This window comes from Telmatherina bonti (genome assembly GCF_933228915.1).
Source record: "Telmatherina bonti genome assembly, chromosome: 13".
Lineage (NCBI taxonomy): Eukaryota > Metazoa > Chordata > Actinopteri > Atheriniformes > Telmatherinidae > Telmatherina > Telmatherina bonti.
Genome location: NC_136611.1, coordinates 35467950 through 35539603, shown reverse-complemented (window position 1 = coordinate 35539603; position 71654 = coordinate 35467950). Strand labels below are relative to the sequence as shown.

At 46.3% G+C, this 71654-nt stretch overlaps 2 protein-coding genes across 4 annotated transcripts; both read right to left on the bottom strand.

Annotated features, from left to right (window-relative positions):
• Nucleotides 1-18007: 18007 nt before the first annotated feature.
• dok2 (docking protein 2) lies at nucleotides 18008-36927 on the bottom strand. The gene is made up of 8 exons (XM_079251470.1): nucleotides 36800-36927; nucleotides 36586-36723; nucleotides 36280-36447; nucleotides 27510-27618; nucleotides 23086-23255; nucleotides 20609-20887; nucleotides 20419-20526; nucleotides 18008-18974 (listed from the first exon to the last, which is right to left on the bottom strand). The coding sequence occupies exons 1-8, from the start codon at nucleotides 36857-36859 to the stop codon at nucleotides 18198-18200; spliced, it is 1809 nt and encodes a 602-aa protein (XP_079107596.1). The 5' UTR covers nucleotides 36860-36927; the 3' UTR covers nucleotides 18008-18197.
• A 5856-nt stretch (nucleotides 36928-42783) lies between these two features.
• Nucleotides 42784-69102, bottom strand: LOC306764699 (bromodomain-containing protein 3-like). 3 transcript variants are annotated; one of them, XM_079251907.1, is made up of 12 exons: nucleotides 68948-69102; nucleotides 64728-65026; nucleotides 64528-64639; nucleotides 61438-61575; nucleotides 54218-54362; nucleotides 53966-54135; nucleotides 53493-53888; nucleotides 47690-47818; nucleotides 47367-47573; nucleotides 46972-47204; nucleotides 46594-46892; nucleotides 42784-44749 (listed from the first exon to the last, which is right to left on the bottom strand). In XM_079251907.1, exons 2-12 carry the CDS (start codon nucleotides 64817-64819, stop codon nucleotides 44631-44633), a joined length of 2040 nt encoding a protein of 679 aa, XP_079108033.1. In that variant the 5' UTR covers nucleotides 64820-65026; nucleotides 68948-69102; the 3' UTR covers nucleotides 42784-44630. The 3 variants fall into 3 exon arrangements, with proteins under 3 accessions (XP_079108033.1, XP_079108035.1, XP_079108034.1); XM_079251909.1 differs by having other exon boundaries at nucleotides 47391-47573; XM_079251908.1 differs by lacking the exon at nucleotides 68948-69102 and adding an exon at nucleotides 68708-68799.
• Nucleotides 69103-71654: the final 2552 nt, after the last annotated feature.

Sequence of the window (71654 nt, the reverse complement as noted above, 5' to 3'; positions counted from 1 at the left end):
TCTAGAACAGGTCATATCAGGTCTAGGTCTAAAACAGGTCATCTCAGGTCCAGGTCTAGAACAGGTCTATCAGGTCCAGGTCTTGAACAGGTCATATCAGGTCCAGGTCTAGAACAGGTCATATCAGGTCCATGTCTAGAACAGGTCATATCAGGACCAGGTCTAGAACAGGTCATATCAGGTCCAGGTCCAGAACATGTCATCTCAGGTCCAGGTCTAGAACAGGTATATCAGGTCCAGGTCTAGAACAGGTCTATCAGGCCCAGGTCTAGAACAGGTCATATCAGGTCCAGGTCTAGAACAGGTCATATCAGGTCCAGGTCCAGAACATGTCATATCAGGTCCAGGTCTAGAACAGGTCATATCAGGTCCAGGTCTAGAACAGGTCATATCAGGTCCAGGTCTAAAACAGGTCATATCAGGTCCATATCTAGAACAGGTCATATCAGGTCCAGGTCTAGAACAGGTCATATCAGGTCCATGTCTAGAACAGGTCATATCAGGTCCATGTCTAGAACAGGTCATATCAGGTCCAGGTCTAGAACAGGTCATATCAGGTCCAGGTCTAGAACCGTTCCATCAGATCCAGGTCTAGAACAGGTCATATCAGGTCCAGGTCTAGAACCGTTCCATCAGGTCCAGGTCTAGAACAGGTCATATCAGGTCCAGGTCTAGAACAGGTCATATCAGGTCCAGGTCTAAAACAGGTCATATCAGTTCCAGGTCTAGAACAGGTCATATCAGGTCCAGGTCTAGAACAGGTCATATCAGGTCCAGGTCTAGAACAGGTCATATCAGGTCCAGGTCTAGAACAGGTCATATCAGGTCCAGGTCTAGAACAGGTCATATCAGGTCCAGGTCTAGAACAGGTCTATCAGGTCCAGGTCTAGAACAGGTCATATCAGGTCCAGGTCTAGAACAGGTCATATCAGGTCCAGGTCTAGAACAGGTCATATCAGGTCCAGGTGCAGAACATGTCATATCAGGTCCAGGTCTAGAACAGGTCATATAAGGTCCAGGTCCAGAACATGTCATATCAGGTCCAGGTCTAGAACAGGTCATATCAGGTCCAGGTCTAGAACAGGTCTATCAGGTCCAGGTCTAGAACAGGTCGATCAGGTCCAGGTCTAGAACAGGTCTATCAGGTCCAGGTCTAGAACAGGTCATATCAGATCCAGGTCTAGAACAGGTCATATCAGGTCCAGGTCCAGAACATGTCATCTCAGGTCCAGGTCTAGAACAGGTCATATCAGGTCCAGGTCCAGAACAGGTCTATCAGGTCCAGGTCTAGAACAGGTCATATCAGATCCAGGTCTAGAACAGGTCATATCAGATCCAGGTCTAGAACAAGTCATATCAGGTCCAGGTCCAGAACATGTCATCTCAGGTCCAGGTCTAGAACAGGTCTATCAGGTCCAGGTCTAGAACAGGTCATATCAGATCCAGGTTTAGAACAGGTCATATCAGGTCCATGTCTAGAACAGGTCATATCAGGTCCAGGTCTAGAACAGGTCATATCAGATCCAGGTCTAGAACAGGTCATATCAGGTCCATGTCTAGAACAGGTCCATCAGGTCCAGGTCTAGAACAGGTCATATCGGGTCCAGGTCTAGAACAGGTCCATCGGGTCCAGGTCTAGAACAGGTCATATCAGGTCCAGGTCTAGAACAGGTCATATCAGGTCCAGGTCTAGAACAGGTCATATCAGGTCCAGGTCTAGAACAGGTCTATCAGGTCCAGGTCTAAAACAGGTCATATCAGGTCTAGGTCTAAAACAGGTCATATCAGGTCTAGGTCTAGAACAGGTCATATCAGGTCCAGGTCTAGAACAGGTCATATCAGGTCCATGTCTAGAACAGGTCATATTAGCTCCAGGTCTAGAACAGGTCATATCAGGTCCAGGTCTAAAACAGGTCATATCAGGTCCAGGTCTAGAACAGGTCTATCAGGTCCAGGTCTAAAACAGGTCATATCAGGTCTAGGTCTAGAACAGGTCATATCAGGTCCAGGTCTAGAACAGGTCATATCAGGTCCAGGTCTAGAACAGGTCATATCAGGTCCAGGTCTAGAACAGGTCATATCAGGTCCATGTCTAGAACAGGTCATATCAGCTCCAGGTCTAGAACAGGTCTATCAGGTCCAGGTCCAGAACATGTCATATCAGGTCCAGGTCTAGAACAGGTCATATCAGGTCCAGGTCTAGAACAGGTCATATCAGGTCCATGTCTAGAACGGGTCATATCAGGTCCAGGTCTAGAACAGGTCATATCAGGTCCAGGTCTAGAACAGGTCATATCAGGTCCAGGTCTAGAACAGGTCATATCAGGTCCAGGTCTAAAACAGGTCATATCAGGTCCAGATCTAGAACAGGTCATATCTGGTCCATGTCTAGAACAGGTCATATCAGGTCCATGTCTAGAACAGGTCATATCAGTTCCAGGTCTAGAACAGGTCATATCAGGTCCAGGTCTAGAACAGTTCCATCAGGTCCAGGTGTAAAACAGGTCATATCACGTCCAGGTCTAAAACAGGTCATATCAGGTCCAGGTCTAGAACAGGTCTATCAGGTCCAGGTCTAAAACAGGTCATATCAGGTCTAGGTCTAAAACAGGTCATATCAGGTCTAGGTCTAGAACAGGTCATATCAGATCCAGGTCTAGAACAGGTCATATCAGGTCCAGGTCCAGAACATGTCATCTCAGGTCCAGGTCTAGAACAGGTCATATCAGGTCCAGGTCTAGAACAGGTCATATCAGGTCCAGGTCTAGAACAGGTCATATCAGGTCCAGGTCTAGAACAGGTCATATCAGGTCCATGTCTAGAACAGGTCATATCAGGTCCAGGTCTAGAACAGGTCTATCAGGTCCAGGTCCAGAACATGTCATATCAGGTCCAGGTCTAGAACAGGTCATATCAGGTCCAGGTCTAGAACAGGTCATATCAGGTCCAGGTCTAGAACGGGTCATATCAGGTCCATGTCTAGAACAGGTCATATCAGGTCCAGGTCTAGAACAGGTCATATCAGGTCCAGGTCTAGAACAGGTCATATCAGGTCCAGGTCTAGAACGGGTCATATCATGTCCATGTCTAGAACAGGTCATATCAGGTCCATGTCTAGAACAGGTCATATCAGGTCCATGTCTAGAACGGGTCATATCAGGTCCATGTCTAGAACAGGTCATATCAGGTCCAGGTCTAGAACGGGTCATATCAGGTCCAGGTCTAGAACAGGTCATATCAGGTCCATGTCTAGAACAGGTCATATCAGGTCCATGTCTAGAACAGGTCATATCAGGTCCAGGTCTAGAACCGTTCCATCAGGTCCAGGTCTAGAACAGGTCATATCAGGTCCAGGTCTAGAACCGTTCCATCAGGTCCAGTTCTAGAACAGGTCATATCAGGTCCAGGTCTAGAACAGGTCATATCAGGTCCAGGTCTAAAACAGGTCATATCAGTTCCAGGTCTAGAACAGGTCATATCAGGTCCAGGTCTAGAACAGGTCATATCAGGTCCAGGTCTAGAAAAGGTCATATCAGGTCCAGGTCTAGAACAGGTCATATCAGGTCCAGGTCTAGAACAGGTCATATCAGGTCCAGGTCTAGAACAGGTCTATCAGGTCCAGGTCTAGAACAGGTCATATCAGGTCCAGGTCTAGAACAGGTCATATCAGGTCCAGGTCTAGAACAGGTCATATCAGGTCCAGGTCCAGAACATGTCGTATCAGGTCCAGGTCTAGAACAGGTCATATCAGGTCCAGGTCCAGAACATGTCATATCAGGTCCAGGTCTAGAACAGGTCATATCAGGTCCAGGTCTAGAACAGGTCTATCAGGTCCAGGTCTAGAACAGGTCTATCACGTCCAGGTCTAGAACAGGTCTATCAGGTCCAGGTCTAGAACAGGTCATATCAGATCCAGGTCTAGAACAGGTCATATCAGATCCAGGTCTAGAAAAGGTCATATCAGGTCCAGGTCCAGAACATGTCATCTCAGGTCCAGGTCTAGAACAGGTCATATCAGGTCCAGGTCCAGAACAGGTCTATCAGGTCCAGGTCTAGAACAGGTCATATCAGATCCAGGTCTAGAACAGGTCATATCAGATCCAGGTCTAGAACAAGTCATATCAGGTCCAGGTCCAGAACATGTCATCTCAGGTCCAGGTCTAGAACAGGTCTATCAGGTCCAGGTCTAGAACAGGTCTATCAGGTCCAGGTCTAGAACAGGTCATATCAGATCCAGGTTTAGAACAGGTCATATCAGGTCCATGTCTAGAACAGGTCATATCAGGTCCAGGTCTAGAACAGGTCATATCAGATCCAGGTCTAGAACAGGTCATATCAGGTCCATGTCTAGAACAGGTCCATCAGGTCCAGGTCTAGAACAGGTCATATCGGGTCCAGGTCTAGAACAGGTCCATCGGGTCCAGGTCTAGAACAGGTCATATCAGGTCCAGGTCTAGAACAGGTCATATCAGGTCCAGGTCTAGAACAGGTCATATCAGGTCCAGGTCTAGAACAGGTCTATCAGGTCCAGGTCTAAAACAGGTCATATCAGGTCTAGGTCTAAAACAGGTCATATCAGGTCTAGGTCTAGAACAGGTCATATCAGGTCCAGGTCTAGAACAGGTCATATCAGGTCCAGGTCTAGAACAGGTCATATCAGGTCCAGGTCTAGAACAGGTCATATCAGGTCTAGGTCTAAAACAGGTCATCTCAGGTCCAGGTCTAGAACAGGTCTATCAGGTCCAGGTCTTGAACAGGTCATATCAGGTCCAGGTCTAGAACAGGTCATATCAGGTCCATGTCTAGAACAGGTCATATCAGGACCAGGTCTAGAACAGGTCATATCAGGTCCAGGTCCAGAACATGTCATCTCAGGTCCAGGTCTAGAACAGGTATATCAGGTCCAGGTCTAGAACAGGTCTATCAGGCCCAGGTCTAGAACAGGTCATATCAGGTCCAGGTCTAGAACAGGTCATATCAGGTCCAGGTCCAGAACATGTCATATCAGGTCCAGGTCTAGAACAGGTCATATCAGGTCCAGGTCTAGAACAGGTCATATCAGGTCCAGGTCTAAAACAGGTCATATCAGGTCCATATCTAGAACAGGTCATATCAGGTCCAGGTCTAGAACAGGTCATATCAGGTCCATGTCTAGAACAGGTCATATCAGGTCCATGTCTAGAACAGGTCATATCAGGTCCAGGTCTAGAACAGGTCATATCAGGTCCAGGTCTAGAACCGTTCCATCAGATCCAGGTCTAGAACAGGTCATATCAGGTCCAGGTCTAGAACCGTTCCATCAGGTCCAGGTCTAGAACAGGTCATATCAGGTCCAGGTCTAGAACAGGTCATATCAGGTCCAGGTCTAAAACAGGTCATATCAGTTCCAGGTCTAGAACAGGTCATATCAGGTCCAGGTCTAGAACAGGTCATATCAGGTCCAGGTCTAGAACAGGTCATATCAGGTCCAGGTCTAGAACAGGTCATATCAGGTCCAGGTCTAGAACAGGTCATATCAGGTCCAGGTCTAGAACAGGTCTATCAGGTCCAGGTCTAGAACAGGTCATATCAGGTCCAGGTCTAGAACAGGTCATATCAGGTCCAGGTCTAGAACAGGTCATATCAGGTCCAGGTGCAGAACATGTCATATCAGGTCCAGGTCTAGAACAGGTCATATAAGGTCCAGGTCCAGAACATGTCATATCAGGTCCAGGTCTAGAACAGGTCATATCAGGTCCAGGTCTAGAACAGGTCTATCAGGTCCAGGTCTAGAACAGGTCGATCAGGTCCAGGTCTAGAACAGGTCTATCAGGTCCAGGTCTAGAACAGGTCATATCAGATCCAGGTCTAGAACAGGTCATATCAGGTCCAGGTCCAGAACATGTCATCTCAGGTCCAGGTCTAGAACAGGTCATATCAGGTCCAGGTCCAGAACAGGTCTATCAGGTCCAGGTCTAGAACAGGTCATATCAGATCCAGGTCTAGAACAGGTCATATCAGATCCAGGTCTAGAACAAGTCATATCAGGTCCAGGTCCAGAACATGTCATCTCAGGTCCAGGTCTAGAACAGGTCTATCAGGTCCAGGTCTAGAACAGGTCATATCAGATCCAGGTTTAGAACAGGTCATATCAGGTCCATGTCTAGAACAGGTCATATCAGGTCCAGGTCTAGAACAGGTCATATCAGATCCAGGTCTAGAACAGGTCATATCAGGTCCATGTCTAGAACAGGTCCATCAGGTCCAGGTCTAGAACAGGTCATATCGGGTCCAGGTCTAGAACAGGTCCATCGGGTCCAGGTCTAGAACAGGTCATATCAGGTCCAGGTCTAGAACAGGTCATATCAGGTCCAGGTCTAGAACAGGTCATATCAGGTCCAGGTCTAGAACAGGTCTATCAGGTCCAGGTCTAAAACAGGTCATATCAGGTCTAGGTCTAAAACAGGTCATATCAGGTCTAGGTCTAGAACAGGTCATATCAGGTCCAGGTCTAGAACAGGTCATATCAGGTCCATGTCTAGAACAGGTCATATTAGCTCCAGGTCTAGAACAGGTCATATCAGGTCCAGGTCTAAAACAGGTCATATCAGGTCCAGGTCTAGAACAGGTCTATCAGGTCCAGGTCTAAAACAGGTCATATCAGGTCTAGGTCTAGAACAGGTCATATCAGGTCCAGGTCTAGAACAGGTCATATCAGGTCCAGGTCTAGAACAGGTCATATCAGGTCCAGGTCTAGAACAGGTCATATCAGGTCCATGTCTAGAACAGGTCATATCAGCTCCAGGTCTAGAACAGGTCTATCAGGTCCAGGTCCAGAACATGTCATATCAGGTCCAGGTCTAGAACAGGTCATATCAGGTCCAGGTCTAGAACAGGTCATATCAGGTCCATGTCTAGAACGGGTCATATCAGGTCCAGGTCTAGAACAGGTCATATCAGGTCCAGGTCTAGAACAGGTCATATCAGGTCCAGGTCTAGAACAGGTCATATCAGGTCCAGGTCTAAAACAGGTCATATCAGGTCCAGATCTAGAACAGGTCATATCTGGTCCATGTCTAGAACAGGTCATATCAGGTCCATGTCTAGAACAGGTCATATCAGTTCCAGGTCTAGAACAGGTCATATCAGGTCCAGGTCTAGAACAGTTCCATCAGGTCCAGGTGTAAAACAGGTCATATCACGTCCAGGTCTAAAACAGGTCATATCAGGTCCAGGTCTAGAACAGGTCTATCAGGTCCAGGTCTAAAACAGGTCATATCAGGTCTAGGTCTAAAACAGGTCATATCAGGTCTAGGTCTAGAACAGGTCATATCAGGTCCAGGTCTAGAACAGGTCATATCAGGTCCAGGTCTAGAACAGGTCATATGGGGCCCAGGTCTAGAACAGGTCATATCAGGTCCAGGTCTAGAACAGGTCATATCAGGTCCAGGTCTAGAACAGGTCATATCAGGTCCAGGTCTAGAACAGGTCCATCGGGTCCAGGTCTAGAACAGGTCATATCAGGTCCAGGTCTAGAACAGGTCATATCAGGTTCAGGTCTAGAACAGGTCATATCAGGTCCAGGTAGAACATGTCATATCAGGTCCAGGTCTAGAACAGGTCATATCCGGTCCAGGTCTAGAACAGGTCATATCAGGTCCAGGTCTAAAACAGGTCATATCAGGTCCATGTCTAGAACAGGTCATATCAGGTCCAGGTCTAAAACAGGTCATATCAGGTCCAGGTCTAGAACAGGTCTATCAGGTCCAGGTCTAAAACAGGTCATATCAGGTCTAGGTCTAGAACAGGTCATATCAGGTCCAGGTCTAGAACAGGTCATATCAGGTCCAGGTCTAGAACAGGTCATATCAGGTCCATGTCTAGAACAGTTCATATCAGCTCCAGGTCTAGAACAGGTCATATCAGGTCCATGTCTAGAACAGTTCATATCAGGTCCAGGTCTAGAACAGGTCATATCAGGTCCAGGTCTAGAACAGGTCATATCAGCTCCAGGTCTAGAACAGGTCTATCAGGTCCAGGTCCAGAACATGTCATATCAGGTCCAGGTCTAGAACAGGTCAGATCAGGTCCAGGTCTAGAACAGGTCATATCAGGTCCATGTTTAGAACGGGTCATATCAGGTCCATGTCTAGAACAGGTCATATCAGGTCCATGTCTAGAACGGGTCATATCAGGTCCATGTCTAGAACAGGTCATATCAGGTCCAGGTCTAGAACAGGTCATATCAGGTCCAGGTCTAGAACAGGTCATATCAGGTCCATGTCTAGAACAGGTCATATCAGGTCCAGGTCTAGAACAGGTCATATCAGGTCCAGGTCTAGAACCGTTCCATCAGGTCCAGGTCTAGATCAGGTCATATCAGGTCCAGGTCTAGAACCGTTCCATCAGGTCCAGGTCTAGAACAGGTCATATCAGGTCCAGGTCTAGAACAGGTCATATCAGGTCCAGGTCTAAAACAGGTCATATCAGTTCTAGGTCTAGAACAGGTCATATCAGGTCCAGGTCTAGAACAGGTCTATCAGGTCCAGGTCTAGAACAGGTCATATCAGGTCCAGGTCTAGAACAGGTCATATCAGGTCCAGGTCTAGAACAGGTCATATCAGGTCCAGGTCTAGAACAGGTCATATCAGGTCCAGGTCTAGAACATGTCATCTCAGGTCCAGGTCTAGAACAGGTCTATCAGGTCCAGGTCTAGAACAGGTCATATCAGGTCCAGGTCTAGAAAAGGTCATATCAGGTCCAGGTCTAGAACAGGTCATATCAGGTCCAGGTCCAGAACATGTCATATCAGGTCCAGGTCTAGAACAGGTCATATCAGGTCCAGGTCCAGAACATGTCATATCAGGTCCAGGTCTAGAACAGGTCATATCAGGTCCAGGTCTAGAACAGGTCATATCAGGTCCATGTCTAGAACAGGTCCATCAGGTCCAGGTCTAGAACAGGTCCATCGGGTCCAGGTCTAGAACAGGTCCATCGGGTCCAGGTCTAGAACAGGTCATATCAGGTCCAGGTCTAGAACAGGTCATATCAGGTCCAGGTCTAGAACAGGTCATATCAGGTCCAGGTAGAACATGTCATATCAGGTCCAGGTCTAGAACAGGTCATATCCGGTCCAGGTCTAGAACAGGTCATATCAGGTCCAGGTCTAAAACAGGTCATATCAGGTCCATGTCTAGAACAGGTCATATCAGGTCCAGGTCTAAAACAGGTCATATCAGGTCCAGGTCTAGAACAGGTCTATCAGGTCCAGGTCTAAAACAGGTCATATCAGGTCTAGGTCTAGAACAGGTCATATCAGGTCCAGGTCTAGAACAGGTCATATCAGGTCCAGGTCTAGAACAGGTCATATCAGGTCCATGTCTAGAACAGTTCATATCAGCTCCAGGTCTAGAACAGGTCATATCAGGTCCATGTCTAGAACAGTTCATATCAGGTCCAGGTCTAGAACAGGTCATATCAGGTCCAGGTCTAGAACAGGTCATATCAGCTCCAGGTCTAGAACAGGTCTATCAGGTCCAGGTCCAGAACATGTCATATCAGGTCCAGGTCTAGAACAGGTCAGATCAGGTCCAGGTCTAGAACAGGTCATATCAGGTCCATGTTTAGAACGGGTCATATCAGGTCCATGTCTAGAACAGGTCATATCAGGTCCATGTCTAGAACGGGTCATATCAGGTCCATGTCTAGAACAGGTCATATCAGGTCCAGGTCTAGAACAGGTCATATCAGGTCCAGGTCTAGAACAGGTCATATCAGGTCCATGTCTAGAACAGGTCATATCAGGTCAAGGTCATATCAGGTCCAGGTCTAGAACCGTTCCATCAGGTCCAGGTCTAGATCAGGTCATATCAGGTCCAGGTCTAGAACCGTTCCATCAGGTCCAGGTCTAGAACAGGTCTTATCAGGTCCAGGTCTAGAACAGGTCATATCAGGTCCAGGTCTAAAACAGGTCATATCAGTTCTAGGTCTAGAACAGGTCATATCAGGTCCAGGTCTAGAACAGGTCTATCAGGTCCAGGTCTAGAACAGGTCATATCAGGTCCAGGTCTAGAACAGGTCATATCAGGTCCAGGTCTAGAACAGGTCATATCAGGTCCAGGTCTAGAACATGTCATCTCAGGTCCAGGTCTAGAACATGTCATATCAGGTCCAGGTCTAGAACAGGTCATATCAGGTCCAGGTCTAGAAAAGGTCATATCAGGTCCAGGTCTAGAACAGGTCATATCAGGTCCAGGTCCAGAACATGTCATATCAGGTCCAGGTCTAGAACAGGTCATATCAGGTCCAGGTCCAGAACATGTCATATCAGGTCCAGGTCTAGAACAGGTCATATCAGGTCCAGGTCTAGAACAGGTCTATCAGGTCCAGGTCTAGAACAGGTCTATCAGGTCCAGGTCTAGAACAGGTCATATCAGATCCAGGTCTAGAACAGGTCATATCAGGTCCAGGTCCAGAACATGTCATCTCAGGTCCAGGTCTAGAACAGGTCATATCAGGTCCAGGTCCAGAACAGGTCTATCAGGTCCAGGTCTAGAACAGGTCATATCAGATCCAGGTCTAGAACAGGTCATATCAGATCCAGGTCTAGAACATGTCATCTCAGGTCCAGGTCCAGAACATGTCATCTCAGGTCCAGGTCTAGAACAGGTCTATCAGGTCCAGGTCTAGAACAGGTCTATCAGGTCCAGGTCTAGAACAAGTCATATCAGATCCAGGTTTAGAACAGGTCATATCAGGTCCAGGTCTAGAACAGGTCATATCAGGTCCAGGTCTAGAACAGGTCATATCAGGTCCAGGTCTAGAACAGGTCATATCAGATCCAGGTCTAGAACAGGTCATATCAGATCTAGGTCTAGAACAGGTCATATCAGGTCCAGGTCCAGAACATGTCATATCAGGTCCAGGTCTAGAACAGGTCATATCAGGTCCAGGTCTAGAACAGGTCATATCAGGTCCAGGTCTAGAACAGGTCATATCAGGTCCATGTCTAGAACAGGTCATATCAGGTCCATGTCTAGAACAGGTCATATCAGGTCCAGGTCTAGAACAGGTCATATCAGGTCCAGGTCTAGAACAGGTCCATCAGGTCCAGGTCTAAAACAGGTCATATCAGGTCCAGGTCTAGAACAGGTCATATCAGGTCCAGGTCTAGAACAGGTCTATCAGGACCAGGTCTAAAACAGGTCATATCAGGTCTAGGTCTAAAACAGGTCATATCAGGTCTAGGTCTAGAACAGGTCATATCAGGTCTAGGTCTAAAACAGGTCATATCAGGTCTAGGTCTAGAACAGGTCATATCAGGTCCAGGTCTAGAACAGGTCATATCAGGTCCAGGTCTAAAACAGGTCATATCAGGTCCAGGTCTAGAACAGGTCATATCAGGTCTAGGTCTAAAACAGGTCATCTCAGGTCCAGGTCTAGAACAGGTCTATCAGGTCCAGGTCTAGAACAGGTCTATCAGGTCCAGGTCTAGAACAGGTCATATCAGATCCAGGTCTAGAACAGGTCATATCAGATCCAGGTCTAGAACAGGTCATATCAGGTCCAGGTCCAGAACATGTCATCTCAGGTCCAGGTCTAGAACAGGTCTATCAGGTCCAGGTCTAGAACAGGTCTATCAGGTCCAGGTCTAGAACAGGTCATATCAAATCCAGGTCTAGAACAGGTCATATCAGATCCAGGTCTAGAACAGGTCATATCAGGTCCAGGTCTAGAACAGGTCTATCAGGTCCAGGTCTAGAACAGGTCTATCAGGTCCAGGTCTAGAACAGGTCTATCAGGTCCAGGTCTAGAACAGGTCATATCAGGTCCAGGTCCAGAACATGTCATCTCAGGTCCAGGTCTAGAACAGGTCTATCAGGTCCAGGTCTAGAACAGGTCATATCAGATCCAGGTCTAGAACAGGTCATCAGGTCCAGGTCCAGAACATGTCATCTCAGGTCCAGGTCTAGAACAGGTCATATCAGGTCCAGGTCTAGAACAGGTCTATCAGATCCAGGTCTAGAACAGGTCATATCAGATCCAGGTCTAGAACATGTCATCTCAGGTCCAGGTCTAGAACAGGTCATATCAGGTCCAGGTCTAGAACAGGTCTATCAGGTCCAGGTCTAGAACAGGTCATATCAGATCCAGGTCTAGAACAGGTCATATCAGATCCAGGTCTAGAACAAGTCATATCAGGTCCAGGTCCAGAACATGTCATCTCAGGTCCAGGTCTAGAACAGGTCTGTCAGGTCCAGGTCTAGAACAGGTCTATCAGGTCCAGGTCTAGAACAAGTCATATCAGATCCAGGTTTAGAACAGGTCATATCAGGTCCAGGTCCAGAACAGGTCATATCAGGTCCAGGTCTAGAACAGGTCATATCAGATCCAGGTCTAGAACAGGTCATATCAGATCTAGGTCTAGAACAGGTCATATCAGGTCCAGGTCCAGAACATGTCATATCAGGTCCAGGTCTAGAACAGGTCATATCAGGTCCAGGTCTAGAACAGGTCATATCAGGTCCAGGTCTAAAACAGGTCATATCAGGTCCATGTCTAGAACAGGTCATATCAGGTCCAGGTCTAGAACAGGTCATATCAGGTCCAGGTCTAGAACAGGTCATATCAGTTCCAGGTCTAGAACAGGTCTATCAGGTCCAGGTCTAAAACAGGTCATATCAGGTCTAGGTCTAGAACAGGTCATATCAGGTCCATGTCTAGAACAGGTCATATCAGGTCCAGGTCTAGAACAGGTCATATCAGGTCCAGGTCCAGAACATGTCATATCAGGTCCATGTCTAGAACAGGTCATATCAGGTCCATGTCTAGAACAGGTCATATCAGGTCCAGGTCTAGAACAGGTCATATCAGGTCCAGGTCTAGAACAGGTCATATCAGGTCCAGGTCTAGAACAGGTCATATCAGGTCCATGTCTAAAACAGGTCATATCAGGTCCAGGTCTAGAACAGGTCATATCAGGTCCATGTCTAGAACAGGTCATATCAGGTCCATGTCTAGAACAGGTCATATCAGGTCCAGGTCTAGAACAGGTCATATCAGGTCCAGGTCTAGAACAGGTCATATCAGGTCTAGGTCTAAAACAGGTCATATCAGGTCTAGGTCTAGAACAGGTCATATCAGGTCCAGGTCTAAAACAGGTCATATCAGGTCTAGGTCTAGAACAGGTCATATCAGTTCCAGGTCTAGAACAGGTCATATCAGGTCCAGGTCTAGAACAGGTCTATCAGGTCCAGGTCTAGAACAGGTCATATCAGATCCAGGTCTAGAACAGGTCATATCAGATCCAGGTCTAGAACAGGTCATATCAGGTCCAGGTCCAGAACATGTCATCTCAGGTCCAGGTCTAGAACAGGTCTATCAGGTCCAGGTCTAGAACAGGTCTATCAGGTCCAGGTCTAGAACAGGTCATATCAAATCCAGGTCTAGAACAGGTCATATCAGATCCAGGTCTAGAACAGGTCATATCAGGTCCAGGTCCAGAACATGTCATCTCAGGTCCAGGTCTAGAACAGGTCTATCAGGTCCAGGTCTAGAACAGGTCTATCAGGTCCAGGTCTAGAACAGGTCATATCAGATCCAGGTCTAGAACAGGTCATATCAGGTCCAGGTCTAGAACAGGTCATATCAGATCCAGGTCTAGAACAGGTCATATCAGATCCAGGTCTAGAACAGGTCATATCAGGTCCAGGTCCAGAACAGGTCATATCAGGTCCAGGTCTAGAACAGGTTTATCAGGTCCAGGTCTAAAACAGGTCATATCAGGTCCAGGTCTAGAACAGGTCATATCAGGTCCAGGTCTAGAACAGGTCATATCAGGTCCAGGTCTAGAACAGGTCATATCAGGTCTAGGTCTAAAACAGGTCATCTCAGGTCCAGGTCTAGAACAGGTCTATCAGGTCCAGGTCTAGAACAGGTCTATCAGGTCCAGGTCTAGAACAGGTCATATCAGATCCAGGTCTAGAACAGGTCATATCAGGTCCAGGTCCAGAACATGTCATATCAGGTCCAGGTCTAGAACAGGTCTATCAGGTCCAGGTCTAGAACAGGTCTATCAGGTCCACGTCTAGAACAGGTCATATCAGATCCAGGTCTAGAACAGGTCATATCAGGTCCAGGTCTACAACATGTCATCTCAGGTCCAGGTCTAGAACAGGTCATATCAGATCCAGGTCTAGAACAGGTCATATCAGGTCCAGGTCCAGAACATGTCATCTCAGGTTCAGGTCTAGAACAGGTCTTTCAGATCCAGGTCTAGAACAGGTCATATCAGATCCAGGTCTAGAACAGGTCATATCAGGTCCATGTCTAGAACAGGTCATATCAGGTCCAGGTCTAGAACAGGTCATATCAGATCCAGGTCTAGAACAGGTCATATCAGGTCCAGGTCTAGAACAGGTCATATCAGGTCCATGTCTAGAACAGGTCATATCAGGTCCAGGTCTAGAACATGTCATCTCAGGTCCAGGTCTAGAACAGGTCTATCAGATCCAGGTCTAGAACAGGTCATATCAGATCCAGGTCTAGAACAGGTCATATCAGATCCAGGTCTAGAACAGGTCATATCAGATCCAGGTCTAGAACAGGTCATATCAGATCCAGGTCTAGAACAGGTCATATCAGGTCCAGGTCCAGAACATGTCATCTCAGGTCCAGGTCTAGAACAGGTCTATCAGGTCCAGGTCTAGAACAGGTCTATCAGATCCAGGTCTAGAACAGGTCATATCAGATCCAGGTCTAGAACAGGTCATATCAGGTCCAGGTCCAGAACATGTCATATCAGGTCCAGGTCTAGAACAGGTCTATCAGGTCCAGGTCTAGAACAGGTCTATCAGGTCCACGTCTAGAACAGGTCATATCAGATCCAGGTCTAGAACAGGTCATATCAGGTCCAGGTCTACAACATGTCATCTCAGGTCCAGGTCTAGAACAGGTCATATCAGATCCAGGTCTAGAACAGGTCATATCAGATCCAGGTCTAGAACAGGTCATATCAGGTCCAGGTCCAGAACATGTCATCTCAGGTTCAGGTCTAGAACAGGTCTTTCAGATCCAGGTCTAGAACAGGTCATATCAGATCCAGGTCTAGAACAGGTCATATCAGGTCCATGTCTAGAACAGGTCATATCAGGTCCAGGTCTAGAACAGGTCATATCAGATCCAGGTCTAGAACAGGTCATATCAGGTCCAGGTCTAGAACAGGTCATATCAGATCCAGGTCTAGAACAGGTCATATCAGATCCAGGTCTAGAACAGGTCATATCAGGTCCATGTCTAGAACAGGTCATATCAGGTCCAGGTCTAGAACATGTCATCTCAGGTCCAGGTCTAGAACAGGTCTATCAGATCCAGGTCTAGAACAGATCATATCAGATCCAGGTCTAGAACAGGTCATATCAGATCCAGGTCTAGAACAGGTCATATCAGATCCAGGTCTAGAACAGGTCATATCAGATCCAGGTCTAGAACAGGTCATATCAGGTCCAGGTCCAGAACATGTCATCTCAGGTCCAGGTCTAGAACAGGTCTATCAGGTCCAGGTCTAGAACAGGTCTATCAGATCCAGGTCTAGAACAGGTCATATCAGATCCAGGTCTAGAACAGGTCATATCAGGTCCAGGTCTCAGAATCTGGAGCTGTAGTCCAGTTCTCAGACAACCTGTAGAGGGACTGGGTCTGGATCTTATGAAGAGGACAGGTAAGGTGAGGCTCACCTGGTTTATTGACTCATGCCTAAGACGTTAGACCAGGATTGGACGTTTCCACTCCTGCTCTCAGCGAAGATGGACGTTCTTCTCTCTGCTCCTGTTTCCTCCCCTCCCACTCTGGCCTGTGACTTTGTCCTGTCTGACTCAGAGCCTCTTTTTACTTCTCTTTACTCGAATTTACATCATGGTTCTGATCGGCTGGTCTCTCAACACAATCGATCAAATTTTCTCAACCCAAAGATCGGGCAGAGGGGAGCCCGCATGTCCTGAGGGGACGCTTCCAGCTGGATACATTCAGGACTTATGGGCCAGGTGGAGACCTGACCTGTTGGCATAATAAAGATGGGTCCTGATCCATGAAGAGTATTGATCTCAGTTTTTCTCAGATGCTTTGCTGCTTTTCTCACAATAGGATTAACATTTTTAAAGCAGTCAGATTGTTTCTCAAAACAATTTGTACAAACTGCAGAACCTGGTGGAGAGCCTGCAAAAGCCTCACTTGCTAAAAATAGATCATTCGTTCCTCAGAAGCAAGAATTTATGTCAATGAAACTGTCACCACTAACAATGTCCTCGTCATGTTTTCATTATACAGTCTGACCTGGAGGTGTCCATATTACGACACAACCTGAAAATGCCCTGGACAGCACCACACACCCATCCAAATACTACAGATTACACATGACACGTTTTGTAGTAGTGACATCCTCAAAGACTCCAAGCAGTCAGACAACATAATCTTTCATCAGCCAGGGATGTGGAGGCCTAGTGGTTCCAAAGGTGAGCCTGGGTGTGGAGGACCTGCGTGCCCCCTCTGCTTAGGGGCCAGATGTGGTTTCAGGATGCAGCTCCTCTGTCTGCTGGAAATACCAGCTGGACCTGGACTTCCAGATCTCATCAGGGTGGCTTTGTGCTCACCATCTGATCTGAGCTGGTGTTGTGCTGCAACCTGCTGGAGAAACCTGCTCACTGCAGATCTCAGATCAGATGATGAAGGTAAACCCGAGAGGAAAGACGTTTTTCTGCGTATAAAAACAAACATTTCTGTACTTCTTTCATCTGAAAGTAGCATCTGTACATGTTTTCCCACCAACAATGAAACCACAAAGGAGCTTCACACATTTAATAAATAAAATCTATGACCTGCATTTGTTAAAATTCTGCAGAAGAATAAAACAGTTTTACATTTAACTCCAATTTTTTTCCTCTACAGAACCAGACTAGTCCACATATTTTCATGCTATAGCTACTTTAAAACAATTATTATCCTTTCAAACCAGATCATGAATTTAATCAGCTAAAATAAGCTTTCTCCTTGGGGTGTCTAGACCAGCTGTGGGCAACTCCGCTTCTCGGGGGCTGCAGTCCTGAGTTTCCCTTCTGCAACACACTTAACACACATCTGACTTAATTAGCGTACTGGTGACGTGTGTTACAGTAGGAAAACTCCAAAAACTTGCAGGACGGCAGCCCTCGAGTGCCGGAGTTCTCCACCCCTGGTTTAGACTTGCCAGCTAGCTTACTGTGCTTAGCTTGCAAACTTACTATTGTTAGCTAGCTAGTTTACTTTAGTTAGCTGGCTAGCTTACTGTTGTTAGCTAGCTAGTTTACTATTCTATTCTACAGTCATTTAGCAGATGCTTTTATCCAAAGCAACGTACATATATACCCAGATAGGCAAATCAGGGGCAACTTGGGGTTCAGTGTCTTGCCCAAGGACACTTCAGCACACAGTCAGGGGAAGTCTGGAATTGATCCCCCAACTTTCAAGTTGAAAGACAACTACTCTTCCTCCTGAGCTCCAGCCGCCATTACTTTAGTTAGCTGGCTAGCTTACTGTTGTTAGCTAGCAAGTTTACTTTGGTTAGCTGGCTAGCTTACTGTTGTTAGCTAGCAAGTTTACTTTGGTTAGCTGGCTAGCTTACTATTGTTAGCTAGCTAGTTTACTTTAGTTAGCTGGCTAGCTTACTATTGTTAGCTAGCTAGTTTGCAGCTGACTAGCCAGTTTACTGTGGATGGTTGCGTAGCTCATTGTAGATGTGGTGTTAGCAGCTCTGATCAAGCTAACAGAGCTAACGTTAGCAGGTCAACATGTGTGAGAAGACAATAAAAACATCTCTGAGCAGAACAGTGATGGTTTAATGAAGCAATAAATCTTTATATTAAACTAAAACAGATTTACAAGTGTAAAACAACTTTAAACTAGCATGTCTCATAGCTAATGTTAGCACAGCTGCATATTTAGGACAAAGCAGCCCCCTGTTAGCCATGTTTCTCTGAAATATCCATGATGGGCTTCATTACATTCCTGTTCAGAGACTTCAGTAATATCTGCTGAGTTGGTTTAGTTTGACTCCGTTAAGCTGGTTTCCGGAGGTTGGAGGGGTGGGATGGACGAGCTGGATAGACATCTTGACCAGATCCTCCAGGAAGATGAAACAGGGATAAACGGAGGGGTGGATGTAATGAAAACATGGCTGCTTTCTATTTTCACATCACATTGTTGTATGGTGAATCATCTTCCTCTTCTGTCTCCTCATCATCATCATGTAGCTCCTCCTCTCCTTTCGCCTCCTCCTCCTCCTCCTCTTCTCTGGGGAGCTGAGTACTGATGAAGGCCCTCTTGGCTCGTTTGGGTACAGCATAGTCATCCTCACAGGGGTTATATGGGTACTCGTGGCCTTTGGGGTCGACTGCTGTCCCCATGATCCTCCACGCGTCTCCTCTCATCTCCTCGGGGTCGTCGTACACGGCGGTAACGAGACCATGTCCCGGGGCGCCAGTGGTGGCAGCACAACCCTCCGGCTCGTCATAAATGTGCTCCATCTTCCTGTGGGTGGGGCCAAGGCTGTTGGCGTGGCTGATGGAGACGTTCCTGATCTTCATCTCATCAATGCTGTCATAAAGCGGGTCGCTGCCTAGTTCGCTATCGGGACCGTGATGGGGTTTCAGGATGTCAGACATGAGGGTGTTGGCGATGGTGTCAAAGGGGAGGGAGTAATCTGACTCCTTTTTGATGAGAGGCCTGGTGCCGCTCTTTTTCTCCTTCGTGGCACTGCGACCAGTGGCGCCTGGCAGGGTGATCTGGGAGTACATCTGGTCCGGGTTGGGGCCGGGCCCCACGGCCGGCTCAGGGCTGGCATTGGGCAGAGGACAGCTGGAGATCATCTTCACCTGGTTCTTTCGGGGGGCAGGGAGTCCGCGGGTGTCCAGAGTCAAGCTCTTCACAGCAGTCAGCATTTTGTCCACTGGAGGCTCCAGATGAGTCTGAAAACAAAACAAAGTGATCAGTTATTGATCTCCCAGTTCAACCAGTCTGTCTCATCCTACCCAGTGACTCTCAGGTCACAATGATGCTCACTTTTTATGACATTGCTGGTTGTTATGGATACGACTGGTCAGAATCATGTCGTTGACATTCACATTGATCACACGGGTGATAAATTGTTTATGTGATGCTAAACATCACATAAACAAACAACATGTCAAGTTTTCTTCCCAGTAGAAGGTAAACAACATGTCCCATGATGAAACTGGGATATTTTATCATCTGATAAACATATAAATATCATGTAAACACATGGAAGAACGATTACTGGTTTAACAGGTCCCCGGTCATTAACATAACTGGGTATAAAAGGAGCATTTTTGAGAGGCAGAGTCTCTGAATCTCAATCTGAAACAAAGTGGATTTATAAAGAAAAAGGTTCCTCAGACCTATAAAATCCAAAATCTACAATGTAAAATATTATTAAAAGGAATCTCTGTATGCATGGGACAAGGCTGGATGCTGGTGATCTTCTGCATTGGAAGCAGACATTATTCCCTTCTGGAAACCAGTGCATTGACTCAGGAAGATTTCAGAAACCACTGTGAACACAGTTCAGCCTGAAATCCACACATGCAGGTTAAAGCTCCATCCTATGTTAACAGGATCCAGAAACACGCCGTCTTCTCTGGACCAAAGCTCATTTAAAAGGTTCTGAGTGGAAACCTGGATGAAGATGTGGAATTGTTTGTGGACAGCACAATGTGCCCCAAGAACAATGTCGCTTGCAGATGTAAGCAAGACCATGTTGGACCACATCCTGCTTCCATAACAACAGCATGGTGGAACAGGAGAACTGGTTTGCCTGCAGTCCAGCCCTTAACCAGTACAAAACATCTGGACCACCATGGAAGCAGAAATCCTGTAGAGCACATAGATGCTAAACATCATCCTGCAATTACTTTTTACACATGCCAACAGCTTCTATTGATGCTAAACATCATCCTGCACAGCCATATGGCTGCAGTGCAGACCATATGGCTGCAGTGCAGACCATATGGCTGTGGTGTGGACCCCGGTCTGGTCGTTCCCTGTGGCTGCGTCTCTGTTGGTCGTTCCTGGGGCGGCTCCTGACATGGACGGATTCCCCAGATGTTGTTTCCTCACAGCCGTGTCAAGCCAGATACTGGGTTGTGTGTGTGGGGGTAATGTGTGTGTGTGTGTGTTTTTAAGTATGAAACTCTTTTTATTTTTATGTTAAGCACTTTGATATGCCTTTGTATGAAAAGTGCTATACAAATAAAGTTTGATTTGATTTGAACTGCTTTTTACACATGCTAACAGCTGCTAAAGATGCTAAACATCTTCCTGCAACTGTTTTTGACACATCCTCTGGATCATATGGACGAGGTGTTTCAGAAAATAGATAAATCTGCTTCTTACCAGCTGGGGGCGCTGTTGCTGTGAAGGAGCAGAGTTCTCACTGTCTTTATGATGAATCATGGGACGGTTAGGAGGCTCACTCACCATGCTGTATACTCCTTCAGCTTCCTGCTGGCAGAAAACATTCAGACTGCTGGAGTCCAGGAAGACCAACATCTACCTGTACCCATGTTCCTGAATGTAAACGGACCTGAACGGGTTGGGGCTGCGGGACACGGGGTTGAGGAAGTGGTGGCGTCCTGCTATGGGCCAGCGGAGGGTTGACTGGTGGTGGGGGCAGGTTCAGGCTCTGGGAGGCTTCTGGACTCCCCTGTCCCCCCCCAGAGGTCTGCCTGCTGGGGAAGGAGATTTTCTGCATGTTGATGGCCGCCTCTACGGTCTGGAACAGGATGTTTCCTTCTTTTGTGTCAAACTCGAAGCTCCCCTCGCCGGAGTCGCATCGGCGGCCCGCCTCAAAGGAGAAGGTGGCCTAAAGAGAAGTTAAACCAGACCAGTTTCATCAGACCAACTTTTCTAAAACACCAAACATGTTCTTTCTATTCAATATTATATTCTTCAGAATATAAGCAGTCTGGTTTGACAGAACCAGACATTGTTCACATTTTCATGCTCTAGCTCAGAGGTCGGCAACCCGCGGCTCTGGAGCTGCATGCGGCTCTTTAGCGCCGCCCTAGTGGCTCCCTGGAGCTTTTTAAAAAATGTTTGAAAATGGAAAAAGATGGGGGAGGGAAATATATTTTTGTTTTGATCTGGTTGTGTAGGAGGACAAACATGACACAAACATTCTTAACGTTTCCCAATGCTGTAAAAATGTGTAGAATAAATATTAAATTTAATAATTTCTGTCAAGGAAGATTTGCGTCATCGCCTGCGACACATGTAGCCTGTCAGCAGGGCGGGAGGAGGCAGGTGGCGTTGTAAACAAACCAGCGGCTGTGTGATGGGACATGGATCCCAAAGGGAAAAAGAGAAAATTAACCGAGGAGAACAGAGGATTCAACGTTTCTTGGACTGAATCATTTACATTCATTGCCAATGCGGAAGGATTGCCTGAATGTTTGCTCTGTAGCAAGAAGTTGTCAAATAACAAAAAGAGTCATGTGGAAAGACATTTCCAGGGAAAGCATGCTACATTTGCAGCCAGTACCCAGTTGGGAGTGACACAAACAGTGCGATTGCATTACTTCTGGAGAAATTAGAGAAGCGCAAAAATAGATTTAAGTGGATTGTATCTCCAAACTCCACTGCTGCAAGTTTTGTTGCAACCCGGGAGATAATAAAGCGTAGAAAACCGTTCACAGATGGTGACTACATGAAGGACTCAGTCATCAGCATATCAGGACACGTATTTCCAGACTTCAGAAACAAAACCGAGATCATACAGAAAATCAGAGACATGCCCCTCTCTGCTAAGACAGCGAAGGAAAGGACCATTAAAATGGCGGCAACATCACCGATCAGCAAATCAAGGACATTAATTCAGCACAAGTTACATCTTACATGTTGAGAAGCTGACCAGTGAAACAGAAGTCACATTAAACGGGGAAGAACATCATCCTTCATAGACACAGACTGAGTAACAAAGTGGATGTTTTTATAAAATGATTTCTGATTTTTGTCAGTATATATGTGGAATGACACTTGGTAATGGTGCTCAGGTCGGAGGATAGCTGCGTTGGTTGCGTGTCTAAAGAGAAGAGGATGCTGCTGCGTTTTACCCTCGCACTGACTTGCTTGGCATTGCACAGAAATCAAACTATTAATTTGATTTGATATACTTTACCTTTTTAAAAGGCTGCTGGTTTATTTTTTATAAATGCAGGCTGCGTTTTATTGGACTCTGTTTGTTGCCCAGATAAGGGGCGCGTTATGCACATTTCATTTTGTTGTTTTTTCCAATCCTCAAAATAAAAAGGACATCAAAAATCGAATTTCTTTATTGCATTTCTTCATTTTCATCAAAGCAACGAAACATAATTCATTAATATTGTAATGTATTAAAGGGTGTAAAGTTAAACATGAGGCAGCATCGTACAACAGAGTAGTCACGTGGTGCGTCGTTCTCTACAGGATGTGCAGCGGGGAAAATAAACATTTTATCATCAAGGCTCATTATGTATTTGTAGCCAACTTAGTCATTTTGATAGTAGGCTAATATAGATACATAAAGCATGTGTTGCCTTCATGATAAGGCTTATATTAGGCTTATATTATTTGCGGCTCCAGACATATTTGTTTTTTTTCGGTCCAATATGGCTCTTTCAACATTTTGGGTTGCCGACCCCTGGTCTAGCTACTTTAAAACCAGCTAGCATCCTTGCTAGCTTCCTGTGTAAATGAATCGGGATCATGTCGCACTAGCTAACTCAAAGTTAAGCTAATCTATGAGCATCTTTAGTTTATTTTCAGCTCCAATTTGAAAACCTTTGAAACTTAAAGCCAAAGTCAGGGACTATGCAGCTGGTAAGGCAGGTTGTTCCCTCAGAGCAGCCAGAAGCAGCTGGTTTGTAAGCCCAGTAGGACCAGTAAGTCAACAACCAGTGGCACATAGAGCATGATGAAGCCTTTCAATCAACCTCCATTCAGTTCTGAGAAACATTGGACATGTGTCCATGTGTGTGTGTGTGTGTGTGTGTGTGTGTGTGTGTGTGTATATGTGTGTGTCACCTTGTCCCGACCGAAGCGTCTCAGGTACCGGTAAGGCCAGCTGTACATGATGTCTCCCGTCTTGTCCAGCAGATGCAGAGCGTCCATGTCGGCCCGCAGGACACCGTCCCCCTTCAGTCGGCAGCGGTCGGACGCGTCCGTCTTCCGAACACACACTCTGAAATCACGCACTGATGCACACAGAAACACATGCGTGTAATCACCAGCTGAAACAGAGAAATGCTTTTCATGTCAGACATAAAATTAAATCTTTCCTGTTTTTTTTTTTTGTTTGTTTTGTTTTGGGGTTTTTTTTTTATCAAACCCAGAGACAATCTATTATCTTTGAGGAAGCTCAGTACTGGACCTCTCTGGTCTGGTGATCCAGTTTCGGGGCTTCTTGGATCATTTCTATGCAGATGATACCTGGATGTACCTTCCAGTCCCTACAATCCCAGATCTCCCAGTGGACTGAGGGAAACACATTAACCTGCTTAGCGCTCCTTCCTTCCAGCAGGACTCCAGACTGAACTGAAGATCCAACGTAAAGCAGAAACTTTCTGTTAAATAACTGTAAGTAAGGAAAAATAGCGAGACGTGAGGAAATGCTTTCATCTGCAGAAGTGAACCAGACCTCAGAGGAAACCGCAGTCCTGTGATCTGCAGGTGCTTCAGGATGTGGAACAACAGTTCAGGAGCTGCTTTTCCTGACCTCAATTCTACCAGAACCGTTTCTGCTGCAGCAACGGAGCTCCATACATCATGCAGTCCTGGTCCACAATTCTGGTCCAGAATCCTGGTCCACACTCCTGGTCTACAGTGAAAGTATGAAGAAATTCATACTTTCATACAAAAATAAACATGTTTACAGCCTGGTTCAAAAATCCATTTCAGGTTTAATAGGTCAGGTTTACCTTCATGACAACTGTGGGGGGGGGTGAATTTTTTTCTAACTCGCCCGTTTAAAAGTAATTTAATCTCGAAGTTCATCATATTTAGGGGCGTGTCCTTTTGATTGACAGGTACCAATCTCCCGCTTCAAGTCAGAAGAACGTAGAACAACCGCGGTTTTTAGCCGGTTAACAACGTGACTTAGCTTTATCCTGCTTACCTCCGTTAGCTGGTTAGCTCCTGTTATCTCCAGGTTAGCTCGGTTAGCTCTTAGCTACAGAAAGCTCGGAGTTCGCTTGATGACAATCATCCACCATGACGCTCACAGCCCCCCTCTCAGCTCCACCTCTTTATCCATATTTGTATTTTCCAGGCGAGACAACACGCATGACGCTGCTAAGATGGCGATGGTAGGAACCGCCCACCGAGCTTCAATTCAGCTCTTCAGAAACCTACGGGTGACGTCACGGAGGCTCCGCCCATCTTTTTATATACAGTCTGTGATCAGACCTTTAAAATCCAGGAAATACAGCAGTGACAAATGGCTGTCTATCCACTTTGTTACATAATACTTCATTAAATATGTTAGATATTATTTAACATGGTTACGATTGAACTGTATCTGTTCTACTCACCGCTGTGTTACACCACGTACCACTATTTACCACGTTATCTGCACGACTATGAAACTGAGTCTGGATAAATATGATGCATACGGACCTAAACCTTTACATCTGTTTGTATTTACTGAGATATATACTCTGTGATCTCTTTGGTTACTCCATCTGATATATGTCAGAATAGTTTTTACTCAGGTTTTTAAATACTGTACAGTGTTTTATGTCTTTATATGTACACTTACTCAGACTGTACTGTAGTATCACTCACAGGATAGTGGAGATGCTTTTAGTAGACTTACAGAACAAACTAGTGTAAATTGGTGGAAGACGTGTAGAGAAGGAACCTTAGTCAACCCAGCGCTGGTTTCTTTGATGTTCTTTTGGTTCAGCGCTGTAGTTCATCTGCAGGTGTAACCACCTGTATTTATGTGCAGATTGTGAGCTTTATAAAGAACAAACCCACTCTGGTTGACCTCATTACTTCACCGTCACCAGAATGACAGCAGCTGCTGGAGTAGAATGTCGTCCAGTTGCCGCCATGAGGAATGTTTTCACTGCAGGACTTTTCACTGAACGTTGTTTATAGTCTGAAACTTGTTTACTTTTCCTGAAGCGACCCAAAATACCTAAAAGACGGGATGTGTTTATAAAACTTCAGTCTGCTTTCTGAGAGGAAACCTGTGACATGACTGGCCATGCTGGTTCCATCACAGCCATGTTGCTGGTGACGCCACGTTTAGTTTGACTTTAGACACAGAAAACTGTTTAGTTTTTAAGAATCTGAAGCGAGATGCTGAGACTAACAGCGTTTCATATCCTCACTGCCATGGAGAACTGAGACATCTATAAAGTATTTCTGTAACAGACTTGCTGCGATAACATTGTCAGTTATGCAGTAAACAAAGGAATTCAAGGAGGCTGTTTGTGGTTATTTTCTCATGAATGAGCCTCCACGACAAACATCCGGCCCAGCTTTTACACATCGAGTATGAAGGCAGAAAATATGAGCAGTGTGTGAGTTCAGCCCGATCACTCCTTCGCCTGCTCCGCCTGACATGTTGCTGGATGTTTGTGCTGCTTTCCATCAGAGACATCCACCATCTTTATGTGTCACAGCAGCCGTCTCATCAGGATACCGGCACTGATGACAAAATGTCTATAAAACACTAAGCTCCGCCCACTTCAGTCTGCAAACAGGACTAAATCCTGTCATCCAGAACAACCAGGTTGCTCTGAATCCTGATGTGTGAGTGGCAGCCGAGGCCTGCTCGCCACAGCCCAAACAGACAACTTCCTGTTTAGAAACAGGAAGTTTGTCCCGTCAAGATAAGTGCTGAAGCGGTGCTGCAGCGACTGGTCACTGTAGAGCTGCAACACCCTGCACTGGTCGGAGACCGCAGCAGGAACCAGCTCTGAGAAGTTTCCACTTCGCAACCACACACTGTGTGAGTTTACGCCACGCTGCGAGCTGCAGAACCGCAATGGAAACTGTGAAGACACGTCACAAAAAACGCTCTTCTACTTTCTGATGTAGAGTCGCTCAGCCAGACGGGTCCAAAAGACCTGCAGTCTGAAGCAAAACCAGGCAGGAGGTCCAGAATCAGCAGAACCAAAGCCGGCTTCAGTCAGTCCAGATCAACTCGGCTGCTCTAAGATCCGTTTCCATCATCGGTTTTTGTTCCAGTTCCACGTAAAGTTGGAGAAAAAAATCCATACTTTCATGTAGAAGAAGCACAATAATGAAAGCAGCACATAGAAGTTACACATGGAGACATATGGGAGTGTGTGTGTGTGTGTGTGTGTGTGTGTGTGTGTGTGTGTGTGTGTGTGTGTGTGTGTGTATGTGTGTGTGTGTGTGTATAGTGGAACTTTCATATTCAGAAAAATAAAGCACCTACTGGTAACTTTAGAAGAACAGAGGATGGTTACTGGGGTGGTCCTGCAGCTGGACCCCCAACAGTTTCTACCTTCTAAACATCTGGATGCTTCGACTAAAGTACAACTACTGTAATACTACTACTGTAATACTAGTTCTATAATACTACTACTGTAATACTACTACTGTAATACTAGTTATATAATACTACTACTGTAATACTACTACTGTAATACTAGTTCTATAATACTACTACTGTAATACTACTACTACTATAATACTTGTTCGATAACACTACTACTACTATAAAACTACTGGGCCTCATGTTGTTCTGTGTCGACATGCGAAGTGACTCAAGGCGCCATGTTGGGACCCTTGTTGTTCAGCATCTCTATGTAGTACCTTTAATGTACCAGACAGTTGAAAATGCATTACGGTGCATCAGATCCAGCATAGGTCTGCTGACGACTCTCAGCTTTACGTGGGACACTAAATGCCGCGTGTTGTAAAAGTTCTCACCACCTGGATCAGCTGTTTTACTGAAACTATCTGCTCTGCATCAGCAAACATCCTCCTCAAACGTCCGACCAATGACACAACCCTGCTCAGAGCCCCTCAGAAAGAAAGTTCTGCCAGCTCGATGTGTCCAGAACGGTCTTCAACTACGTCCACATTTTCTTACTGGGGACTCGAGAACAAGAAAAACGTTCCCGCTTCTCGTGGAGGATGAATCAAGTCCTCATTTCACAGCAATTCTACACAGAAACCGTCTTTCAGACCACATGCTGCTAAATCAGGCCATTATGGGAAGAGACAGAGAGGAGGAAGTGGTCTTCCGGGTAAAGGTGGAACAGAGGAAGCTTTGAGGTTGAACCGACAAGCTGCTGCATGAAGCCAACGAGGCAGCAGAAGCTGCTGCACATCGTCTCCAAGTTCTCACACTGCGAGACAAGAAGTCACTAAGCCACCAGAATATTCCTACCAGCTGCAGGACCAACACACACTGTTCTGGACAAGATGATGCGTTCAAGGACAGAAAGGTGGACATGGAGGTGTACCTGTCTGCCTGCCGCTGTACAGGGAGTTGTCCTCCATGCCTTCATCCTCCTCCACCCTGTTTCCTCTCTGCAGGTTGCCTCGCTTCGCTCCGTGCTCCATCCAGCTCATCTGCAAACACGCTCAGCAGGTGAATTTAGGCAAAACAAACAAACAAACAGATGATTTATCCTGATTAAAATCAAGTCAAAATGATCCATCCATCCATCTATTTATCCATCCATCCATCCATCCATCCATTCATCCATCTATTTATCCATCATCCATCCATCCATCCATCCATTCATCCATCTATTTATCCATCATCCATCCATCCATCCATCCATCCATTCATCCATCTATTTATCCATCATCCATCCATCCATCCATCCATCCATCTATCCATTCATCCATCTATTTATCCATCATCCATCCATCCATCTATCCATTCATCCATCTATTTATCCATCATCCATCCATCCATCCATCCATCCATCCATCCATTCATCCATCTATTTATCCATCATCCATCCATCCATCCATCCATCCATCTATCCATTCATCCATCTATTTATCCATCATCCATCCATCCATCCATCTATCCATTCATCCATCTATTTATCCATCATCCATCCATCCATCCATCCATTTATCCATCCATCCATTCATCCATCTATTTATCAATCATCCATCCATCCATCCATCTATCCATTCATCCATCTATTTATCCATCATCCATCCATCCATCCATCCATCCATTCATCCATCTATTTATCCATCATCCATCCATCCATCCATCTATCCATCCATCCATCTATTTATCCATCATCCATCCATCCATCCATCCATCCATCACCCACCCATCCATCTATCCATTCATCCATCTATCCAATTACATCCATCCAGAGGCGGGTGAGGAGGCGATATATTACTTCTGAAGTGGCTGCAAATTTTATTAATATTTTATCTGGAACTCCAGCTCAGATTTTTCCTGCATCATGTGATTTTATCGTCGACCATTTTAACAACAAATTAAAGTCGGCAATTAACTCAGCAGCTCCAGTTAAAACAAAAATATTAAGAACTAAATTCAGAACACCATGGAGAAATGAGGAAATAAAAGAGTTAAAGAGAAGCTGCAGGAGAGCAGAGAGGAAATGGAGGAAAACAAAACTAACAATTCATCAGGATATTTTAAAGGAACAACTTAAAATTTATAATAACAAAATCAAACTGGAAAGAAAACTCTATTTTTCAAACCTCATCACAGATAACAAAAATAATCAAAAATTTCTTTTTAAAACCATTGATATTTTAATGAACACAGATAGCATCAAGTCCTCCATGCAGCCATCAGCCTCTGCATGTGAGGACTTTGCAGACCACTTCAGAAGTAAGATCAATGCTATTAGATCCAATCTTTTATCTCAGCATAATGTTGATTTTAATCGATGTGAAGCATTGTTTTTATCTGAGGAAACACTGCAGAGTTTTGTTCTGGTTGATGCACAGATGCTTGGTCAAGTTTTCTCCCAGCTAAATCCAACATCCTGCCTTTTAGACCCGATTCCCACATCGCTTTTAAAAACTTTTTATGGTTTCTTTGAGTGTGAGCTTTTAGACATAGTAAACTACTCTTCAGATCGGTGTCTTCCCTTCTGCTTTTAACACGGTGGTGGTAAGGCCCCTTCTGAAGAAGAGTGGCTTAGATCCAAACATGGTTGATAATTACTGACCTGTATCCAACTTACCGTTTTTAAGTAAAATCATAGAAAAAGTTGTTTTTACTCAATTACACAAGTTTTTGAATAAACACAACATTTCAGAAAAATATCAATCTGGTTTTAGGACTAACCACAGTACGGAGACGGCCCTCTTAAAGATTGTTACTGACCTTAGATCTAGCCTGGACTCACAGAAACTTTCTGTTCTTGTTCTACTGGATCTGAGTGCTGCATTCGATACAGTAGACCATCAGATTTTATTAAACAGACTCAGAAATCTGGTGGGCCTCTCAGGAACTGCTCTTAAGTGGTTTTATTCCTACCTCTCGGATCGACAATTTTTTGTAAGTATGAATACATGCTCCTCATAAACCTATGAAATAAAATGTGGGGTTCCCCAAGGATCAATTTTAGGCCCGTTACTTTTTAACCTGTATATGTTACCACTTGGGGACGTCATCAGGAGACACGGCGTTGATTTTCACAGCTATGCTGATGATACACAGCTTTACATCGCCGTGTCCCCTGATGACTTAGAGCCACTTAATATTCTTTTAAACTGTATTTCAGATATAAAGTCATGGATGGCAGCAAACTTTTTACAGCTCAACTAGGACAAAACTGAAGTTTTAATTATCGGTCCTGAAGGCAAGAGAGAGATCCTTTTATCAAAATTGCAACATTTTAATCCCTCCCAGTGTGTGAGAAATTTCTGTGTTCTTATTGACTTCTTGACTCTGCGCTGGATTTTATTCCACACATAAAAACTGTAACAAAAACAGGTTTTTATCATCTAAAAAATATTGCCAGAGTCCGCCCATTTCTCTCTCTTGCCAGCACAGAGGTGCTGATGCTTTTATTTCCAGTAGATTAGATTACTGTAACGTCCTGCTCTCTTGTCTTCCTAAAAAGTCTCTTTCCAGCCTACAATTACTACAGAATTCAGCGGCACGAGTTCTGACGAGGACCAGAGGGCGGGAACACGTTACACCAGTTTTAAAATCGCTGCATTGGCTTCCTGTGCGCTTCAGGATTGATTTTAAGACTCTTTTACTTGTTTATAAATGCCTTAATGGTCTTGGGCCTTCTTATTTATCTGACGTTCTTTTTAATTATGAGCCTTCGCGGACCCTGAGGTCCTCTGGTACCGGCCTTTTAGTGGTTCCTAAAGTCAGAACTAAGACATACGGTGAGACCTCTTTCCACTGTTATGGTCCTGGACTGTGGAACAGCCTGCCAGAGAGCCTCAGGGCCGCGGAGACTGTTGATGTTTTTAAGAAGAGGCTCAAGACACACCTTTTTAGCTTAGCATTATTTTATTTTATTTACTTATCTTAATTTACTTCATTTATTTATTTATTTATTTTTTAATTGTTTTATTAGATTTCTTATTTTTAATACATTATTGTAAAGTCCTTCTATATATATATGTATATTTTCTTTTATTGTTGCTCTTATTTCTTACTGCTTCTTAAGGTTATTCATCTTCTGGTTTTAACTCCAGCGTTTTCCTTATGGGGATCCAGCACGCTGGGGGCCCTGCCTGTTTGGTCTGGGGGCTGTTGTCATGGCGACCGCTGCTGTTTGGGTGGCGCGGGGTCCAGCACTGCAGCTTCACGGCTGTGGGGTGGCCCCGTTGCTGCCTGGGAGTTGTGCGGTTGCCATGGCAACGGCCCCTATGAGCATGCAGGGGACTGGCTCCTGGTGTGGATGGATCCCGAGGTATTGTCTCCTCACATCAGCATCAAGTCAGAATTTTTATCACTTACTGAATGTTTTTAGTTGTTTTATTAACCAGAATTCAGTTAAAGAGACAGTATTCAGGGAATGATGTTTTTCAGGGAATGTGGGTGTGGGGGGGTTCTTTGCTCTTTGTCCTTGTGTGTGTGTGTGTGAGTGTGTGGAAAGAGCTTGTGACGATTATTTTTAAATGCCTTTTTATCCACTGTTTGTTTTAATCCTTATGACTTCATTTTATCCTGTAAAGCACTTTGTGTTGCCTGAGGCATGAAAAGTGCTCAAGAAATAAAGTTTGATTTGATTTGATTTGATCCATCCATCACCCATCCATCCACCCATCCATCCATCTATCCATCCATCCATTCATCCATCCATCCATCCATCCACCCACCCATCCATCCATCTATCCATCCATCCATCCATCCATTCATCCATCCATCCATCTATCCATCCATCCATCCATCCACCCACCCATCTATCCATCCATCCATTCATCCATCCATCCATCCATCTATCCATCCATCCATCCATCCATCCATCCACCCACCCATCCATCTATCCATCCATCCATTCATCCATCCATCCATCCATATGTTGTTCCTTCAAATTCAAGAGAAAATTATTCCAGGTGAAACGTTTCCATGGAGACTAGATAAGCATATTCTGATTAGACGTTGGGTTGGATCAAAGAAGCAGCTATTAATATCCTGTAATGTGTTGTGATCATAGACTGTATATAAAGAGAGGTTGTGATTGATCCCAGCGTTACCCTTCAGTCACAGCCGGGGAGCCAAAGTCTCAAAGGCTAAAATAAAATTGCACTCCACATGCACAGAAAACAAATGCTGACAACATCCACTGATGAAATAAATCTTTAAACACGTTTCTATGTGATTTTGCACCAGTTCAATGGAAAATAGCATAATTTTCCCAAATATTTATCTTAACTTTATTGGCAATCCATTTTTCCTCCAAGTTAAGACATCAGTCAATATGCCATTCTTTCACAAAACAGATGAGAAAAAAACCCAACCCAAATTATTAAATCTGTGATCATTTCACTGCTATTTGCTGATCAACAAGCTCAGAACCTCAACAGAATGTCAGGCTGCTCCAACATGGAAATCCTTCCAAACACTTCTCATCCCAGATTCTTCCCTCCAACAAATCCACATGTGGTTGATCTGTCTGTTCAGACCTGCATGGATAGGTCGAGACAACCTGGTTATACAGTACGTCAGTATGATGTAGACCCAACCTGATGGAGCTGCACTGATTAATAAATGTGCTGATCACCTGTTAGTTTGAACCCTGAGCATCTGTGACTCTAGCAGTAATATTATTCTGTCTACAGTGCTTCTGTCTGTCGGACCCTCAGCTTTCACATGTAAAGTCAAAACAACACCCCAACATGGCTCCTCTTCCAGAAACACAATGCTTTATTTACTGACCAGCGAGGGCATGTTCAAGGAACGGGGCCCCCGGTGAAACGTGACAGGCCCAGAAGTGCACCTGTGTAGCCTCAAGTGGATCACCTGTACTGGGTTGTTAAAGTTACTGTTCCATAGTGAAACATTCTCACATCTACAGTAAGTTAAGGCTCCACGCCCCCTCTTTTACCTGCCTGTTCTACTTTATTTACAGGATATATTTCTCCATGCTGTCATGCTGCAGCGACTTTAAAACCAACTAGCATTCTTGCTAGGCTCCTGTTTAAATGAAACTGGATCATATAGTGCTAGCTTAATCAGTGCAAAGCTAATCTTTGAGCTTCTTTCAAGTTTATTTTCAGTCCAATGTAAAAAACGTGATGAAGTGAGTTGATGTGTTGTCCCTAAATATGCCCACAGAAAACTATATATAACATGGTTTCCCCACATTAGCTTAAAGCTAATCTAGTGCTAGCATTAAACTAAATTAGCACTGCTATGTAGCTTAATGCTAAGATAAAGTTCCAAGATGTCCAAAACATTAGCAGTTGTACCTGCACAGAGTTGGAGATATTTATTTGTTAGGAGAAATAATTAGGAAGCAAACTGGTGGTGATACTGGTGAATCCTGCAGGTCTAGAGCGGTTCTGTCCTGCTCCAGTGACCTGTTGGTTTATCCAAGTTCAGCATGTTGGGTTGCTTTTTAAACTGCTCTATAAATAAATTGGCTTTCACTTTAACGATTGTGAGGAAGTTGTGACAAAAAGTTGTTTTTTTTTAAAAAAAAAGTTGTGGAAATCTGTTCCAGTTTAGTGAAACAATGAAAACCCTGTTCCTCGTGTGAGTTAAAGGCAACACCCCCGTGACAGCCTGTCCTCCCAGATACGTGCAAACCTTCTTCATTTACTGTATCTTATATAACCTTCAGATTTACTAGCTGCAAGTGCCTTCTAAAACCCTGAAACCACAGTCAAACACATCTAAATTTAACCCTTTTTACACTGTTCACTTCCGTTTTGCGCAGAGAAGTGTCCAGATGGAAGCTGACTCCACGCTTTCTGCTAACGCCGCTGAACTCTTTCTGCTTAAATCTGAAAACTTTGACTTTTTCTGTCTTCATAAATATTGCCGCATGATTGGTTGTTTGTGTTTCCTGTAAGAAAAACTTCCACTTCCTGAAAGAAGAGGAGTTATGACTCAGGACTGTCAGGTGTCTGTCCACGTCCTTCTGTCTGCAACAACGCTACATTTAACAGCTTGGACGGCCATGTCTGTCTGTCTGCCTCCTGAATTATCCCTCCAGGTTTCTCAGACACAGGTTGGAGCAAACTGGAAGCAACATGCTGCTCCAACAGCTTTCTCACTAACTAGTGGTTTGATCAGTAAGACGTTGTTTGGTGGGTAACTAGTCACTTGGTGAGTAACTAGTAGGTTAGTCTACTTCCGACCTTAGATAAGAAAATCTCCAAACGACAGATACCCGACATGTTCAGCTTCAACATGTAACAACACAACGACTCTGCTGCCAGTTTAGTGGTGCAGCAATGAAAATGAAAATCAAAACAAAATTCAAATATCATTTACAATACAAACCAGTATAAACCAGCATAGACCAGTATAAACCAGTATAGACCAGTATGAACCAGTACACCATCCAGGAGTATAAATAAGTGTACAACTATGTGTCTGACTTATAGGCAGGTTAAGGGTGAGGTTAAGGTTAAGGGTGAGGGGAAACTGAGCAGATTAATCTTCTGCATGACGAACATAAACTGCGAGGCGTTTAAGGACACACCTAAAAGGTTGTAGAATTGTTATAAGAATCCTTACTCCAGTTCAGTTTGAACGTCCCCGGACCCGAAAGAAGAAGCTGCCATTCCTCACATTTCATCATTTCTGCTAACAGAACTCCTTAAAACCGTCAGGACAACATCCCGCAGTCTGGTCCATGAACGCATCAGGACAACATCCTTCAGTCTGGTCCATGAACGCATCAGGACAACATCCTGCAGTCTGGTCCATGAACGCATCAGGACAACATCCTGCAGTCTGGTCCATGAACGCATCAGGACAACATCCTGCAGTCTGGTCCATGAACGCATCAGGACAACATCCTGCATTGTGGTCCATGAATGCATCGGGACCACATCCTGCAGTCTGGTCCATGAACGCATCAGGACAATATCCTGCAGTCTGGTCCATGAACGCATCAGGACAACATCCTGCAGTCTGGTCCATGAACGCATCAGGACAACATCCTGCAGTCTGGTCCATGAACGCATCAGTACCAACATCCTGCAGTCTGGTCCATGAACGCATCAGGACAACATCCTGCAGTCTGGTCCATGAACGCATCAGTACCAACATCCTGCAGTCTGGTCCATGAACGCATCAGGACAACATCCTGCAGTCTGGTCCATGAACGCATCAGGACAACATCCTGCATTGTGGTCCATGAACGCATCAGGACAACATCCTGCATTGTGGTCCATGAACGCATCAGGACAACATCCTGCAGTCTGGTCCATGAACGCATCAGGACAACATCCTGCAGTCTGGTCCATGAACGCATCAGTACCAACATCCTGCAGTCTGGTCCATGAACGCATCAGGACAACATCCTGCAGTCTGGTCCATGAACGCATCAGGACAACATCCTGAGTTCTGGTCCCTGAACGCATCAGGACAACATCCTTCAGTCTGGTCCATGAACGCATCAGGACCAACATCCTGCAGTCTGGTCCATAAACGCATCAGGACAACATCCTTCAGTCTGGTCCATGAACGCATCAGGACAACATCCTGCAGTCTGGTCCATGAATGCATCAGGACAACATCCTGCAGTCTGGTCCATGAACGCATCAGTACCAACATCCTGCAGTCTGGTCCATGAACGCATCAGGACAACATCCTGCAGTCTGGTCCATGAACGCATCAGGACAACATCCTGCAGTCTGGTCCATGAATGCATCAGGACAACATCCTGCAGTCTGGTCCATGAACGCATCAGTACCAACATCCTGCAGTCTGGTCCATGAACGCATCAGGACAACATCCTGCAGTCTGGTCCATGAACGCATCAGTACCAACATCCTGCAGTCTGGTCCATGAACGCATCAGGACAACATCCTGCAGTCTGGTCCATGAACGCATCAGGACAACATCCTGAGTTCTGGTCCCTGAACGCATCAGGACCACATCCTGCAGACTGGTCCATATCCTACTGGACCTTCTACAGTCTTAGCGCAGACTCCACCTGCAGGATTCATCAGATCGTCCAGGTGAGTCTGACAGGTGCTTTTAACCAGGAAATAGCCTGATTTGTTAATAAAACTAAACATTAGATAGATGTTGTGGAGGGAACGGATCTAGTGTGTGATCAGTCTTTTACTGTGTCTGCTTTAGGAAGATGACATCAGTCTGGACTGTGACTTGTTCCGGACTGAATGAAATGGATGAAAATGTTTTTGTCTGAGGGAAAGGACGACATCTGCACTGCGATTTATCTAAAATAACATTGAATAGTTATTTAAAAATCTGAGTGAAACTTTTGTGTTTAAATGAACAGAAGAGCAGAAAGCATCATGATGTCGTCTTCTTCCCAGCAAGCTGAACTGGTTGGTTTTCTAACTGGACTTAGACCCGTAGGGTCTGAGACGAAGCTCCTGGTCTGAACCTGAATCTTCTCTCCCAAACTGATGCATCATGTTAACGCACGAGTCTGACGTTTAGATTCCCTTCAGGTAATAATCCATAACACAGTGTGTGAACATGTGTGTGTGTGTGTGTGTGTGTGTGTACATGTATAAGTGTGTGTGTGTGTGTGTGTGTGTGTGTGTGTGTGTGTGTGTGTGTGTGTGTGTGTGTGTGTGTGTGTGTGTGTGTGTGCGTGTTCCTACGGGGAAGGCGATCTCACACAGTTTGTGTGTCCAGTCGTCCAGCTGGTTTCTGTCGGAGGCGAACACGTAGATCTTCTCGGTGGTCTCCACCAGGAAGGACCCCGTGTCTTTGGGACAGCCGTCCATATCCACCTCCGACACCCGGATGCAGTCGGACAGACGGATCACCTGGGAGACAAACGGCATCACTCGGTAACTAAACGTTGTCCCTATGGAAACGGATGTGATGAGCTTGCTGTCGCTATGGAAACGGATGTGATGAGCTTGCTGTCGCTATGGGAACAGATAAGAGGAGCTTGCGGGTACCTTTTTGTGCTCCTGTTGTTTGCGCAGCGTCTTGTCGTTTTTCTCCACATTGCCTCCATCTTTACACTCGAAGAACTCCATCCTGGAGATGGAGCAGGAGCTCTCCCTGTACAGGACGCACCACACCCGTTTCCACTTCTGCACACACACACACACACACAGCTGAGCTCAGGACGTGCACACTGGCAGTTTGACGTTAAGTTGGGTTTTTTACCTTTCCGAAGCGCTGCTGCTGGAGGAAGAGCATCCCCTGCTTCCTGACGTCCTCCTCCATGATGCCTCCACACCTCCTCCACTCCTCTTCCTCTCCACCTTCCTCCCTTGCACCGTGTCCTCGTCTCTCCTTCTTATCGTCCTCTTCCTCTTCCCGTCTTCTAGTACAGCTTCAACTTGAACTTCCTCTTTGTTTCCTCCTTCGTTCTCCTCCCACCTCCTCCTCTCTCTTGTCACCTCCTTTCTCCTCTCTGTAGCTTGGACCGGACCCAGTTCAGGTCTCAGCGTCTCCTCGGTTCCGGCTGAGCTTCGCCTCCTCTTGTCTCTCCTCCTCTGTGGTATCAGCGTGATGCAGAGTTGCTGAATGTGTCATGTGTGTTTCCTGTCTAACACTCTGTTGCAACATGTAATGCAGAACTAACCAGCTGTGTGAGCTCCTGTCTTCCTCCTCTCTTCTTCCTCCTTGCTTTTTCTTACACCTCCTCTTTACTCTTATGCCTTGCTCAGCCTCCTTACTTTAAATTTCTAGCAGTTTGTCTTCTCTGCACCACCTGCCTCCTTAAGAAACTACAGAAATCCCCTCCAGTCTGTGCAGACATGCGTCCCCTGGTGGCCACACCGTCAACTACATTCCATTTTATTTTTTCTGCATTTAAAGCACTTTAAAAAAACAACAAAACAGCTGATAATTTTTTTTTTTTTTTTAAAAGAACAAAACGGCAAACAAGGATTAAAGAACAAAAAACAGCTAAAGATTTTTTATCAGAACTTTAAAATAACATCCAAACAAACGTAGAAGCCAACTTCTGGATATATACATATACACATATATATATATATATATATATATATATATATATATATATATATATATATATATATATATATATATATATATATATATATATATATATATATATATATATATACACACACACATAAACTGCGGGATCTTTGTTCCTACCCGGAACGGACTGTTGGCGGACCGTTGCTACTGGTAACAGCTGCATGTGAGACGCTCATCGGCAGCTAGGGATGCTAACGGACGCTGATCTCGCGCCGAAGGAGGAAGAACGTCACTGTTTTGTAACTGTAGGTCATCGCTGGGTGGTGATGACGTCATCGCCGTGGTAAACCTTGAGTTATGACGTGTTTCACGTGCGAGTCGACAGGCGAACAGGGGATTAGGTGCTAGCTTCAAACGGGGGGTATCACGGTACGGCAGCCGGGAGGGACATACTGAGGAAAGGTTATGGTTCAGATTCTGCTCGCGAGGCTGAAATCCTGGTTCGGGTTTAACAGAATCCCGCTCAGCTTCTTCTTCTGGTTCTTCGTCAGGTCATGACTGGGCTGGACCAGAACCGAAGCCGGTACTGGACCTGAACCGAAGCTGGTCCTGAACCTAAACTGGACCTGAACCGAAGCTGGTCCTGAACCTAAACTGGACCTGAACCGAAGCCGGTCCTGAACCTAAACTGGACCAGAACTGAAGCTGGTCCTGAACCTAAACTGGACCTGAACCGAAGCTGGACCCCATCCTAAACTGGTCCTGAACCCAAACTGGACCTGAACCTAGACTAGACCGGAACCGAAGCCGGTCCAGGACATAAACTGGACCTGAACCTAAGCTGAACCTGAACCGAAGCTGGTCCGGACCGTGGCGGTCCGCATAGCACCAACCCCTTCAACATGTCTGAGCCGGCTTTTGTAGAAGAACCCGGTCCGGCGCGACCCCCCCTGGCAGCGAAGGCCATGTCGGAGTCGTACGTCCCACTCCGGTACCGGGACACGTCCCTGCTGGTCTGGCAGCAGCAACAGCTGCAGGCGGCGCCGCCCTCCACCTACCTGAACCGGAGCCAGTCTGCCTGGTACACCAGCTACGGGAACCAGGCCGTGCTGATCCGGGATAAGACGGGTCTTCAGGACAGCGACGGACAGTCGAGGATCTGTAGACTTATGTGAACTGGGACCAGACTGGTTTAAGTGGAACACATCAGAACGGACTGAACTTTTTTTCAGAAACCTTTACAGGATTTAAATTTGATGTTTTTCTGTTGGACCCAGAACTTTATGGTTCCGTTTGTTTTCCTGAAACCTAAAAATATTAAATAAATCTGGATCAGAACCTGGTGAAACTTTATTTTCCAGCCGCTGGAAACTCAAACTCTCCTGTTCAGACAGAATCCAGATCCAATCCTGTTTTACATGGAACCTAAACCTGGTTCCGATCCAGTTTTACATGAAAGGAAAATGACAAATACTTTATTAATCCCCAAAGGGAAATTCAGTATTGTGGTATATAATTAACTAGAGGATGTCTTGTTCCGGAGGCTGATGGCTGCTGGCAGGAATGATCTTCTGTATCTTTCAGTCTTGCATCGGACCTGAAGAAGCCTCTCACTGAACACACTTTGTTGTTTCATCACTGTGTTGTGGAGAGGGTGTGAAGAATCCTCCATCATCATCAGCTTGTGCAGCATTCTTCTTTGGACAATCAGCTCCAGAGTTACTCCAAGCACAGAAGCAGCTTTCTGGATCAGTTTGTTGATTCTCTTCAAGTCTCTGGTTCTGATGCTACTACCCCAGCAGATGCTGCAAAGCTGACTGCACTCTCCACAACAGACTTATAGAAGATATGCAACATCTTGGTGCAGACGTTAAACCATCTCAGCTTCCTTAAGAAGTACAGTCTGCTCTGACCTTTCTTGTAGATGTAGTCAGTGTTGCATTTCCAGTCCAGTTTGTTGTCCAGCTGAACTCCAAGATACTTGTATTCCTCCACCACCTCCACCTCCTCTCCCAGGATGGAAACAGTGCTTTGTTTATTCTTCTTCCTCCTGAAGTCAACAATCATCTCTTTTGTTTTGCTGCTATTTAATATGAGATGATTGTCACCGCACCATTTAACAAACTGACTGACCAGTTCTCTGTACTCTGCTTCTTGTCCATCCCTGATACACCCCACAACTGCAGAGTCATCAGAGTATTTCTGCAGATGACAGGACTCAGAGTTGTACTGGAAGTCTGAGGTGTACAGAGTGAAGAGGAATGGCCAGAGTACAGTTCCTTGTGGTGCACCAGTGCTGCTGACCTCCATCTCAGACACACAACCTTTCAGTCTCACAAACTGGGGTCTGTTTGTGAGGTAGTCATAGATCCAGGTGGTTGTGGAGGTATCCACCTGGAATTTATGGAGCTTCTCACATAACAAAGCAGGCTGAATGGTATTAAAAGCACTGAGAAATGAAAGAACATGACCCTCAGAGTGCTGCCTGAATGGTCCAGATGAGAGTGTGCTCTCTGGAGCAGGTATATGATGGCATCTTCAACCCCAAGTCCATTACGATATGCAAACTGGAATGGGTCCTGAAAGGTGTTTACTTGCTTGTTGAGGTGAGCCAGTAAGAGTCTCTCCAGGACTTTCATGATGTGAGAAGTCAGGGCAACTGGTCTGTAGTCACTTGGTTCAGCTGGTTGTGTTTTTTAGGCACTGGAACAAGGCAGGAGGTTTTCCACAGCACTGGGACTCTATTTTGTCTCAGACTGGTGTTGAAAAGGTGCTGCAGAATCGGACATAGTTGTTCTGAGCAGGTCTTGAGAACTCTGGGACTGACACCATCTGGACCTGCAGCCTTGTTCTGGTTCAGTTTCTCAAGTTGCTTCTTAACCTGATTGCAGGAGACAAACAAGGTGGAGGTCTCAGGATGTCCTGATGTGGAGGGAGATGAAGCTGTGTTCTGGTCTATGACTGAGCTGCAGGGTGACAGATTGGAGGCGTGACAGGAAAGCAGTGGGCTTATGGAGGGTGTGTGGTCTGTTGGGCTGGAGGTAGGAGGTGAACTGAACCTGCTGAAGAATATGTTCAGCTCATTAGCTCTGTCCAGACCTCCATCAGGCTGGTCCCCCTTTAACTTGAAGCCGGGGATCTTCTTCATTCCAGACCACACATCCCTCAGGTTATTCTGCTGGAGCTGACTTTCTAACTTCTTCCTGTAGTCCTCCTTGCACTTCTTAGTTTGGGTTTTAAGTTGTTTTGTGTTGCCCTCAATAACTCCCTGTCTCCATCCCTGAAGGCTTTCTTTTTGATGTTCAGCAGCTTTTTCAGGTCACTGGTGATCCAGGGTTTGTTATTGGGGAAGCACCTCACTGTTCTTGTTGGGACGATGCTGTCCACACAGAAGTTTATGTAATCTGTCACACATTCGGTCATGGCGTTGATGTCGTCTCCATGAGGTTCATAGAGGACGTTCCAGTCTGTAGCCTCAAAGCCTCCTCTAAGAGCATCTTCAGCTTCAGCAGACCAGATTTTGATAGTCTTTGTGATGACTGGTTGCTGCTGAACGATGGGCTTGTAGGTGGAGGTGAGAAGAACCAGATTATGGTCAGATCTTCCTAAAGGAGGCAGGACAGAACAACTGTATCCATTATTCATATTTGCATAAAATAAGTCCAACATCTTATTTTCTCTGGTGGAGCAGCTGACAAACTGCTGGAATGTTGGTAGAGTTGCAGAGAGGGAGACGTTGTTGAAGTCTCCGGAGATCGCCATGAATGAGTTTGGATGCTGTGTTTGTAGCCGAGCAACGACGGAGCTGATGGCGTCACAGGCTGTGTCTGGTGCGGTACCAGGTATTATATAAACCGCTACCAGAATAACACAGGTAAACTCTCTGGGTAAATAATATGGACGGAAGCTCACAGCTAACAGTTCCATGTCCCTTGTGCATATCTTCTCCTTGACAGTAACATGTCCAGGATGACACCAACGCTGGTTAACCAGCACTGCAATTCCACCACCCTTTAGCTTTCTGCTGTGTTGTCTACTGCGGTCTGCACGGACCGTTTTAAAGCCCGGTACAGACACATTACAGTCAGGGATGTGTTCATGCAGCCATGTCTCGGTGAAGCACATAATACTGCACTCTGTATTCTTTCTGAGACCTTGTTAGCATCTCCAGCTCGTCTGTTTTGTTAGCTAGCGATCTCACATTATCCATGACGACAGTCGAGAGAAGTGGTTTAAATCTCCATCACTTTGTCCTCTGTCTCACTCCCCCTCTGCATCCTCTTTTCATTTTCAACTCCATCAGGATTTGATGTGTTGTTTCGCTGATAATCCTGATTTGGGACAGGTAATCAGTTGATCCCGATTGTAAACAAGTCTTTCGTTGCCATGGAGACTCATAACAAGCCTTGAAAGAGCCAGAAATATGCAGAAAAATCTCCCTTGCATAACACCTTCTGAACCGGCATGAAATCCTCAGAGAAAAAATACGAGGTAATATCTATGTGAGAAGAGTCTGTACTTTAAAAAAAAATCAAGATAGCAAGTCAGAGCTACTACAATTTGCTGCCATCAGATGGCGCAATCTAGAATGGAATGAATTACATTACATTACTAAATAGAACCTAAATCTGGTTCCGATCCAGTTCCTCCAGTCAAGATATGGGAAAACAGCTGCTGTTATTGGGTCTCTGGTTTCTGGCTTTTGTGGTCCGGTTCGGACCATGATCCAGACTCAGCACCAGCTCTTGGCTCTCCGTCACCTGGACAGAGGTGACACAGCCTCAGGTGTGTGTGTGCGCTACAATCTCACACAGAATTGCAGATGGTCCCGGCCCAGCGGCAGTACGATCCGAAGAACACGGCGTTCCCTGCTTTATGACCATGAAGCTGAGAAGATGCTCCGCCAGAGGGGCTCAGGTGTCCAGGAGTCCACTCCCTGGATTCCAAGTTTGAATCCTTGTTAAAATCTGCTAAACCAGTCAGATCTGGCGGCGGCAGCGTGGATCCCCGCCTCCTCTGCAGAGGGAACCTCACCTCCATCAACCGCTCCATTCAGCGGCTTTAAACCAATCATGCGACTCGACATCAAACTGATTCCACTTTCCATCTGATCAGAGGACAGATGTCCGAGCAGGTGAGAGGGGGCGTGGCCTGTTCTCAGGCGCATGAAGGAGAGTCGAGCCGCTTCCTCAGTTTACGTGTTTATTTATGAAAACAAATGAACTCAGAAAATAAGGATCCCATATCAGTACTTACATCAAATAATTCACTTGTTGGTTTCTGTTGTCCTCTGTGTGTCTCTGCGTCTCTACTCTATCGAGCGGAGCTCCATCTATCCTCAGACAGCTACTATACAGCTACTATACAGTGCTCAAACATACAGAAGAACGAACGTACGGCCGGAGTGCATGCAAATACATAAAATCACTTTTTTCCTTTTTTCTTATTAAAATACAAAAATTAACTATTAGCATCAAAGCTCAACCATCAACTAAAAACAAACAGAGGAGGGTTACTGTGGCAACGAGCTGTCCGTCACACTGGGAGGAAAACTGGTTCTGATCCGTCTGGAAAATGTCACCAATAAAAACCGTTTCCATGGCGACCGACCGACTGAAGAGGGCCGTGAACTTTGGTTTAAGCGTAAATGCAAAAATAAGAAAAAAATTCCAACAAAATGACTTTAATTCATCTTTCGTTTCATTTGCAAGCAGCCAATCAGAGGAGACGGGACAGTTACTCTTCAGCCAATCAAACTGCGGTTATAGCCGGCAGCCTGCAAGGCACGACTCAGGGCCCAGCACACAAACTAACGGCCAGGAAGGTAATGAGCCGCCCACCTCGCTCTGATGGGCTCCTGACATCGTCAACAACCAGTTAGCTCAAAAAGGAAGGGGGAGGTGGGCGGAGCTAAAAGCTCTCGTGTCTCCTCCTCCTCTGGGAACGGCGAAGGAGACGGAATCAGGACAAACAGCCAAGCAGATGAAGAGGAACCGCCTCCTCGCCGCGAGTTTTTATTGTGCGACATTTTACAGGCTTGACGAAATAAAGACGTCATCTCCTGCTTCAGTCGCCGAGAGCGACGGGATGGGCTTGCTTTGACGTGGACTTACATGGTGGGGGGGTGGTACAGTATGAGCGACCTGACCTGGGCCGGGTCTGGTTCTGGACAGGACAGCGGTACAAAGACAGTTTCATATTGAGAACTTTATAAGACACAAACAGTTCAGCACACAACCTGGAAACGCAAACGAACAGAAGATAAAGGAAATGTAGTGTTAAAAAAAAAAAAAAGTCCACGTGCGGACCAGGCCGGCGCCAGGAAGGAACAAGCTGCGGCTTCCAAGACCAGAACCTTTCCTCCTGCAGACCCCCCATGTTCTGGTCCTGGTCGGCGCCACCTGACAGCTGGAAGAAAGCGCAGCTTCCCTCGAAGCAGCTTTAACCTTCGGATGATTTTCCACATTTCCTCCTTCTGTGTCTTCGTTGTGGGCCGAAGGCGACCGATTCGCTCCGACCGCCGTGTCCTCACCGCAACGACCAATCAGATCCACTGATGATGAGGACACTGCAGCCATGCGGTCTCTTCGCACTAAACTCCTCCTCTGCACATCACGTGACCACCATCAGACATCAGCGGCGTCTCGTTTCCCATGATGCTCTGCTGATGCTTCTGGAATGTGTTCAGAGGTCAGGGGTCACCGCCGGCCGTCCACAGGAAGAGGAAGAGGAGGAGGAGGAAGAAAAGTCTGGCTGGTATATGTCTGTTTTCTCCTCCTCTTCTCAGCGGGAGTCGCTGCTTTCTTCACCTCCACCTCCTCGTCTTCCTCCGACCGTCTTTCTCCAGGAAAAGGAAAGAAAACACTAGAGGCTAAAAAAAACAGGTCAGCATATTTACATACAGTCTCCACGTCTGGGCGTGTGTGTGTGTGTGCAGGAGTTCACGGCCATGATTGTGTGTTTGTTCAGGTTGGAGGATGATTGCGTGTTCGGCATGTGTTAGGTGTGTGTGTGTGTGTGTGTGGATAGTAACAGGTGTGTGTGTTCAGTCTGTGTCAGAGGAAGAGGAGGTTCCTGTTGATGAGCTGTCGTCAGAGGAGGAAGAGGAGCTGCCACTCAAACGACTGGCCCCGCCTCCTGAGGCCCCACCTCCTGCTGCTTTCTCTGAAAGGATACAGAGGAATGGGCATGATTAACATGATGACATCACAAACATGAAGCAATCATAAATATATAAAAAATATATTATATACATATATATATATATATATATATATATATATATATACATATATATATATATATATATATATATATATCTCTCAACATGAGACATCTGTATATGTCACCAAACACCTGGACATCTGAACACCTGGATATCTCAACACCTGGATATCTACAGATCTGAACAGCTGGACATCTAAACGCCTGGACATCGAAACACCTGGATATATAAACACCTGGACATCTACAGATCCGAACACCTGGATATGTAATCACCTGGACATCTGAACACCTGAACATGTAAACACCTGGACATGTAAACACCTGGACATCTAAACACCTGGACATCTAAACACCTGGACATCTAAACACCTGGATATCTAAACACCTGGACATCTAAACACCTGGATATCTAAACACCTGGATATCTAAACACCTGGACATCTGAACACCTGGACATCTGAACACCTGGATATCTGAACACCTGGATATCTAAACACCTGGATATCTAAACACCTGGACATCTGAACACCTGGATATCTAAACACCTGGATATCTAAACACCTGGACATTTGAACACCAGGACATGGACTTAAGAAAACAGCTAAAAGTTGCTGTTTAATGGGAACTTTAATGTAACCTCCTGGTCTGACTAAGATCTTTCCTCCAGAGCAGCAATCACTTCCATGTGATGTGGGACGGGTTACAAAGACTGAAATCAGGTTCTACTCTGTCTTTAAAACCAAATACAGGGCCTGGAACACGAAGAAGGATAAGAACAGAGTTTACTGTGGAAGATGGAGCAGTAGAAGAAGAACGTTCCAGTAGAGTTACTGGAAAACACTGGGAGATCTTTCTAATTAAAGTTGGTTCTGGACTCATTAACACCAGACAGAAAGACCTGGTTCTGGTCTCATGAAAATCTGGTTCTGGTTTCAGTAACCCAGACCAAGCAACAATTTTCCAGATGTCATTTAAAATGGAAATTAAGCATAATTAGGGGCGTGTCCTTTTGATTGGCAAGTATCCAATCAAGAAGGCAGAATGTAGCCAGCCCACCTCCACTGGTCAACTCCGTTTTGCTTTGGGTTAGCTCAGTTAGCTCTTAGCTACCGGCTGCTCAGGATTTGATAGGTGTCAATCATCCACCCCACGCCCCCGCCCTCTCAGCTCCATTTGTGTATTTTCTGGGAGAGACGATGCGTGGCGCTGCAAAGATGGTGATGGTGGGAACCGCCTACTGACACTCACCTGCCGGAGGCTCCGTTTTTAATATACAGTCTATGCAACCAGATAGAAAGACCTGGGTTCTGGTCTCATTCAGTCCTGGATCAATTCTCATTGCCGCTGGATAGAAAGACCCAGTCCTGGTCCAATTTAGACCCAGTTCTGATCAGATCTAACACTGGACAATCTGGTGTCACTAAAACAGGACAGAAAGACCCAGTTCTGGTCTCATTAAGACCGGACAGAACGAGCCACTTCTGGTGTCAGCAGACCCGGTTCTGGTCTCATTAAGACCGGACAGAACGAGCCACTTCTGGTGTCAGCAGACCCGGTTCTGGTCTCATTAAGACCGGACAGAACGAGCCACTTCTGGTGTCAGCAGACCCGGTTCTGGTCTCATTAAGACCGGACAGAACGAGCCACTTCTGGTGTCAGCAGACCCGGTTCTGGTCTCATTAAGACCGGACAGAACGAGCCACTTCTGGTGTCAGTAGACCCGGTTCTGGTCTCATTAAGACTGGGTATAAAGACCCGGTTCTGGTCTTGTTAACACTTACGCAGTAACTTCCGCTGCTTCTTCTGCAGGCAGGACTTGACGTAGCGCTCCAGCTCCCGGAGTGTGGAAGGTTTGAGGGTTTCGAAGTCGATCTCGATCTCGTCGGGGTTGGAGTCCCTCAGCGACGGCTCTCTGGACTGAATGATGTGCACAACCCGGCCCAGTTTCTCCCCCGGCAGCCGGTTGATGTCCAGACTCAGCTGCCGCTTCTCGTCATACGACATCGGCAGGGACGATTCTTCGCCGTCGTCTCCGTTGGCGGAGCCGCCGCCTGCTGTCTTACTGCCTTTCTTAGGTTGCCTGGAAGGGGATAGACGCTCATTGGTCGACGTCTCTAAAGCGTCTCTAAACAGGTCAAAATGGCGGAGAGAAGGAGTACCTGCTGGCTGGTACCGTGCTGTTAGCTTTCCTGGTTGGTGCCTTCTTCTGATTGGCTGGTTTTGGCTGTTGGGCGGCGGCCTTGGGCTTTTTCTCTTCTTCCATCTTGCCTTTATTCCCTTTGTCCTTGTCCTTCTCTTTCTTCTTCTCCTTGTCTTTCTTCTCTTTCTTCTTCTTTGGCTTGCTGACTGGCGCCTGCGACAGGACGGCCAGCTGCTCGTGCACCGCCTTTAACTGATGGGATACACTAATAATCAATACCTACAACCTATGATCAATATATTGCCAGGCCTTTATCTGCTCAGACTTTCTATCCTTCCTCTACAATCAAACAACAATTCTACTGCTTCATTTAATCTACTGAAATGTTGAGAGAAAAACCAGGACGTTCTTGACCTGTGATTGGTCGGCAGCACCAACCTGCTCCTGAAGCTCAGCCAATCGCGTGGCTCGCTCCTCCTCGGAGTCGGACGATTCGTCGGAGGAGGAGTTGTTGCTGCTTTCGGAGGAGGCGGTGCTTTTACTGACCACCGGCGTTGTAGAGGGGACAGACACCTCCAGGCCCTCATCAGGGATCTTAGCAAAACGCATCTCAAACACATCCTGCGCACACACAGATTATTGATGAGCGATCGGTCGCCGCTGATCGGGCGATCGGTCGCCGCTGATCGGGCGATCGGTCGCAGCGGATCAGGCGAGCTGTCTGACCGGTGACGTACCTGCAGCTTGCGGGCCATGGCCACCACCTCATGGTCTGGAGGGTTGTACTTGTAACAGTTGGAGAACATTAACCTGACATCGGTGGCGAAGCTCTGAGGGTCGCCGTACTCGCCTTTGTCCATCTTTTTCTGTTGGACAGACAGACGGACGAACGTCAGGAGTTTGAACAGAAACGACACAGTAAAGTTCAAGTCTAATCTACAAGAACACATTCATTCTGCAAGCCTGAACACACAAGTGTGACGGTGCAGGTCTTTGTCCGATATGATCACTCAACAACCATCAGATTCAGCTTTTCCACCAAACTGGTCCCAGTGCTCCATTTCTGCTCCCGTATGTACAGGAACGGTGACGTCTGGTCCGTACGCCATCGTCCTCATACTTCTGTCGATCTTTTATGTCACTTCCTGCACTAGTGGGCACTTCACTTCCCTGTTTGGCGGCGGCTGGCCGCCATAACGCAGCGCTATAAAGCTGTTTACAACTTTCCAAAAACACCAGAAGAAGAAAAATACTACGTTTTTTGTTGTCCTTCTGTGTCTTTGTATGGCGGTTTCTGCAAAGTCTTCTTCTCTGGTTGTGTCATCTGTACCACTATATGGTATTGTTCCTTTTTCTGGATCAAATAATGGAAAGCGCCTCAGAAAAAAAGTTGTGACTAACGGTGTGTTCAGACCAAACGCGTTTTGAGCGTCAAGAGCGGCAGGTTTCCATGTAAAGTCTATGTGGAGGCGCGGCAATGCGGCGTCGAGCTTTCTCGCATCGCGTTTTGGGCGTTGGTGTTCCGCGCCGAAAATTTAAGAAGTTTTTTAAGCTCGACGCGTCAAAAGCCAGAGATGGACAAAGCTGAACCATGGCCGCTTGACGCGGGGTGTCAACCAATCAGAGCGATCAGCTCGCAGCTCCTGGAGGATTCCTGTGGTGAACCCAGACACGGGGCTGAGATGCCATTACTCCATACAATAATCAGGATAACCATTCCTTGCTAAAAAGCTGAATGTTACTGATTTGGCAACGTGGCACAATACGTTGCCTAGCAACGCTTTGTTTGGGGGCTGGGGGTGGTGGTGGGGGGGTTGGCCCTCTGCTGAGTGCGGCTCTTGTTGCATTAACAGTGACTATCGCTGCCCTACGACAACGTCCTCCAGCTTTATTTATTAAATAAAACCATGTCATCTCTCTACTGAATCCGCCATCATTCAGACTGACCGGAAGGAAAGCGCCGCCTCCCTCCTCTCTTTTCCGCCGCGTTTGCTGCTCGCTCCAGACAAGCGGCAGGAGCGTTGGGAGCGTTTTGGACGTCGGACACAAAAGTGGCATTTTAGTGACCAGCGTCCAGCGTTCAGTTTGGTCTGAACACACCGTAAAGCAGGAGACGAACAGATCCGTCCTCCGTATCCAGCATGAACGGGCCAGGATGAAGAAATTAACGGATTTAACAACATAAGGAGCAGAAACGGGTCATCTTAACGTCAATTTTATTGCATTTCTTCTTCCACTCTCACCTCCTGATGTACATATTTGCTCTGTACTTCCCGCTGCTCTCTGGTGCTCGCATATGTCGCACGCCGTGATGAAGTGTGGGGAAAGTTACTGATACGACAGAAACGAGCAGTCTGGATTATTCATATGACTGGGTTTCCAGAACCCTCACTTCATCTGTTTATTAGATTAAAATAGTTATAAGTCAACAGTCTTCTGAACAACACATCTTCACGCTGCCTTTTCAAGTTGCCAAAAGTCAACATTAATGATGGACGTCCAAGAAGGTTTCTGGTTTATGTGATCATGTTGGTAAGTTTCAGAGCAACGCCAGCATGCCGGTGAAAAGTGTTTCTTTAGGGCACAGGTGTCAAACTGCAGTCCTGGAGGGCCGCTATCCTGCAGGTTTCTGTTGTCTCCGACTCACCTGACTGAAACTCAAAAATTGGCTGACAAGAGGCTGCTGGATCCATTTGATTTGAATCAGCTGCGTTGGAGCAGGGAAACAACAAGAACCTGCCGGATATCGGCCCTCCAGGATTGGAGTTTGACACCCCTGCTTTAGGGTGACAAAGTTCAGGTTCCAACTCCTGCTGATATGTAAAAACACAAGTCATCATCCTTCAACCTGTAGCAACATTTATAAAAGCAGTAGGAGCATCGGCGCAGCCGTTCTGACAACATAAATGCTGACGGGGAGCTTACGGAAAAAACAGCGATGAGGAACATAAACTCCAGCCGCCGCCATACCGAGCACCTGCACCGCTACGTGGTGCTTCAGCGACTCGTTCAGGTTGTCGGAGATGCCGTCCAGATGCTGCGGGACAACAAGGAGATCCGGATGTTTCCATCGATTACCAAAAGAAGAATATCATCAGCGATGCTTTCAGCGATCATTGGAGGCCGACTGCAGGTAGTTGTCTGCGAGTTAGCCGAGCTAGCCGTAGCTCCTGCTCACTGGGTTTCATGTCTTTGTTAGATTAGATATTGTCAACATAAGTTTCTTGTCCTCGAGGTGACCATGACATGGTTCTGAGACCCTGCCAGGTGTGAAAAAAGGGGAGACATCTGTACTTTTAAAGACCCGCTCCTGTGTGTGAAGACGGGTTGTTTGTCAGGTAGTGTGACGTTACATCAGCCTCACCGTCGCTGGACTAAAGCCACATTCCAGTCAGCGATGCTCAGTGTTTCATTCTTACAGCGAAGTAAAACGCACGTCGAGAGGCATCAATAGATTACCTACAGATCGACAGAAAATCTGTTCTTCTACTCAAAGTAAATCCAGCAAACTAAAAAGTTTTTCTCCGTCACTCGCCGTTTTTACTGAAAAGAGTTTATCTGAGATGTCTGAACGACGCCGGCTTCTAGAGTCCAGGCTGGAAGGAGGAGCGCTCCTCGCATGGTGTGCTGCTTTCCTGCTCGGACGCAGCTCCGTCTGGCAGAAAGACGTGATGTCAGCGGCATTCTCGTTTCCGTGACGTATTTCAGATGTGCAGGATCAGTCTGCACTCCCCTCTAGGGGAGGGACCAGACCAAGTACGACTCACAAGACCCCTATGATGAACACAAACCCGGGCATGAATGTTCCCTTGCCCGGATGCGGGTTACCGGGACCCCCCTCTGAAGCCAGGCCTGGAGGTGGAGTACGAGAGCGAGCGTCTGGTGGCCGGGCCTTCGCCCATGGGGCCCGGTCGGGCTCAGCCCGAAAGGGTTACATGGGCCCCACCTCCCGTGGGCTCACCATCTGCGGGAGGAGCCGTAGGGGTCGGGTGCAGTGTGAGCTGGGCGGCAGCAAGGGGCGGGGACCCTGGTGGTCCGATCCCCGGCTGCAGAAGCTGGCTCTAGGGACATGGAACGTCACCTCTCTGGTGGGGAAGGAGCCTGAGCTTATGCGCGAGGTTGAGCGGTTCCGGCTAGATATAGTTGGACTCACCTCAACGCATGGCTTGGGCTCTGGAACCAGTACCCTCGTGAGGGGCTGGACCTTCTTCCACTCTGGAGTTGCTCATGGTGAGAGGCGGCGAGCAGGTGTGGGCATTCTCATCAGCCCCAAGCTTGGTGCCTGCACGTTGGGGTTTACCCCGGTGGATGAAAGGGTAGTTTCCCTCCGCCTCCGGGTGGGGGGACGGGTCCTGACTGTTGTCTGTGCTTATGCACCGAACAGCAGTTCAGAGTACCCACCCTTTCTGGAGTCCTTGGAGGGAGTGCTGGAGGGTGCTCCTTCTGGGGACTCCATTGTTCTGCTGGGGGACTTCAATGCTCACGTGGGCAATGAGGGGAGTGATTGGGAGGCATGGTCCCCCTCTCTGAACCCAAATGGTGTTTTGTTATTGGACTTCTGTGCTCGTCATGGATTGTCTATAACGAACACCATGTTCCAGCATAAGAGTGTCCATATGTACACTTGGCATCAGGATTCCCTGGGCCGCAGTCGATGATCGATTTTGTAGTCGTATCGTCGGACCTGCGGCCACATGCCTTGGACACTCGGGTGAAGAGGGGGGCGGAGCTTCAACTGATCACCACCTGGTGGTGAGTTGGCTCAGGTGGTGGGGGAGGAAGCCGGTCAGATCTGGCAGGCAAAAAACGTGTTGTGAGGGTCTGCTGGGAACGTCTGGCTGAGTCCCCCGTCAGAGTGAGCTTCAACTCCCACCTTCAGCAGAGCTTCGAACATGTCCCGAGTGAGGCGGGGGACATTGAGTCCGAATGGGCTGTGTTCTGTGCCTCTATTGCTGAGGCGGCCAGCCGGAGCTGTGGCTGTAAGGTCGTTGGTGCCTGTCGTGGTGGTAATCCCAGAACTCGTTGGTGGACACCAGCAGTGAGGGATGCCGTCAAGGTGAAGAAGGAGTCCTATCGGGCCATCTTTGCCTGTGGGACTCTGGAGGCAGCTGATGGGTACCGACAGGCTAAGCGGCATGCGGCTTCGGCTGTCGCGCTCTCCTCAATCCTACCAACACATCTTCCAATGAGGAAGCAGAGCTGGGGGACTCAGGGGTGGACTCTCCTATCTCTGGGGCTGAGGTTGCTGAGGTGGTCAAAAAGCTCCTTGGCGGCAAGGCCCCGGGGGTGGTGCCCAACCAGTCTACATGTGCTTTGTGGACCTGGAGAAGGCATTCGACCCCCGGGGGCTCCTGTGGGGGGTACTCCAGGAGTATGGGGTACTGGACCCCCTTGTACGAGCTGTCCAGTCCCTGTACGACAGGTGTCAGAGCTTGGTCCGCATTGCCGATAGTAAGTCGGATTCGTTTCCGGTGAGGGTTGGACTCCGCCAAGGCTGCCCTTTATCACCGATTCTGTTCATAACTTATATGGACAGAATTTTTAGGCGCAGCCGAGGTGTTGAGGGGATCTGACTTGGTGGCCTCAGGATTGGGTCTATGCTTTTTGCAGATGACGTGGTCCTGTTGGCTTCATCTGGGCGTGATCTCCAGCTCTCACTTGAGCGATTCGCGGCCGAGTGTGAAGCGGCTGGGATGAGAATCAGCACCTCCAAATCTGAGACCATGGTCCTCAGCCGGAATAGGGTGGATTTCCTTCTCCGGGTCGATAGTCAGGTCCTGACTCAAGTGGAGGAGTTTAAATATCTCGGGGTCTTGTTCACGAGTGAGGGAAGGATGGAGCGCGAGATCGACAGACGGATCGGTGCAGCGTCTGCAGTAATTCGAACTCTGCGCCGGTCTGTCGTGGTGAAGAAGAAGCTGAGCCAGAAGGCGAAGCTCTTGATTTACCAGTCAATCTACGTTCCTACCCTCACCTATGGTCATGAGCTGTGGGTCGTGACCGAAAGAACGAGATCTCGTATACAGGCGGCTGAAATGAGTTTCCTCCGCAGGGTGGCCGGGCTCTCCCTTAGAGATAGGGTGAGGAGCTCAGTCATCCGGGAGGAGATCAGAGTAGAGCCGCTGCTCCTCCGCATCGAGAGGAACCAGTTGAGGTGGCTCGGGCATCTGGTCAGGATGCCTCCTGGACCTCCCTGGTGAGGTGTTCCAGGCACGTCCCTCTGGGAGGAGACCCCTGGGAAGACCCAGGACACACTGGAGGGATTACATCTCTCGGCTGGCCTGGGAACGCCTCGGGATCCCCCCACAGAGTTGGCAAATGTGGCTGGGGAGAGGGAAGTCTGGGCTTCCCTGCTTAGGCTGCTGTCCCCGCGACCCGACCCCGGATAAGCGGCATGAAGATGAAGAATCAGTCTGTGCTCGTAGATCTGGTTTGTTCCTGTTGCACGTTTTAAAACCAACGCTGCTCCGTGTTCGCTGCTGCTTTTTCTCAGGACATGCTTAGAACGACAGGAAGTGACGTGTCATAATGATGTCATACCCGGACGGTGCTGAGGTCCATGGGGTGTTTGATGATGTCGTGGTAGTCGTGCAACTCCAGCGCCTCAGCGTCCACCGGCTTGTAGAACGGCCAGGCGTAGGCGGCGTGCTTCTTGGAGAGCATCTCTTTCAGGATGGCGTCGCAGTGCTTCATCTGTTCGCCCAGCTTCCCCGCCTTCCTCCCCGCTGCGCCTAGCCCCCCCACTGCCACCTCACCCGCCGCCACGTCCTCGCCCGTCTCCCGCCGGGTTTTGGCGGGGCGGGCGGCGGCTTCACGGCGGGAGGAGGCGAGCTTGGGCGGTTTGGCGTCCTGAGCAGATGGGGAGTCGGCTCGCCCAGCGGAGATGGCCGACGTGGTGGGGGTCGTGGTGTCAGCTTTCCTTTTCACACCTTTCTTCTGTTAGAAACACACACAGGTGTAAAGACAGACAGCGGGACAGACAACCGCAACACCGAGACAAGTGATGCTGTTACCTTGACGACGGGCTGTGCAGATGGCATCATGGTTGCTGGGGGCTGTGGCGCTGCTACAGGGGGCGTGGCCTGGACAGGTGTGGGTGTGGTTGAGATAACAGGTGTCTGAGAAGGGGAGGGAGAGGGGTAGGAGGCGGGAGGGGAGGCCGAAGACTCTGCCTGCTGACTCACTGAGGAAAACACACAGAGTCCAGTCAGTCCTGCGGCGTGCATGTGAGCGTGTGCATGTGAGCAGGCGTGTGTTCGGCTCACCTGTGGTCGCCGCCGGCTGTTTGCTCTTATTCTTGCCTTTAGGAGCCGGAGGCAGCAGCGCCACCTCCTCCTGCGGCATCTGAGCCACTTTCTGCAGGAAGATCTTCTCTAAGGCCTGGGCCATGAGCACGATGTCGTCTGTGGGCTGCACACACACACACACACACACACACACACACACATATCCGTCATCAACCCTGTGCATGGCACACACGAGCAGAGTTGTTCTAATCCTATGTGTTGTAGGGCTGGACGATTAATCGGGTTTTAATCTCAGTACGATCTGGGTTTCCAACGATGATAAAACTAAAAGGGTGTGATTATTTTTCTCTCTGCAGTTTCCTCTCCTGCTGTCTTCAGCTGCTAATCGAGCGTCTCTGGCGTTGCAGCGCTGTGCTGTAAACTCCTCCCACAGCCGCTTTGCTTTCATTCAGACACTGTTGCCAACTTGGCCACTTTCTCGCTAAATCTGGAGACTTTTTTTGTTAAAAGCGACAAATATAGCAGCTTTTACTGGAGTTATTAGAACATTTTCTGGTGTTCTGGCGACTGACTTGAAGGCACATATTGTTCTGCAGTTACTGTAAGGAAGGAGCAGCGGGAGCCTCTCCCGTCCTAAAGCACTCCCAGGCGGCCAGTCTCAGTCGGCTCCGGCTGCAGGTCAATGTAGAATAACTGCAGTAGGTTGTGGAAGTTCACCTAAACATAGTTTATACCTGTAACAATCTCAGCCTTCCAGGATTAAAAGACATTTGAACTGTACGACTGTTTCACACAGGAGAAAACGGATGAGCACTGGACCAATGAGGACAAGTCAGACCAAACGATTTCCATCCACAAATCTACACCAACGGGTTTTCTTTCTTACAGGACCTCCTGTGGATCCCTAAAGCCAGATGGTCTAAATAAACATTTAACAGAATTTACAGTTTTACAGGTCCGGAGTCACATCTGACCAAACGCCGGTTCTTGTCAAAAATGACACCTTTCATCAAAGTTACCAGACACGGCGGCGCCAACAAGAACCCCCTCACCTGATCTGAGAGGTGACCGAACCAGAGATCCAGACTTCTCTCACATGAAGGAAAACTCTGGTGTTTTATTGCCATGCCTTCCTAAAATGTATCTGTGATCAATTAACTTAGTCTCAATGACTTTGGTTAATTGTTTCGATTGAATTTCCACTTTGTCATTATTTTTTTCTCGATACGTGATTTAATTCTGTGAACTGATCACACATCACTAATAATCATGTACACTAGATTAAATAATTGTTGATTATATTTTTCCAAGCCTCAGACCTCTCTTAAGCTACTAATGTGAACAAATAAAATGTAAGTTTTCTTTCAGGATTAACCCTCTCGATAAGACTGGGTAATTCATTAATCCATATTTAATAAGAAATACATGTATTATGTGCACCAATCATGTTTTCGTGTGTGGAAGTAATATTATAAGTTAGTGCTTCTCTTCCCAGCAAACGAGTAGTCTGCATAATTCTTCAGAATATGGTTTGATATGTAAAGAAATCAAACGTAATTTGATTATCATGTTGACGTTAATGAGATGCAGGAGAAAGGAATCAAAGCCCCCATAGACTGATTGGATAAGGTTGGTCAGCCTTCTGGAAAGGCGGGTTTAAAATAGACTTGCAGCCCGACTTCGTGGCTCTTTTCCCTTTCTGATTTTTGCTTCTTTTCTTTTTCTTTCCTTATTGATTTTTGCTTCTTTTCCAAAGATTTCTCTTATTTTATTCAATTTTGTTTCTCTATCGTGGTAAGTATTCTTCCTCTCCGTTCTTCTGAGCGGGAGAAAGTACAACAAGTGTTTATTTGTAACCAGTAATTTACCAGGGATCAGTAATTAACCAGAATTGTAGTTCCAAACTTTTTCCACCGCATCTTTACACGTGAAACCTGGAACTATCTATTTTTGGGACAATCTGGGTTGTCATCACATCGCTCCTGGACTCCACTGAACGGATCCGAAGGAGACCCAGAGTAGCGGCGTAGACCTACTCTTCCCGGGGTTTCAACGGTCCAAACCCCGGAGGCTCGCCGAACAGGGAACAGACCACCCGGCTTGACCCACACTCCGGACACACAGCGTCTAAAGTAGGATCTGAACATTTGTGATGTCCCCAACCAGTACATCAAACTTTAACTAAATTTTTAAATTTGAATTCTCATCTAAATTTAGTATCATTGAATACATTCTTATCAAAGATTTAAGATAATTATCTTGATTTATTTGCTTAATTCCAACCAGTTTCTTCATGCTCCATCTCATCTAATTAATTTTACCGATCCTAAATAATTAAATTAATGTCAGAATTGAAAATCCATGCAGGCATTTTCATTATACAATTTCACAGATAACCTCTCCATCATTGTTTTTAAATATGTGTGATCAATTCATCCGTTCTTGTCATGATTTCTGGATGCAAATTTCTATTTATAATCAGGGTTTCTCATCCTGACCTCAACCTTAAATTAATTAACAATGGGTGGTGCTCCGAGATAACTGAAAGATTAATAATCAATAGAGGAATATTTCTGCTACATACTATTGTCAGTGACAACTGGCTGCACTATTTTCCTATACATAGTTCGGCCAGTTAAACGCTGTAATATCCCTCCGTTACGGGGCATTACCATAGCAACATGTTAATCAGCTGGTTCAGATCAGCCGTCTTAACAGGTGAATGAGAGAAACGTGCTGCAGCCTGACAGCGGTTGTTTGGCATAAAACGTACATCGAGGCCAACGTAAAATAGTTCCTATATAAGTGGTAAAAGTGGATTAAACAACTGGGAACCGAGCATTAGACGGTTATAATCTGACTTTATGACAGCTTCGCTGTCACACGGACCGTTACAGGAAATCATTCCTGTCCACATCAATAAGACTGTTCGATGCTTCTTTCTTGTGTCTTAGATAACATCGCGAATGTTACTAATGTTATTTATCTCCTCTTAATCATCGAGTATTTATAAATACTGGATAATTGTGTGAAATAATCGAGATCTCAATTTTAGTCAAAATAATCGGAATATAAATAAATAATATGAATAAATTATTTTTGTCATAATCTAGCAGCTGTAATGTGTAGGATAGGTAAGTTATCTTATCTCAGCTTTCTGACACTGATGAGAAACAAGCTTGTGCTTTTCTGCTAATATCCTGCAGGACGATTAGCAAGTGTCTCGAATGTTAGCATCTACGTTAGCATGCTAACTCACTATGTAAAAAGTAAAGCTGGGACCAGTTGGAATACTGGTTTTACTGGGTCAGTTTATGGATCTAATGAAAATGTTGCTGTTTTTCATGTGTAATAAGATTTTCTGCACTCATCACAGTCATTCCAGCTGCTGCTGAAGAACTAAGGCAGGGTCTCAGACTCCAGACCTGTTGGACCAGGTTCTGCAGATCCTTCAGCTGGACGAGCTGTGCTGCAGTGAAACATCTAAAACCTGCAGGAAGGTGGTCCAAGAGGTGCAGCGTCTGGGATCTATCCACTTAGAAAACGTTACAAGCTGCAGAGTTAGACTAGAAAGATTCTCTGGGGGTCCCGCTAGTTCACAGTTACATATGTGTATGTGCACACATTACATGTATGGAATCAAATATATTAATATGAATCATGTTTCATGTTGATCTGCAGGTCTCTGTCTTCAGGTCCAGAGGAGGATTTATCTAAGACCAGAGCAGTTGGTAAAGGGCGGATTTTATATTCTTGGGATGTTAAGTAAACAAAGCGCTTGTATAATCCGACGCTTTTTTTTTTTTTTTAAAGTTGTGACTCAAGGAAATGAATTAATAATTCCATACTTAGCCACGCTGCTAGTATACGCTGCTAGCATCCATACTTAGCCATGCTGCTAGCATCCATACTTAGCCATGCTGCTAGCATCCATACTTAGCCATGCTGCTAGCATCCATATTTAGCCACGCTGCATCCATACCATAGACCCTACATAAAAAGATGGACGTAGCCTCCGTGACGTCACCCGTAGGTTTCTGAAGAGCTGAATTGAAGCTCGGTGGGCGGTTCCTATCATCACCATCTTGGCAGGGGCATGCGTGTCGTCTTGCCCGGAAAATACAAATATGGGTAAAGAGGTGGAGCTCTGAGCTTTCTGTAGCTAAGAGCTAACCGACCTAACCCGGAGATAACAGGAGCTAACCAGCTAATGGAGGTCAGAGGGCTAAAGCTTAGTCACGTTGTTAACCGGCTAAAGTCTGCGGTTGTTCTACGTTCTTCTTACTTGAAGCGGGAGATCGGGTACCTGTCAATCAAAAGGACACGCCCCTAAATATGCTGAATTTTGAGATTAAATTACTTTTAAACGGGCAAGTTAGAAAAAAATTCACCCCCCCCCCAAAGTTGTCATGAAGGTAAACCTGACCTATTAAACCTAAAATGGATTTTTGAACCAGGCTGTAAACATGTTTATTTCCGCTGTAAACATGTTTATTCCTGCTGTAAACATGTTTATTTCTGCTGTGAAGTTGGTCTTTTTAACATGGGAGTCTATGGGGATTTGCTCTGTTTTGCAGCCCCTAGTGGATGAAGGGGGAACTGCAGTTTTATGCACTTCCGCATAGGCTTCACTTTTAACTGCCGCAGGTTGCCGCTTGCTCACCGTGTATTTTTCAAAACATTCAAGATGGTGAATTGATGTAGCGGGAGTTTGTTTCTTTTGCCATAGTTTCTGACTTGCGATTAGGTTAAAAAAGCAACAGCGAGTTGCCAACACCACCATGTAGTCTCAGGTTTTTCCAGCAAGAATGACACAGGTCATTTATGTCTTCTGTTCTGCACGCCATGTTTATTTTCTTCTGTTGCGTTCGCTGTACTGAACACTTTTAGACATTGTAGGCTGCCGCTTTACTGACCTCATGTCCGCCATGTTGTTTGTTCCGCGCTTGTCTGTCCCGCCCTAGAAATCCGTTGATGCAAGCAAGTCTCCAGACTCTACGCTGGTACAGCGATAGTCTGGCAGTTTCTGTTTCCTCTCAGTTTCCACTGTCCAGCATAACCGTTAGCAAAAGGTACCATCTACCGGGTTCTGACTTTGTGCTTCACGCCTGTATAATCTGACGCTTTTTATTTTTTTAAGTTGTAACTCAAAGAGCTAAATTATTAAATCCATAGTTAGTCACAATGTTTGCATCCACACTTGCCCACGCTGCTACCATCCATATATAGCCAAGCTGCTAGCATCTGTAGTTACAGTAATGCAGCCATGGTGCTAGCTTACACAACGCAGTCGCTCATGTCTGACAATCATTTTGCATCTCATAATCTCAGCTGAAACAGAAGAGGATCAACATCCAGACCTAAACATCCACCAACACACCCCACCTGCCTACAACGATGGAAATCACAACACAACCACTGGGGACTGTTGAGAACATTTAACGTAGCAGGTTCCTTTCTGATATGTTATCTGATATTAGGGCTGGGCGATTAATCGATTAATACAAATTTGCTGTTTATGAAGATTTATTTTTATGAAAGTCTGGATTTTTTTATTTTTTTTGCCCCGCCAGCACCTTTTGGACTTCCGTACCTTATAGTGACGTCAGCGCGCTCCCACTGGTTTTTCACAGAAACGCATAAACACAACAACATGGCAGCTAGTAACATACAAGATGTGCCCCCTCTGTGTTTCCATTACATTTTGTTGCAAAATAAAAACGATATTTGTACGTTTTGACAAACAACAGTTGTGATTTTCGGGTGTTTCCGTTGAACAATGTTTCACACATTAGCATCACGTTTCGTAACTGCGGTTAATGCAAAGTGGGCCCGTAGCGTTATTTTAGAGTTTTCTACTTGCTGAGGAGAATTTGCTTCGGATTTTAGAAGCTTTTCTCCCTCATTTTCTTTTCTAAAGCTCTGAAATTCGCTGTTGTTTATTCCATCTTTACCGGAAATTACCTGGTCATGACCCCCACGTCACGTCTGGGGACACGTAAACACAAAAAGTGTTTCCATTACACTCCTGCAATATATTTCTATACCAAAATATTTAGTTTTTGCAAAGTTTCTAGGTGTAATAGAAATGCAGGTTTTTCAGTGTGGGAGGGGGCACATGCCACAGGGGTCTGAAGCCAGATGCAGCTGACAGGCTCGTCTTTTTGCCAAAAATGTGTAAATTAAACAAAAAACAGCAAGAATGTAATAATACATGTATGTTAGAAATATAGCTTTAACATTCAGGGAATTTTTTAGAAATAGTATTTTGTTTCAAAGAGGTCCATTTTCTCTAAACACACGTTAAGTGTAAAGAAACGTTCAATTTTATTACCTCATTGCCAACGTGGGAAATTGTTTTGGTTATTTAATGTCAAAATACTCTAAAAGGAATCAATATTTTTCTTCCAAGAGGAGGCATTTTTATTTATTTATCAGTTTTTTATTTTAGAATAAAATTACACAAGTGAAGTGAGGCCTATTCTTAAATGTATGATCAAAACTTAAAAACTATCTTACAGTGGAAACGCACGAAGTACAAACATGTTGTTACTTATAATGTTTACAGCGGCAGCGCCTGCATCTCTTTTTACAATCTTGTTTAACAGCTTGTTTAGTTGCACTTTAAATTTAGGTAAACTTTTAGACTGATCACAATAAAACCATTTTTGAAAAAGAATCATTTTTGACATTTGTAATTTTTTTGTCTTTTTCTTTACAGTAAAGGGAAAGAAAAAAAATCGATTAAAATCGGAAATCGGACTTGGTTTAAAAAAAATCTGAGATTTTATTTTTTGGCCATATTGCCCAGCCCTATCTGATATGGACTTCAGGTTTCTTCAAATTATGAATAGAAAACAGTTTTTAATTGGATGTTTATTGTTTGTTGCATTTATCTAATCAGTTCTCGAGTTATTGTGAAAAAAGGACACTTCTGGTAAATAAGTGTACTTAATCTACTTGTAAACAAAAGTTGAAGTTTCTTTTAGTTTTGTATTTTTTTTTTTTTACACAAGGTAATAGAGCTTAAAATAATTCATTCCACTCTGTTAATGTCTTTATTTACATTTTCCATTCTATAAGTTGGGATGCTTCTGTGGAGCTCTGACTTTGATCGGCCCCCTCTGTGTAGTATCGATAATATAAAGTATGGCGCACCATGCTTAGTATCTGTATCATGACAACCTGGTGTGTTGTGTAGTACGTGTGGCGTGCACGCTGCAGCGGCGTGCGCGTACCTTGTTGTAGATGTAACAGTTGGTGAACATGGTGTTGAAGTCCTGCATGGCCTCGCTGGCGCTCCAGTAATAATTGTTCTCCAGACGTTTCTTGATGGTTCCCATGTCCATCGGGTTCTTGATCACCTTGTGGTAGTCCTGGAAACACGTGTGTTGTTAGCACGGCGTGAAGCTTGGTTGGTCACCTGACCGTTAGCCCATGCAGGAGCTTAAACACATCCGGAACCTGAATGTTTTATGTTCAAGTGACACCGCCACTCGTCCACGATGTGGACAGCCTGCAGGGTTAGCTTAAACCAGGGGGGTCCAAAAACCAGACTCAAGTGGATCAGTCACTGGGCAGAACTTCATTAGCTGTTGGATCCATTTAATGGAAGCCAATGTGTTGGAGCAGGGATACAAAGAAAACCTGCACGATTGTGACCCTCGAGGAGCAGAGCTGGACCCCCCTGGCTTAAACCACATCTGTGAATATCTGTTTATCCGTATAAACACAAGTCACCGTTCTCCAAGCAGTAGAAACACGAGCGGTAGCGCGCTGCCGCTCCAACAGTGGTTGCAACCAGTCAGCTACGAGTCGAGTCCTCCAACTGTAGTGTAGCCGTGACCATTGAGCGTGGCGTATAAACCAGTGTGTCTGACAATGGATGGGAACGCTGGCAGAGGGCAAAAACCCCAAACAGCCCCGCAACCTGAATCCCCGGCTTCCCAGCAGCTGCGAGCGTGCCAACGTGGACGGTCTAAACGGCGCAACGACATGAATCCATGAAGCTTTCTGATGGAGCTGGCAGTCGGCGTGCAACTGGCCCGACTCTAGCCAAAACCACTCGGAGCGGTCACATTCGCCAGAGCGATCTCAGCGGGGCTCGTTAGCGGCGGTGGCTTGCCGTCATTTCATTCCTGGAGGAGTATCTCTGCTCGTCTGGACGTCATCGTTACAGGAACAAACTACAGAAACTAATTTAAAAAGGAGAAAATAGAGCTATAGCAACGTTAGGAAGGACCTCCGCTTGGCCGCCAACAGCCAGCAGGTCTAGTTTATACCAGTAACACCAGTAAGAGACGTCAGACAAATTTAATTTTAACTTGGGGAAGCCGGCTGTTAAACGAGAAGGAGAGATTTAAAGGGAGAAAAATGATAAATAACCATTAATTACTAATGAATCAGGTTTCTACTGGACTCCATTAGAGCAGCAACGATTCGTCGACAAAAACCGACAATGAAAATCATCGACAATGAATTCCATTGTCAACTATTGTCGCCAGATGCGTTTTTCCAACGGAGTGAGGCATCTCACTTCAGCACAATCTCTGCTGAGTTGCACGCATGCGCAATAGCGTCTTTGTTGGCCGGTAATGTACACAGAAATGGCGACGTCCACACAACAACGTGTACCAAAACGTCTCAATTTAGGGAACATTTAAGCCTGAACATGGGAAACAAATAGATCTCCTGCAAGTCTGCAAAGCAGACCTTGCTTATCATGGCAGCACGTCGGTGATGCACGAGCATTTAAATGAACCGGAGTCTGATTTGCCTCTGTAAGATTACCTTCTACGCCAACTAGCAGACTGAGACATCAGAAATAAGACGTCTTGTCTGAGTAATGTATATTAAATTAAATGCATGCAGTTGGAAGAAGAGCCACCATGGAGCTCTTTCTGCAGAGGAAACAGACCCTACAGCAGGCGACAATCCGCAGTCAGTCTGAAGATGCTGATCTGCGATATGAAGCCGCTCATTTCATTCAGTTTGTTTGGAAAACTCTGAATGATTTATTTTCAGATGTGATGAAACCTGTCAGATTTCATACTGACAGAAATGTAAAGTTCTCTTGCAAAACTGTGCAGCTGACAACTAAATGTACTTCACTAGAATGCTCTTTGTTTTATTTACTGTTTTACTGCTGCTAATGGTTTAGAGTAAAAAAATGTTCACTTGATTTTTTTTTTTTTTTTTAAAAACAAAACTTTTTCCCGTCTTTAGAAAATGGACAGAGATTTATTTATTTATGTCTATCCTGACTGAGCACTGCTCCTGTCAGATGGTTTTATAATACAAAACATTTTTGTTTACTTTTTGTAAACCCGCCTTTCAGCAGCAAAGTTGATTAAAGGAGTCGTTTTGTATTGAAGTATCATCTTTTCTTCTGTTTATTATCATTTGCCACATAATTAAAGCAACCTCATGCTAAACTTAAAAAAAAAAAAAAAAAAGATCTGATCAGTTGACTAATCGTTTAAATAGCAGGTGACTAGTCGTTGCAGCTCTAGACCCCATCTGGACGTCACGGCTGAGAACTGGACCTGGTCTGATGGAGAGCAGAGCAGCTCCTTTACCACAGAGGAGCAGGTAATTATTCTTCACACATATGAACAATTAAACACATCATCCAGGACAGAAGTAACACCGTTGCCATAGCAACAGCCAGGACAGGATGCTGGTCACTCTTAATGTGTAAATTGGCGAGATAATAAAGATATTAATAGATGAGATGATAAAAACTGAAGCAGTTTCAGACATTCGGGGCTTCTTCACCTCCTTTCCTTCCTTTATATTTTCATTCAGTTCTTCATCAGGATGCACCTGTCCAAAGAAAGTCTTCCTCTCCTAAGCTCCTCCCACCACCAACATGACAGGATGCTCTCAGAATGGGCGGCCCTTTCCCAAGACATCTGATTGGTCAGGATCATTATTCTCTTAACGTAACCTACTCTGGAGCAGCTTAGGTTACCATGGCGATTTACTCCAGTCAGAAGCGAACCAGCAGCGCCGTAGGACTGAAAGGCTTGACGTTACTTCAGGTCTAACGTGGTCAGGGATCAGAAGGAGCAACCTCTCTTTATGTGAAGCTAAAGGATGGAGACGCTCCAAGCCGGGGGGGGGGGGGGGTCCAGTCTGCTCTGTAGGCTTTCAGTGTATCTCCGTTCCAACGCACTTGGCTTGCACCGGTGGGATCCGGCAGATTCATCAGAGTCAGGTGCATTGGAGCAGGGATGCATGAAACACCTGCAGGATTGTGGTCTCTGAGGACCGGATCCAGACAGTCCCGCTGCAGGGCCTGCATGCAGGCGTGAAGGCTGACGTACCCAGAGACACAGCTTGATGGCATCCACAGGCTGGTAGAAGGGCCAGGCGAACTGGTGCTTCCACAGCGTCTTCACCACCACGTTCTGCATGTACTGCAGCTGGTTGGTCTTCCTGCAACACACACACACACACACACACGTTAACACACACACGTTAACACACACAGCAGCAAGGCTGCACCTCCTCGGCTGATTCATACCTGCCAGGCTTGTTGGGGTTGGTCACCTCAGGGGGGGGCGGGTTGGTGATGGGAGGGGGGCTGGCGGGGGCAGCCTCAGGGGCGTCCGACATGGTGGACGACAGAGACGCAGCGGCGCACCGTGCGACAGCAGCGTCTGACGTGACGATGAGAAAACAACTCTGTGTGTGTGTGTGTGTGTGTGTGTGTGTGTGTGTGTGTGTGTGTGTAAGAGTGTGTGCGTTTAGTTCAGGGTCAACAGGTGTTTTGATGCCTCAGATTGACGTTTTTCCAGAAGAGACGAACTCCCATCGCACAACCTGCAAGACACACACACACACACACACACACACACACACACACACACACACACACACACACACACACACACACACACACACACACACACACATCATTAGCTCCACCCATTGTAACAGGAAACAACCAATAAGAAGTGATGAGTTCAGGTGCATCGATAAGGGTGGGTTTTTCTGGTTAGAACAGAAGCAGCCATCATCATTTTTTTTTGCCCCGCCGTCACCTTTTGGGTTTCCGTAGCTTACAGTGACGTCAGAGCACTCCCGCTGGTTTCCCACAGAAACGCGTAAACACAACATGGCAGCTAGCGACGAACAATAAGTGCTCCCTCTGTGTTTCCATTACATTTTGTTGCAAAATAAAAACGATATTTCTAAGTCTCGACAAACAACAGTTGTGCTTTGCGGGTGTTTCTATTGAACAGTATTTAGCACCACAGCAGAATCTAGGTTTTGTGTCAAATTCCAGTTATACAACAGATTCCAGGTGTTGCAACAGATTCCAAGTTTCCGTCAGATTCCAAGGTTTACAACAGATTTCAGGCTTTATAAAAGAGTCCAGGTTTTACATTAGAGTCCAGGTCCGGCAACAGATTCCAGGCTTTGTGTTAGATTACAGGTTTTATGAAAGAGTCCAGGTTTTGAGTCAGATTCCAGGGTTTGCGTCAGATTCCAAGGTTTGCGTCAGATTCCAGGTTTTGCGTCACATTCCAGGTTTTGCGTCACATTCCAGGTTTTGCGTCACATTCCAGGTTTCACAACAGAATCCAGGTTTTGCAATAGAATCTAAGTTTTGTGTCAGATTCCAGGGTTCACTACAGATTGCAGGTTTTGTGTCAGATTCCATGGTTTTGCTTCAGATTCCAGGTTTTGCAACAAATTCCAGGTTCTGCAACAGATTCCAGGCTTTGTGTCAGATTCCAGGTTTTACATCAGAGTCCAGGTTTTGCAACAGATTCCAGGTTTTGAGTCAGATCCCAGGTTTTGAGTCAGATTTCAGGTTTCGCGTCAGATTCCAAGGTTTACAACAGATTTCAGGTTCTGCAACAGAATCCAGGCTTTGTGTCAGATTCCAGGTTTTATAAAAGAGTCCAGGTTTTACAAGAGATTCGAGTTTCAAAACAGATTCCAGGTTTCACAACAGATTCCAGGTTTTGCGTCAGATTCCAGAATTTACAACAGATTCCAAGTTTTACAACAGATCCCGGGTTCTGCAACAGACTCCAGGCTTTGTGTCAGATTCCAGGTTTTATAAGAGTCCAGATTTCACAACAGATTCCAGGTTTTTCGTCAGATTAGAGGCTTTGCAACAGATTCCATGGTTTTACAAAAGAATCCAGGTTTTGCAACAGAATCCAGGTGTGCGTCAGATTCCAAGGTTTTATAAAAGAGTCCAGGTTTTACAAGAGATTCGAGTTTCAAAACAGATTCCAGGTTTCACAACAGATTCCAGGTTTTTCATCAGATTAGAGGCTTTGCAACAGATTCCATGGTTTTACAAAAGAATCCAGGTGTGCGTCAGATTCCAAGGTTTACAACAGATTCCAGGGTGTGCAACAGATTTCAGGTTTGGCAACAGATTCCTGGTTATGTTCCCACTTTTTGAAAATCTCAGTGGACATCCAGTCATCTTCTGTCCAGCGTCGATCAGCTGTTTTGTTATTAAATAAAACGATTTAAAGTTTTAATGTATTTTTAACAAACAGAAAATTCATTCAGATGTCAGAGATCCAGAAGCAGACCGAAACTAGAATCGCCTTCTGAATCACGACAGCACCACGTCCACTAAACCAGCACCGGACCTGCTTACAGAGCCAGATCGGCACCGGGTCCACCCAACCAGCACTGGGTCCACTAGACCAGTACCGGATCTGCTTACGGAACTAGACAAGCACCAGGTCCACTAGACCAGCACAAGATCTGGTTCTGTAAGAACCAGACCAGCGCCGGGTCCACTATGTCCATGAGCAGAGTGGAAGTGGATCAGGTAACATCTGCTTCTGCTGAAGTAAAAATCCTTCAACATCTGGACTCTGTGAGTTTGCTGTAAAATTAAACATGTAAAAGTTGCGTCTCCAGTTTTTATCAAAACCAGATGACGGACTTGCCGAGTTTTTCAGTAATATTAAACCTGCTGCTTCACAGAGGATCAAATCTGCAGGAAACTCCACTGTCTTTCAGCGATTCAGTCCCACATTGTGTCAGACTGAGTCATTATTTACTTGACACAAGGTGAAAACCAGAATCAGTCAAAAACCTGATCCTCCTTATGATCCAGCAGCAGTTTTCTGGATGTTCGTATTACAACCATACAGTTAGAATGGGGTCTGAACTCTGACTGGACCACACTGAGCCCGCCTTCCCCTCCAGCCTGCCTGGTTCCTGCTGTCAGGATGGGGTCTGGACTGTGTGTTTGAGATCATGGTTCTGATACAAGCTTTATCCATTATACAGATGGACATGTGACTGTAGAACAAGCCCACATCATCATCATCATCCCTCTACCCCCTGTGCTGACAGCTGTCATGAGGCACTTAAGGACCAGGTATGCCCACGTTGGTCTGGTTTGCTTTGATAGATGAGCAAACACGGCTGAAATTTAATGAATCAATATATTGATCAGCAGCTGCTGCTGAAGCTTCTTCATTTCGGACTTTTGGTTTTGGTTTGTTTTGGGTTGTTTTGTTTTTTTTACATTTTTTTCAGTTTTAGAAAACCGTGGAACCTGACTGGCTGGATTTTAACCATTTATTTTTTATTTAAACATTGTACTTCATCAGTTTTCTGTTAGTCTACAGCAGAGTTCCTCAGGTACCAGGTACCACCGCATGAGCATGTCTTACAGGTGTCCCTACTCCAACACACCTGATGCACATTAATGAACCTCATCAAGTTAATTAAATTAATGAACCTCATCAAGTCCACTGAGGAGACACTCGTTTATTTCAGGTGTGTTAAAGTAGGGTTACCTGTAAAACAAGCAGGCCAGTGGTACCTCGTACCGGGTCTACAGAACCAGGTCTCAGTCAGGAGGACGGCACGATGCAATCAGCTGCAGATGTTCACATTCAGCACATCTGGTTCCTTTTTCTGACGGTGGAATCAGCTCCCATCAGTACAAACTACACATCCAGGTCTTCTCTGGGCCTCCAGCTGGTCCAGACCCGACCGGCCGGTCCAGACCCGACCCGACTGGCCAGTCCAGACCCGTCTGGTCCTGACCCGACTGGCCGGTTCAGACCCGACCCGACTGGCAGCACCGGGACCATACTGGACGCCCTCCGCCCCCTCCCCAGAAAACGAAGACTGTGCTCCCACCTGCCTGGCAGGTGACCACCGACCCCCACGCCCCCTCCGCGCGGAGCAGACCCGCTCAGAGCGCGTCCTGCGGGGACCCACAGATGCCAGTCCGGCGCCTGACTGCACGCTGCAGCCGCTTCACGGCTAACGGTGGAGCTAACCGCTAACCGCGGATACAGAACCCACACCCAGCCGCACCGCGGGTGCATCTGGAGCTCCCGGCCCGGAGCGACGGATGCTCCGCAGACTGGGGGCTCTGACCCCGCGGTGACTGCAGCAGCCGCCCCGCTGCGGGCGCTCCGTCCACCGACCAAACATCCATCCACCGCGCTGGAAAAGATGGCGGGCTGCTACACGGCTAGCTGGCCGCGCTAGGCTACTTACCCAGCACGGAAAAGGTGATCTCTGGCTGAACCAGCGGGAGTTGGGGTGCATGAGGGAGCGCTGGAAGGAACACCGGGACGCGGGGTCGGTTCTGGGTGGGACGATGAGCGGATTAAACCGAACAGAAATCCAGAATATTCCCGCTCGCTCCTCGGCTCGCTAGCGACCTGTTAGCCTGTTAGCTGAGCTTTGTCTGGAGGCACCGAGCAGCCTCCGCCACACAGCGGCTCTCTCACTCACCAGCACCAACCACCCGCTCCGTCTACCCGCCAGCCGCGTCGCGACCGTCCACAGAGACGCCTTGCCTTCGGGGTTGCGTCCTCCGGTTGTCCCGCTGCGGTTCCGTCACTCCTCAAGGTTTTTTATTTAGCCAAGTAGCATAATAGATGAGTTATCAGCTGTCCGCCGTGTGCGCACGCGCACTGCCGAGCGGCATCATGCTTGTTGTTGTCACGGGATTGGCTTCCCCGGTGGGAGACGCTCTGTGATTGGCTAAAAGCTTTAAGTTAGGCTATGATTTGTTGCTAAGGGTTAGGAAGCGCTGTTATTGGTCAGGAACATAGTTGAGATGCTGTGATTGGCTGACATGATAACTGCGCTGCTGTGATTGGCTGATGAAGATTACGAGGCCTCAGAATGGCGCCGTGAGCCAAACTACGTCTCCCAGCATGCAATACGGCATTAGAAAACCCGGCATGCTCTGATTACTGAGATCGATACTGATTAGTTATTGATTCCTAAATCAGGAAAAGACTTTTGTTGCAAATCAGTTAGTGATTAAATCCTTCCAACCTGTTCCGCATTCATGATTATTTGAAACTTTATTCTTCTTCACTACAACACAAACAAACAACAATTTAACATAAAGTCAATCAAAGTTTTTACTCAAATAGTGGTACAAACCAGCTCCAATGGATAGAACTTCCTCTGATTCTCCACAGAACTTTCACCTGATCACACCAGGAATTAAACATTTGTGAATCTGTATATATTCGTCCATCCATCCACCCATCTGCTTGTTCCAGTGGTCCAAGGGAAGCAAGAGCCTATCCCAGCAATCGTTGGCGAGAGGCGAGAGGCAAGGTACACCCTGAACAGGCACCCAGTCCATCACAATAGGGCGAAGCAGATCCAGTAACATCCGGTCAGTATTTAGATTTTATTCAGATTTACATCCATCTGCGGATACAGAACCCTCTCAACGCCTCCAGCAGCATCTTACCTGTCATGTTGGTTCAGATACCTGAAGGCCAAAAACCTCTTCCTCCACCTCTTCTTCCTCTTCCTGTGGAGGTTCTGGCAGAGACAGCGGTGGAGAAAAACCCTGCTAAAACTTGGGAACCTGGCTGAAAAAATTATTCCATGGGGGTACGATGTTGTAAAAGGGTCCAGAAAGACGGCTCTCAGGGACCTATTAATCCATTTTCATCCACATTTTGTTCCTGAGCAACAGCTTACTGATTGCGGATCCTACGACATGGAGACCACAGTCTCCCCATGACCTGGTCTCCCAGTGACCTGAGCATACTGGTGACACAGGACTGCTGACCAGCTCTCTCAAAGGGAATAATGAGGCATTTCCAGTCCAACCATGAGAGGACATGTTGGGAACTAAACTCTACTATGAACCACCTTAGGCCTGTTACATACTCCACGAGAAGCGAGAACTTTTTTCTTGTTCTCGAGGCTCCGAGAAGAAAATGACGTCATTTTGTTCTCACGGACGAGTTTGAGGACAGTTCTTGACACATCGGGCTGGCAGAACTTTTTTCTTGCAGGACTGCGAGAAGTATCGTGTGATTGGTCGGACATTGGAGGTGGGCGTCGTTAACACAGAGAAAGCATGAAGCGGAGTTGCTGCTTCCGTGTGTTTGCTGTTGCTGGCAAAACGACTTGTTTTGATAAAACAGCTTATCGAGGTGGTGAGAAAGTACAGACATTTTTACATATGGCAATAAAACACTCGGACCCTGCCGCGTGCACGACCCGCCCTGCCGCGGACGAAGCTGCTCGTTAAATATGAAACTAGAAACTCGGAGAGCGGAAACCTCCACCAAGCACAATGTTTAAGAATCCTTTTAAAACATTCCTGGATCCAAACGGTGATCCTGATCACCACCAGAATTTAATCAGTTCTTCATTTTTACATTTCCAACAACTCTTGAAATATTTATAAAATCCCTCTGTAACCTTTTAAGTTATCTTGAGCAAAAAGACGCCGGGGAAAACAACCTCCTTGGTGGAGGTAACAACCGGGTTCATGTACATAAAGCAGACATCGCCCCCCGCAGTGATCCCTCCCCGCTGCAGACCTGCTTCTCCTGGAGTATGTATGGACCTGCCGAACAAGACGTTTTTTCTTGTTCTTGCAGCCTCGAGAACAAGAACTCAGTTCTTGCTTCTCGTGGAGGATGGAACAGGCTTTATACCTGCTGCAGGTCTGCCAGGAAGATGTGACATGTCAATAAAAACTATTTCTACTGGTGTCTAATCACTTTACAAAAATAATTTCTGTTTTTATTCTCTCATGTTGAAGTGGTTACCTGTAGTAGCCTACCTGTAGTACAGGGTTGTGTTCAGTCGGTCCTCGAGGACCACTGTCCTGCAAGTTTTCCATGTGTCCCTGCTCCAACACACCTGGCTTCCATTTAATGGACCCAACAGCCAATGAGGCTCTGCCCAGTGACTGATTAGTTTGAGTCAGGTGTGTTGGAGCAGGGATACATGGAAAACCTGCAGGATTGTGGTCCTTAAACACCGACTTTGGGCACCCCTGCTGCAGTACATGTACCAGCCTACCTATAGCTTTTATTGTTTTTATTGTTCAGCAGTTTGGACAGCGAGGGTTGTAGTAAATTTCTTGTATAAATAATCTTCCAAATGAACTTGGATCCACTCTTTGGCTGGAAGAAGTTTGACTGCTGATGGCCACCGTACTTTAACTAGT

What these genes read in the sequence shown, in the direction of transcription:
- dok2 (XM_079251470.1), bottom strand. Translation starts at nt 36,859, where the DNA reads ATGGAGGAGGACGTCAGGAAGCAGGGGATGCTCTTCCTCCAGCAGCAG. An exon ending in GTACAGCGGCAGGCAGACAG is followed by an intron (nt 23,256 to 27,509) that starts GTACACCTCCAT and finishes TGTGTGCATCAG; the next exon opens with TGCGTGATTTCAGAGTGTGT. An exon ending in GACGCTTCGGTCGGGACAAG is followed by an intron (nt 20,888 to 23,085) that starts GTGACACACACA and finishes ACTTCTCTTTAG; the next exon opens with GCCACCTTCTCCTTTGAGGC.
- LOC306764699 (XM_079251907.1), bottom strand. Translation starts at nt 64,819, where the DNA reads ATGTCGGACGCCCCTGAGGCTGCCCCCGCCAGCCCCCCTCCCATCACC. An exon ending in CCATGGCCCGCAAGCTGCAG is followed by an intron (nt 47,574 to 47,689) that starts GTACGTCACCGG and finishes GTGTGTGCGCAG; the next exon opens with GATGTGTTTGAGATGCGTTT. An exon ending in GAAGCAGCGGAAGTTACTGC is followed by an intron (nt 44,750 to 46,593) that starts GTAAGTGTTAAC and finishes GTATCCTTTCAG; the next exon opens with AGAAAGCAGCAGGAGGTGGG.